Source organism: Leguminivora glycinivorella, chromosome 3 (genome assembly GCF_023078275.1).
Source record: "Leguminivora glycinivorella isolate SPB_JAAS2020 chromosome 3, LegGlyc_1.1, whole genome shotgun sequence".
Lineage (NCBI taxonomy): Eukaryota > Metazoa > Arthropoda > Insecta > Lepidoptera > Tortricidae > Leguminivora > Leguminivora glycinivorella.
Genome location: NC_062973.1, coordinates 25,901,956 through 25,966,654, shown reverse-complemented (window position 1 = coordinate 25,966,654; position 64,699 = coordinate 25,901,956). Strand labels below are relative to the sequence as shown.

The following is a 64,699-nucleotide window of genomic DNA, read 5'->3' as shown; positions in this document are numbered from 1 at the left end:
GAAACCAACAATGGAAGAGAGAGTGCCAAGACTTCAATTATAACACTGTCAAATACAAAAAAAATCAACCAGAAGTGTACCCCTGAAAAGAGAGACGCAGAACCGATAAAACTGTTGACACAATTTCAGCCCTTAAATCGTCTGTAGGAAGTTACTTCGCGGGACATTAATTTCGCTGCATAAAGACGAAGAAACGGGGTATGAAGGTACTGAATTAATTCTTGTGCCCGGGACAAGAGAAAAACAAATAAAATCAAGTGATACTCGGACAATTCATACTGAAGCATTGAATATTTCATACATTGTTTTGTTCTAAATTTAACCCACATGTTTGCACTGCAGTGATCCTAGTGTCATAAAAACACGTGGACGGAGGTAATTTTTCCTCCTTGCTTCAAATGTGCAAGTAAGTTTTTTTTTGTTACGATAAGAAAAATATAAATTATCATAGAACATAATTATATAATATACTTGATGGAAGGTACCGATTTACTCTAACGTATGCTTCAAATTTATAAATAATGAAGCTATCATCTACTGATTTCTTTCATTCATATACTTCCTCATATCTCCACACCCATTTCTTTTACCAAACTCCAGGCACCGCCATAAATCCTTCCTCCGCACTAATCAAAAAGACAAACTTGAACTTGACTCATCGCCTCCAGGCCATCCGTCTCCCCAAATAAAACATATCGCGCGAATAAAAAGGGAATTTCCTCGGAGTTCACATTCTCTGGCCCATAAATCTCTGCCCAGTTACCAAAAACGACCTAAGTCTTACCAAGACCCGTACGAGTTAAGCTTCATGCCGTTCGGTTTGAGGAAAACGCCGAGTGACGGGGCTGACAAATTCATTCGGGTGGCGTGTGGAGAGCGGAACGTGCAAAAGATGTAACACGTTGCTAAGTTGTGGTGACAAGTTTGAGTTGATCCGAGGATTAAGCCGTTTTTATATGGTAGATAATTCTTGTAACAAGGCCATAGTATGACTTATTTTTAAAGATTCTACTTAGGAACTAGGAACATTGAAGTCTTAGGTTTGTTTATATCACTTCAGTATTTGAATTTTGTGCCACTATCATCTTTAGAAAACCTGTGGCGTTGCCATATAATCTTTCTTATAATTTATTTTTCACATTTTGGTTTTCAAGGCCTGACCCTAATGTCAAGTTGTCTGAATTATCAAAATCACGTGAAAAGTATATACTTAAACTAACCAGGGATCGTTTTAGCAAGTTTAAATCGATTCAATTACATTGACACTTCGTCATGGTAGTAAAGTATGAAGTGTCTCAGAAGTTTCATATTTACTAGCCGAGGTGCATCGTATACACGATATTCTGTTCGACGGAGCTAGAAAGCGCAGCCATCCATTGAAACGTTTTCCACCCTGAAAGCAGAATATTTTATTTGAACGACAAATTTTCACTTGTCAAGCTGTAAAAAATGTCTATTTCCAACCTCTAAAACTGACATTAAGCCGCACATTTGACATTAATAACGTTCATTACATTTCCCCTGCAACAAAGCCCGTATATCAGCCGAACAACTGCATTAGCGAGATCCCGCTTAATCGTGCGCGCAATCGTATATTTCTTGATTAAGAGCTCGTAAAAACGTCGTCTCTCTCTGATTTACGGGGCAGAGCGGGAGAGATTACCCGCGGTTTGCTCTGATGGATCTGCGCTGAAAATGGAATTAGTTCGAATATGTTGGAGGTTTTATAGCGCGATTGGGAAAGTTTTTGGTCAAATGTCTTTTAGGACCATTGCCGAGATGTTTAGGTTTCGAGCAGGATTATATATGGGCACCGAAAATAGTTCTTAAACCAGTCAGCTCAATTTGTTTGTTAGTAGTAATACATTTCTCAGTCACTGAGAAACGGCCGGCCGGAAGGCCCAGGTACCGATGGATCGACGAGGTCTGCAAATACCTGTGTACAAATGACTGAATGACATCAGATCGTCCATGAAAGGAGTGAATGCCGAAATCTAGTGTCGAGGCCAAGCAGAGGATTTTCGAGCAAGGAGTGACTGCTCAGATTGCTATTGCTATGATGTTTTGATGGATATTTACCCCAAAATATTCACGGACAGATATTCATTATAAGATCCAAGTGGATCCAAGCTACAAGAAAAGAGCATAAAAATTGCACATGCACAATAAACTTGATTTACTCAGTGCTTTAAATCACCCAGAAGCAGTTTTTGCACATTATCTCCAAACTTTATCCTACAAAGTTGCGGGCGTTGAAGCTCGCGTCATCTTGTGGTGAAATATTGCTACGATCTTTTAATTCAAAGCAGTTTGACTCTTTTTTTTTAATCATTGTGTGCTCATCTCTTGAATAACATACTGCCATGAGTCTGATACTGAAATATTTGCTGGGAACTCTTTTTTGCTGTGTACTTTACACAGCAAAAAATTTCTGAATTTAAAATTATCACAGTGTCATCGCCAGACAATTCTTTGCAATTATTTAAATTTCTAAATCTTTATGGGTAAATAGAAATTGCACTTTTTGGTACAAAGTGCGCTCGTGGCGATTTATCGCGCCAACAACTTGCAAATTGGCCTGTAGGAGCGACGTTTTCGCTAAATACCTATAAAAATGTCCGACGCCTTGAAATATTGTTGTTGGCGGAGTGGTACAAGTTATAAAGGTTAGCGGAAGGACTTCACTCGTGGCAAGAGTGTCGGTCATTTGAACTACAGATTCCTTGCCCCACCAGGTGGTGACATTTTGTTTCACTGCATACAAACCATGCACTAATTAGAAAGCAGTAATCTACAAGCTGCGGTCATGTTAACATTTTATGAAATAATAATAGCTTGGCTCTCGTTCGATATCTACATACTGAATTTAATCTTCGGTTAGATAATTTTGGTTCACGATGTCATAACCGAACCTGGGCACCCCCAGAACCCACAGTAGACCAAAAAGCGATCGATATTTTAAGAACACATGAGAGAACACCTAACGCCCAGAACAGCGAAACGTTCATTGCAAAAGAAAGTAAGAAAGCGTAACGTACAATGATGCAAACAGTGTCTATTAGAATTCAGTTGAAATTCGAAGTTCATGTACATTTTAAAAAAGTGGCCTTGGTAAACGCTTGTCTCTTATACCACCGGTCATAAGTGCGCGCTCTTTATAAATGGCAGTACTTCCAGCTCCGAATGGCTCATTTCGGCCGATTTGTCGCCGGCGATGCTTTGCGCTAAAATGTGATCTACCGCTGTTATCTCTTTTATTAGCTCCAGCGCCGCTAATGTGAGTTTTAAAATGGGGGGTTAGTGTGTTTTCATACTTTGAACAAAGAACAAAATAACTCGATAAAGAAGAAGCTTTACTTAGTGCCAACCTAAGAGATTGAAAAATAATATTAAGGAGATGAGAGTTAAAAAAATAAAGCCAACTTAATTGAGTATGAAACTGAAAAAGGCGCTAGTGGCCTAGCGGTAAGAGCGTGCGACTTTTAATACGGAGGTCACGGGTTCTTACCCCGGCTAGTACCAATGAGTTTTTCGGAACTTATGTGCAAAATGTCATTTGATATTTGCCAGTCGCTTTTCGGTGAAGGAAAACATCGTGAGGAAACTAGGTTTGTGTCGTTCACGAATTATGAACTGTTAGGAATAAAATCCCATCAATGACCGAAATGAACTGAATCTTTTTGTGCTCTGAGAATCGGTCTTTGCTCATTTAGTTCAGTATAGGATCGGCGAGCGCGAGCGGTTTCGATCAAGAACGAGTGTGTGACTGCGCCGACCGAGAGCGAGAGCTACTTAGCAGAGCAACACAAAAACATCAAGGTTTCATATTAAACTTCGACTTACTTACAACCTTTCGACCCGGAATGTTACTATCTGTGGACTATTCGTATCATTTTGACACTATTCGGTTCTATTCGTTCTGATCTTTCCGACCGCAGTGGTCGCTGGTCTGGCTGAACTAAATGAGCAATTTGAGCAAAAGAGTAAAGACCTAAAAGAGCGAACTAGTTCGTGGGAGCGATTGAACGAGATCGGAGCGCTCCGATCAACGAACGAAACAGCACAAGCCTAGAGGAAACCGGACTAATCCCAATAAGACCTAATTACCCTTCGGGTTGGAAGGTCAGATGGCAATCGCTTTCGTAAAACTAGTGTCTACGCCAAATCTTGGAGTTAGTTGTCAATGCGGACCGCCGGCTCTCGTGAAGCGTGGCGAACGCCGGGAAAACGCAAGGAGGATGGATTGAGTATGAAACTGAAACTAAAACATACACATACATACATACACACTACACATACATACACATACACATTACATTGTACATTGACGTAAAATGTGATCTACCTCAGTTATCTCTTTTATTAGCTCCCAACGCCGCTAATGTGTTTTAAAATGGAGGGTTACTTGGTTTTCTTTGTTCGGTAACCATCAGTATCTGAACAAAGAAGCCGAAATAATTGGATGAAGACGATTTACCTAACAGGTCGTGATGATCAAGACAAGGACATGATTTATAGTCCATCACACGTCGACAACCAGAGTGCGTAGCCGAATGGCACAAACGCTCACGAAACGCTCACGAAACGAAACTCTAGTAGATATCTATCTCTATCGCTCTTGCGTATTGGCGCGACAGAGCCAGACTACCTTTCGCGGCGTTTCGTTTTCCTTTCGCGTCGGAGAAATGCCATTCGGCCCAAGCCCTTTTTCTGCTGAAAAGCGATTGCGGTAAACGCGGTTGCTAAAAGGCGGTCTTATAACAAGTACCTCTCTGTTATGGAGATGAAAATTATTTGAAAAACAAAAACAAAATTTCCATATATTTTTAAACGTACCTTGTGGCTCCTTGAGGAATACAGCAGCGAAATAATTAAGCTCATAACGCGGTAGGTGTACTCCCTACGGCGCCGTTCAGTTGGACATGCGAAGCGACGTCACAGTTATGAATATTTTCAGTACATTATTCGTTGAAACTGCCATCGTAGAGTAATGCTGCTTAAGTGACCGTGCGAATAAATTTAAATACAGGGTGGGTCACTAAACGGGCATTTTCGCGAAAAAGATTCAAAAACTTTTTTTCTAAAATAGGTAAATTTAATGTTTTTCCTACTCAGAATCACTGTCTGTCTGTCTGTTTGTCTGTCTGTCTGTCTGTATGTGTGTGTATGTGTGTGTGTCTGTGGCATCGTAGCTCCCGAACGGATGAACCGCTTAAGATTTATTTATTTATTTAATCTTTATTGAACAAAGAAACACAATGTACAATAGATATAGATCAATCAATAGATTTAGTTTTTTTTTGTCTGAAAGCTGAGTTAGTAGGGAGTGTTCTTAGCCATGTTTCATGAAAATCAGTCTACTATGTCACGGTCGGGTATTTTTTCAAATTTTTAATTTTGTGGTTAGGTTATTTCATTAAATTTAAATACCTGCACGAGTGAAAATACTGTACACGTAGCAATTACTTATACTGTGAAAACATTTCAGAACAGCATTATGAGACCCCCAGAGACATCTATCGGCAACTTGATACAACGCTACTCAACGTCTACACCGCTGAAACTAGACTGGGTTTTCACAGTTTTTATTTTTTTAGACAACAGTGAGGTTTATGTTATGAACTAATAATGGAATTTGTCTTGTAAATTTACCTGTTGTTTGTTGTTGTTTGTTTTTGTTTGTAAATTTACCTACCTATACCTACCTCTTGTGTTATGATGTACCAAGCTCGTTAAAGTATTTTAACTTTTTAGTGAAGTTTAGGAGCTCCATGTATGATTATATAATTATGCAATATATTTCTAAATATTTAGTCATAAACAAGACGAAACCCCCTTTTTCTTAGCATAATATTTCACAATTCTAAATTCAAATTCAGACTTAAAACCTCAAACATTAAAACAAGAACGAAAAAGCAAAATAAAAAGGCGCGGCGACACATTTCGCTGTCTACGGAAGGCTTTACTACTTCCGCTGACAAGGCGGCATTCAGACGGTCCGGAAACTGTGGAGCTACACGATAAAACACCTAGCTGAATCGCCCTTGCAACTGTAGAAGTTTACAGTATAAAGAACCTAAAATCTAAGCGGTTATACCTCAGTTTGTGGTGGTATGTTTGGGTAAAGAAGAGCGTTGAAAGCGTCAAAGGAGTTTAGAACGAGCATTTCTGTCACAGATCGGTTATTTCCCTCATTGGGTATGATGTAAAGTTTTCCGACTGATAACGGTCGTTTGCCCTTTCAATGCGGTTTCGGGTTCATTATGCTTTTAAATCGGGCTATCTTTACGATGTGAATGTGATTAAGTTTGGTGCTTAACATTGACGGTTATGTTTGCTTTTGTGAAATCTGAGGTTCATGTGACGTTTAGCTAGATTTAGATAACATTGTGTTTTGTTTTGTTACATAGTTGACATTTAATTTAGTTCACCCACTCTGATAGTTATGATGTGAATCTACATTAAACATATACATAATTATAGTTTTATGACATGTTTAAGAGATATATTATATTTAATCTCCAATTAACACAAATGACTACATCAAACAGATTTATTGCTCATTAAGATTGAAAAACATACATACATATAACGTATAATCACGCCTGTATCCCATAAAGTGGTAGGCAGAGCAAATGAACTACTAAGTTTCAGTGCAGATTGAAAAATTTAGTGATATATTGATCTTGAGGAGCGGCGAATAAAGTCTCTGAAAAAGTGTCCTGTTCATCAAAATAAAACCCATCTAATAAAATATGTCTTTGTCTGCCGTCACATCTTTTGAAACTACGCGACACATCCCATCATAAATGTTGACTTGAGCACTTTTCATTACACTCAAGTTACATGTCTCTGAAAATTTTAAAACCCCCCCAATCCCATGGGCGTAAAAGACACTAACTCTAATGGAACTGTCGAAGTCATAAGGCACCTTATAAAAATTCGATACATCTCGAGGGTGACACAAAAGAAAATAAGTAAAAAAATACTGTTTTACATCAGAGACGATGATACGTGACAGATGATATTAGCGTACGACGTACGATATTTCACTTGATAAAAAATATATCAAGGAAATCTTTACCTTAGAATCTACCCTATACGGTGTAAAACTGTACTAGGTCAAATATGGGCGTAAATGTATTTGAATATTTTGACGACGTGAGATCAATGCGATTTGATTTTAAATTATCTCGCTTCGATGCTGACGGGTTATTTGAAATTGATTAGGTATTTAAATTACATATTGTTTAGGGGCGATGTATTTTCAAATACGTTTAAGGTATTTTTTTCAGGCTACAGTGTTTTGATCGAAAAGTCGTTTAGTTTAATACGGCAGAGTATTAGTATTTTGAACTATAGGTTAAGAACATCCATATTAACCACGACTCTAAATTAAATCTATAGAATTTTAGGCTGAAGCTTCAACTACGACACAAAATGACATGTAGACAGGTTATTTGACCAGTGTCTTTATATGGTTTTACAACAAATCAAATCTATTAAATTTTAAACTTTGCTTAAGCAAGACCAACTAGAAACAATGTCAGAATGTTAGCCGGTTGCAAACCTAATATTATTTAAAATTGTTTTCTAAATCAATAATGTCTAGTAATTTCTACTTCGAGAAATGGAAGACGGTACTTAAACAGTTAACATCATTAATACAAATTGATCAAGAATATCAGGTAACATACATGTCAAGTGATTATATCTAATTGAGAGCTCTAGAGTTCCTAAATTCGTTTTTGCCCAGAACGTATCAGTTGTGGAATGAACTACCTTCTAAGGTACCCCTTGCGCTATGACATGGGCCCTTCAAGAAGCAGGTATTTAGGGTTCTCGGAGGTTGGCCCTGATGCGGCTTATGTCCATGGGCGGCGATGACTGATTCCCAACAGGCGGCTTGTCTGCTCATTTGGTGCCTGTATCATAAAAAAATCATTAATGTGAATAACTATTATATTTTTATTTTAATAGGTTCAGAAGTAGCGCGTGAATAACACTTATAATTTTATAAGGTAGGAATGATAACACTGATAATTAATTAATTTTGTGGACTTTTGAATATTACCTATTATTATCAAACGACCACGATACAGGCTTAGCCTAGCCTAGCCTGCATACTGTATTTTAAACAAATTATCTTGGTTACTAAAATATCTTTACTTTTTACTTAAGTACTTTAAAATTTTCTCAAAAACTCAACCTTCAATCATCAGATCTCCAAAGCGCACGACCAGCGTCGTTGCCAGGCCGCCGAGCGCCTAAACGGGATGCTAGCAGCTTACACCAGCATTTACAACGAAGTGCTGGAATGCTCGCAGCAGAACTTGCAGGTCCAGAAGACGAAAGATATATATGCTGTTTTATATGCAGTAGTAGACCGGTGAGAGTAATTCGTCTTTACAGAATTTTTTTTAGAAGTAAAAGAAAAGTATAACGATACTGATAAAGAAAAACTAAGATATGATTTCTACGTAATTTTTGGTCGAGTAGGCCGAAATCAACCGTAGAAACGGTATGAAACGGCCATAGAATAGACTGATACTTGATGTCTGGTAATGACCAACATACAGTGCAAGAGATTTCAAAAATGTCATAGGATTTTATAATGATACAACGAAAAAAAAACATGTCAGTGTCCATTAAATAATTACGTCCAATTTCGCCCAAAAAACAAAGGCCCTTTTGAAATCTCATGGACTGTATATTATTGATTATGATGAGGATTTAAGTGATTCAGAATAAACTTGATTTTTGGTTCAGGATTCTTGAACTAAAAAACCAGCTGCGGAAACTAGAAGGATGTCAGGCCCAATTCTTAAGTAAAGGTGCGATCCGACATCATTTGACTGTCAACGATGCAGAGTTCCATGATATCCCGATCAGAGTTGACAGGAATGAACATGCAAAAGAGATGATAACGGATGCCTTCAATGCAGTGAAAGAGAAGATACTTCAAAGGGAACTAGAGCTAGGTAAGGTACTTTGCACCTCATATTAAACAAAATCTGCTAAGTTAATGTTGGTTACAGAACAATTTAATCCTTGATGTTTCAGCAAAAGAAGAAGAAATTGCAGAGGAAGAATCAATCGATGCTTGGTGGGAAGATGATAATGATAAAAAAGATGACGATACAACTGGAGATAAATTCGTACGGTATGATAAAGTCGAAGAACTTTCCGATGAACAACTTAAGACACGAGAAATGGCGGCTTTAATACAGGCTCATGAAAAAACTAGGTACGTAGAACACACAATCGTTATTGGTAGTAGGAAATATAATAAAAACGATAAGGTGATTTAATTAATAAATTTTAGACGGGTAACTCAAATAAACTTGCAAAGGATGCAAAAAAGGCATTTATGGGAAAAGGAGTTACTAGGAACTTTAGCACCCCATGCAAGAGATGAACTTAAAATACGAGCTGCAAAGATAATACAAAAAGTTGGGAGAGTTTACATGGAATTAAAAAGAAAGAAATTAAGAGAATGTAAAACTAATGAACTGTTAGAAATCAAACCGTGTGGAGAATTCAGCTACAGGGAAATAAAAAAGGTCAAAGAGGTATTTAATCATTAACAGGTAACTTGTTGAACACAATATATTGATATAAAAGAATAATAATATTTTCCAATTCATCAAGATTAAGGATCGACGATTAGCAATGTATAAGCAATTGGACAAAGCTTGGAAACATCAATGCGTGCAAATAAAAGAAGAATATTATAAGAAAAATTATGAGGAAATGAAAGAACATTACCGAGATAGCATCAGAGATTGGTTTCGAGAATGGTAAAGTCCTAAACACACATATTATAAACGAACACTATATTCATCGAATGATGATTGTACAGTATTCAAACTACTTACCAAAAAGTAAATTATTTTCAAAGTAAGTAAAATGTGAACTGATTGCAGATAATTTATTCAAGGTACGAAAAAATCGGACTCTTCCATAATATACCAAAGATTAATCAAGGTGGTTCTGTTGCTATTTGGCGAGGAGACATACCATCACCAGAAGACTGGTATGAGCAATATAAAGAGTACATTGCTGCAAAACAGCGAAATAAAAACAAATCATCACAAGAGGTAAACACTGTAGTGGTGGATATGCAATAGTATATTTTTTATTATTATTATAAATGGGCTATAGGGTACTAAACTCATGACCACTTCACAAAATGAAACACAAATACAAAAATTTATTCTTCAAGCAGGTCATATTCACAAGTCTCTTTTAACAAATCAATATGCATAATACATAAAATATACTTTCGTTTACATAACATGAAAAATAATCATATTACACAAATACAAAAGACAATACTTACATTTAAAATAATTTTCAAAGCTAAAAATAACAAAGATGTTAATAATAAAATTAGGGATGAGGTGACGATGTGATTATAGGTACTAAAACAATAAGACTTGGAGGTGTAAAATCTCTCCAAGTGTCAAATCTGCCTTGAACCGGATTATGTTAATACTTAAAATAAAATGGCTTCATCCTGACTTTCTAATCTGCTATTTTTAGGCGAAGTTAGAAAAAAAGGCAGCTTTAATGGAGCAAAAAAGACTGAAGTCGGAAGAAAATAGGAAAAAGAAACTTGAAGAACAGTTGAAAAGGAAGATGATGAAAAATCCTAATATGCATCCAGGATATAACTACCCGGAGTCCAAAAAGTTTCATGAATTAATTGAGGTTGGTAATTTAGTGTTTTTTAAATGTTGGTATAAAAAACTTTCTCGAAGGTTAAGATGGTATTGCAGTAAATAATAATGAAGTATCAAACATTTTCTGCACTGATAGACTTTAGGCCATTACCACGAATTATGGGAACAACTTGATGAAAACGAGTCTATGGAAGTAAAACAAGGAAATGTTAAACAAGTTGATGAAGAAAATCTCATTGCAGAAGTAAAGCTAGAGATCGCCACTCAAGTCGATGACGATATGAAGTAATTTACTCTTTTATTATTAACTTCATGTAACGCCTCTCCCATAAACGTAGTACTCATAGTAATAAGTTACTTATTCTTTCCTCATTTTCCGTCCAAATAGAGTCCGATAAGTAGGTAAGGTAGGTCCTTTTGTTTTGTATTAAGCAAATGTAAGACAATCATACTTAAGTAACAATAACGTTATTTCAAATGTTACATAATATATGTGGAATTAATAAATTCATTTTGTATTTTTTAATGCAGGCAAGAACTAAAGAAACTTAACAAAGCTTTAAAGAAAGATTATGCAAATGCACTAGAAAAAATGCCAGAACCAATGCCGGACAAAAAGAAAAAAGGCGGTAAAAAGAAAAAAGTTGGCAAAGAAAAAATACCTGACGATGTCGATGTTGCTGAAAAGATGGAGGTAAAATTATAATCGAACTGAAACTGCCTGTTATTGTTTAGCTAAATAATAAAAGAAAAAACAATTTGTTTATTTTTTTACTTAGTATCTGGTGGAAAATGGTATTCTCAAAGAGTATTCTCCGACAAAGTTAGAAGACTTCCTTGGAGATCACAATATGGTTGGTGACGGTTGTCGCTGCTTAGACATGTAAGTGTTTATATTTTATAATAAATAAAGTTACCATTTTTAAACTACATCGCCACTCAATATACCCCGAGATCATCCCAGGCCCCGTAGCCGAATGGCATTTCTCCGACGCCAAACGAAAGCGATACGCCGCTGGCTCTGTCGCGCCAATACGCAAGCGCGATAGAGATAGATATCTACTAGCGCTTCGTTTCGTGAGCGTTTCGTGAGCGATTGTGCCATTCGGCTAGCCACCCTGATATATCATAAGAATCATGTTCATTTAATATTTTCTTAGAAGTCTTTATTTTTACTCTTTGTATTGGATTGTAATTTTCTAAATATATTATGCTAATGCTGATCCAGATTGAAAAAGTTTGGCTTACCGTTTATGTAAATGATCTCTTGTACATTTGTAATTTCGTCATTTATGTTTTAATTTGAATAAAATAACCCTGTTTTTTTACGTTGTAGTAATAAAATACACTGAAACTGTTTTGTAAGTTCTTATGACATTTTTTTTATTTTAAATGTCAAGTATTGCCAGCCAGTAGCGTTACATACTAAACACCCTTAATTGACACTAATTCTTCTTACCTTCCACTTCCAACATTACAGAGAGGCGCATCCATCAGCTGGTGAAATAAGAAGCCTCTGGTGGGAGCGTTGTCGGCAAGTCAGTCACGGGCTCCACAAAATCCTGGTTGTGGGTCCCGCTGGTAATGGTCGATCTACGCTGGTCTACGCTTTGGCTTCAGTCAACGGTATGTTTTTTATACCCCGTGTATGTGTCCCAATGCTGGGCAAAATCAACGGCATGTTACAAAAGTTTTTTTTTACTTGCGTCTGTAGGCCACTTCCCACCTATAGTGACCCTGCGGCCCACCCAAGGCGGAGGTAGAATTCCTTGGTGCTTTTAGAAGGTAGTCTATTGGTTTGTCCGTCATCGCTCTTGGTTTCTCTGGGAAGGATGGCATGTGTCTAAATGTATTTTTAATATGTTTAATAATTATACTCGTAATAATGAAAATACATGGCGCAGTCAGTAGGATCATTCTATGTTGATTTCCTCAACGTAAAAAAGGCCACTTCCTATTTGATGGACCTGAAATTGTATGTGTATTGGGTTACTATGGTCCCATCGAGCTAATAATCCACTAAGATTGACACAGGAGGTTTCTGAACTTTGTTGTAAAACAACGCGCCGTGCCTAATCGATTTTGGGTTTGATAACATTTAGAATCTTACCTACATATATAATTATTATTGTTTCCAGACGCAACACTCTTGGAAGTGGACCCTTCTACTTTCGACGTAGATTTGGTCACCCCAGAATACTTGCAAACCTTAGTGAATGCGCTCGCAGTCTGTGCTCGTGTTGTACAGCCCACAGTGATTTATATGAAAAATGTGCACCTATTGTTTTATAAGAAGGTAATTTTTTGATAACCTGCTTTATTAAAACATTCAATACCAGATAAAACTGGCGCCCTGCGTTAGAAATCAGTCGTAACCACCCGCATGTATGGCGAGAACCCACCCAGCGGCGGCGACAGTTTACGAGTGCCCACCAGGCGGGTTGGTTGCGAAAGTGTTAACTGTCCCGTAAAAAAATATCCGATGTTTTTTTGCCAAACAGTGATGATGCCATCATGTATTAATATTACAATTATTTAATGAGATTGTTGTGTCAATAAAATATTACTTATGACTCCAACAATTTTCAACGATTCTTAAAAAAATCTAATTTTGAAGAATTGTTGTAGTTAAAACCTATATTTTTTATTTCAGAAAAAGAAATCTATCGGAGGTTTTCCGAATGCAGAATTGATAAAGCGATACCTTATCAAGAAACTCTTTAAACGATTTAGCAAAACTGATAATATCACTATTATTGGTAAGTTTTTTTCAGCACGATTAAGACTTCTGGATTCCTATTAGAAAAATAAACTTAGACAAATGAAAGTTGATGCACATATTACTTTCAATAACTTTTATGGCGCTTCTTTTCATATTCATCAGAGTACAAAATTATAGATGATGAGGAAATTATAGACTTTATATCTGTTACAGCCAGCTGCTACGAGCCTTGGTTGACAACCGGAAAACTATTGAAGCAGTTTCCAGATGTACTCCTGCTTCCTGACACGACTTACCAAGTAGTCGTACAATTATTAAACGACTGGATACTCGGGTACGAAAAACATACACTTGAATTCTTAGGAGGACGGGTGCCCTCTATTTCGCCTATCATTAATTCGCATAATTTGAATTCGCATAACAGATTTGGCATAACATAATTGTTCATAATATTGAATAAGCATAATATTAAAAATGCATAATTCTTATTTCGCATAACAATGAATCTGCATAATTGAAATTTGCATACTATTATTTCGTATAACTTTAATTATCCTAAAATGAATTGCCATACTTACTAACTGTATGGAGCAAGCGATTGGATCAATCAGGGGCTGATTTTCCAATTTCGAGCGCTCGATTTTTAGTGTTTAATTTTATACTGTCTCACTTATTAAGCATGAAAAAAATAGGGGTAAGTAAGGTACAGCGGGGTAAATCTCTAGTGGGGGGCAAATATAACTGGTCAATTTCTTCAATGTTTTACAATGTTTGCATTATTAAAAAAAACTTTATTTTTAAGAAACATACATGCATTTATGAACTTATCTGCTAATCTTAAATTAAAAAGATTATTTGAGTTAAGGAGTCTTTATTTTATTTATACATTACTTATTAAGTTTTTTCGTTTTTCATAGGTGTTTTTCAGAAAATAGAGTATCTACCAGTTATGTAGTAAGCGTGTTCAGTGGGTACATGTAATAATGGAAATAGTGTAATAATGGAAAAAATGGATTAGTTACAATTGCCTTTTAGTCTAGATTTGCCCCGCTGTACCTTACTAAAAAATTGAAAATGGATAGTATTTAAATAATATTATTTCATCGTTCAAATTTTCACTGATCGCACGTGCCGATACTGATACCCGAGCAAGCGGAAGATTCCAATATTGAACCACGAGCGTAGAGAGTGGTTCAAAAAGTGGTATCTTGAGCGTTGCGAGGGTATTCAGTATTCAGTATTCAGTATTCATTTAATCATTGCTTTGTGTGTACATAAGATCTTATAAATGGTAATGACTCAACACAACCCTGTAAGGGCACTGCAATAAAGTAACAAACTAAAACTAAGTAACTAATAACACTATATACAAGATTACTATACAATACAATATATGTATTTACATTTATACGGCCGGCAACGAAGCTATATTATATTATATCATAGGGTGACAGCAGAGAGCGCGACGTTTAATTTAGTCATTTAATTATGTGAAGTTAGATATTGTTCTTATACTCTAAATATTCTTTTACAGAATAGAATGCGTTGTCTACAAGGAATGCTTTCAAAATTTTTAGGAACTTATTATAGTTTTGTTCATTTTTTATGTAGTTTGGTAGGTTATTATAAATTTTTATTGACATAGGATAGGGACCATTTTTGTGAATTATTAATTTTGACGGAGCTTGGAACAAATTATTTTTGAAGCGAGATTCGAATCGTCGGGGCATATCTCCAAGTTTAGTGTAGAACTCAGAGTGCGTTTTAACAAATTTACATAATTCGAAAATGTATAGGCAAGGTACTGTGAGAATTCTTAGATTTCTATAATGAGGCTTGCTACTATCAGGTAGCTTGATATTCGCCAAGATTCGAACGCATTTTTTTTGGAGAATTAGCAAGTCTTGTGCGTTTGTACTGTTTCCCCATAAAATTATAGCATAGCAAAGCCATGCTTGGGTGAATGCATAGTAAGCTGTGAGAGCAGTTTGTAAATTAGTGGTCTTTTTTAATTGTCTCAGGGCGTAAATAAATTGGCTAACTTTTGTTTTTATTTTTTCGACATGGTCTTTCCAATTCAAATGAGAGTCAATTGTTATGCCGAGAAGTGGGAAGGAGGGCACGCATTCTATTTTTTTATTTCGGAACTCAAAATCTATGTCTAATTCTTGTTTTTGGTGGGGCCTGAATTGCATTATTTTCAAGGCACATTAACCTTCGTACGGCACGTTAAACATTGCCACCGAGTTTGAAAACCAAATTTTTCACCACCCCAACACGAACAAAATACTGACTATAAAACATCAAACTAAATCAAATCCATCGATTTCTTCAATATTTATGATTCAAAATCATCATTTATAGGTAAAATTCTATCATCTAGCTTAAGACATCAAGTTAAAATTTGTATGAAACTACTTTGCACTCTTGTGGATAAAATGCAATTTTGCTATCTGTTTTCGAACAGAAAAGTAAGCCGTTACCCGTTAGTGTGGTGAAAATATAATTTTCTTGTATGCCATTTAAACATTCTACGAAACAAAGTTATGCTTATTATACTTATACCAATTCATCGTTATAACAATTTACATTATGCGCATTAGCATTATACGAAATCTGTTATGCGAAATAATGATATGCGTATTAAACGTTATGCATAATAAACGGTATGCCAATTCATATTAGGCGTATTCAGTTATGCGAATTAATATAGACCCTAGGAGGACAGATGTAAATTACGATCAAAGATAGCCCGGTTAAAAAATTATACGCTGTTACAGTTTTCTTCCAAAAGACTAGACCAGTGAGATAGTAAAAAAACCTGATACTTCTATCTATACTGCACAAAATAAAATAAAATAAAAATAAATATTTTATTATTTTTGTTTTAGTCTCTTTTATATTTTTATGGGCTTTCCTATAAACTGTTGTACTAAGTGCTATATTTGTCTACCATTCTTCATCACATTTCACCTACTCAAAGGTTAGCTGGAAGAAATCCCTTACAGGGATAAGTTCGCCTTTGTACTGTCTATCCTGTGTCATATTTGTGTTTTGTGTTTTGTACAATAAAGAGTTTATACATACATACATACAAATAATAAAGATTGAATATCATACCTACCTACAAGGTTAAATTTATTATTCTCCACTACCCAGGTTGTCTGGAAGAGATCGCTCTTTAGCGATAAGACCGCCTCTTGTTTTACCTCTTAAGTTGTTGTTTATACTTGCTATGTTGTTTCGTGTATTGAGGTGTGCAATAAAGAGTATTGTATTGTATTGTATCATTTCAGTTCCTCTGTTTCAGTAACCGATGTCTTCCCCGCAATTTAGACGTGCACACCCTAGCACGGATGCTTAGAGGATATGGCTTCAAATTCCTGAAGACCACGCTTGAAGACTTTCTGACACCTGACCGCATTGTGAAGTGAGGAAAAAACCATAATTAAAGATGCCTTACCAACATAAAAAAATCCTGCCGACTGCGGCATATATTTTATTAGCTTTTGTATATTGTTTTGAGAGACAGAAATTTGGCAGATGAATTAAAATTGTATGATCTTGTTTAATTTTTTTACAGGATGGCGGCTTATGGTCTGACTGTAAAAGAAATCTTAGACCACGTAATTCAGACAGGAGTTGAGAAACATGTGAGCTATAAGTGCATCTATACTATCTATCAACCTATCAACTTTGTTTTGGCACGTAGTTTTGTATAACATCATTATATTTTACTCAAAAAATTTATTAAATTGAAGTACATCTCTACTGCAGCTCCAAATTTTGGTGGTGTTTGGGATGCAGGCATGAAATCAGTCAAGTACGATATTATATGAAAAGTGTTATAGGAAACTCCACCCTCACCTTCGAAGAAATGGCGACGTTACTTGCTCAGATTCCCAATTTATATGTAGGCATTTATAGTAATACCCAAGAGGATCGAAGTAGAGAATTACTGTGAAAGAAAAAACTGTTGAAACAATGCATAGACTGCCATCTGTTGACTGTCTCGACACAGGATTAAAACTGAACATCAATTCCGACAATTTGGCCCATATTCTTAACTTGATATGTGTTAAAATAGTGGAATATTAATATTAGCCATCTAGCTGAGAATCCACCACAACTGTAGCGCCATCTAGGTGACCATACCTTTTTGTTGATGGTTCCGAGGTATGTTTTTTATAAAACTTTATCTGCCTTTTCGTACTTATGTATCTGCTAATACGTATGTTTTTTTTCCTGCAGGACTACGAGCAATACTTAAAATGGTACTCAAAGAAGACGATCTGGGGCAAGAAGGAAGCTAAGCAGCTTGAGGAGGCGCGTGAGTTCCGAGCAGCAGTCGAGAAGTACGCAGAAGCTGAAGAAAAGAAGAAACATAAGAAAATACTGACAGAAACGAATTAAAAAAGAAATCTTGAAAAACCTACGTATTTTTCTACATACTAGGTGTATAGTCGATATGCTTTTCACGGTTTACTGACGATTCGCCAAAAAACGTTTCCCAAAGTTTCACATCCCAAACTATTATTCCCAAATTATCATTTCCCAAATAAACGTTTGGCAAAACAACTTATCGCAAATTGACATTTAGCAAAACTTTTTTTGGCAAGTATTTGTTTCCCAAAATATTTACTTGGTCAAATCTCATTTTACCAAATATTATTTAGTCAAATGTATTGTTAGGCAAAATTTCCATTTCCCAATATATTGTAGTTAAATGGCGCACTAGAAATTTGTTTGTTGATTTTATACTTTGTGTCCAAGATTTGTGTGAAATAATGTGTATGTCGTACTTTGTTTCCTCCTGCTGCAAATGTCAAGGATGACATTTTCACTTACATGTCCAGATACATTTTATTAAAAAGAAACCTGATGTTTTCAAGACCATTTTGTTCTATTAATTTTTAATTACATTAAAAAGTCATTTCCGGTTTGCTCACTGTCAACCTAACACGCTCCTCCTCGCTTCGCTCGTCGTCGCGCCTAAACTGACTCTGTCACACACGAGTTTTCTGTTACAATACTAATAAAATGATTACATTACATTTATGCCTTATATTTATTGTCAAACGTGGTTTTGCATGGTATAATTTGAAGAAACATTTTTTGACAAAAAAAATAGTTGACAAAATAATTTTGTCCAGTAATTATTTTAACAAAAATAAAGTTGAGCAAACTTTTCTTGTCCAGCTGAAGCACTTGGGAATAAAACAGTAAAAAAGTTGGGAAATTATCATTTGACAGATTTTAAGTTTGTCAAATGTTAATATGGGTAGTTGGCAAAATTTGTTTGAGAAATGAAATTTGACAAAAAAATCTTCTGTAAATTAAATGGATCCCGTAGAAATGAAATTGCAAATGCCTAAATATTTTTGAAATTTGCGATGTGATATTTTGACCAAACATGTTTTTGGGATATGCGAAATAAAGTTTTGTCTAAATAAAATTTGACTAAGTAAAATTGTGCCAAATGATAATTTGACCAAACAAATTCATTGCGAAACATAGCTTTGCCAAACAATAATTTGGGAAATGAAACTTTTGCGATATGATTATTGGGAAATGAAATTTGACGAAACGTTTTTCGGCGAAACGGCAGGACACCGCTTTTCACATCACCGATTCAGAAAAGGTTCCTACTTTTCTTCCCTGTTAGAAAGGAGCAAGTGGCACTTTTCTGTTTAGGACCTTATATTGCGAGTATAATAGTATATCTTGCGGGTGTTTATTGTACCTGTATTTTTTAACAAAATAACAATGAAATTACCTGCTTTCAAATAGTATATTGTGCAACAAGGGAGGTAAGGGGGATTTTGACAACGAGTGTTAATAACTCGCAACAGCCGCAGGCTGGAGAGAGTTATAGACACGAGTTTACAAAATCCTTACCTCCTGAGTTACTCACAATATTTTTCATCATATTTGAGAGGAAAACACAGAAAAAAAATATCATAAGGCAAAACCTTCAATGAATGACGGTGTTGTCCTGCCCGTTGCTATGGCAATACGGTCAAGCGCAAATCGAGATGGCTGTCACAATTTCCTGCCAGATTGCAAATTATAACGATTTATCTCAGTGAAATTTACAAAATAAATGTAAAACACACTGAAATAATTGTAAAACATAAATGAAATGCATTTTTCATACCGTATAATATTTTTTTTGTAGCTTAATAGTCAAATTTTAAGTGCAAAAAAATCCTTGGCTGATTGGAACATCCTTTGCCTGAAGTATTGTACGGATTGTATTAATTTTTAAAACTAAATCCATTACTCCCTTGGGAATAAGATAGTACATTATTCTTCAGTACCTACACGTAGACGCAATGAGGCCGTTAAACAGCAAATGTGATGAAAAATTATTTCCTTCTTGGGCGTTAACGTTAATATGAATTTTTGCTTCCTTGTAACACAATCTACTATTGATAGAGGCTCTAGTACTATCATAAAAAAATACCTAGTATAAGTACGAGTAATTCCACCGTAGGCAGAATGGACGTCGCGTTCCCAACAAGCTTTACTTTATCTACAGTTATTTTTCATAAAAATCGCCATAATCATAAAGAACGCCGGCGATAATCCGCTCAAACTGTCCGAATGGCCCCAATGCAAATAATAAGTCCTTCCATTGGGGTGTTTGAGCGTTTTAGCGATTTTATCAGCGCTGACGCCGCGATTCCCGCTCTTTATTGGGCAAAAATGCTAACTTTCAGAGGTCCGTGCATCCAGTGACCACACGGGATGGAATTTTCTTCACTTGAATTAAATCATTTTTCTACTCCCGTGTTGTTATTCGTCATTTACCGTGTCGTGCATAGATCGTTAAAACCCTACATAAAAGATGCCCGCCCCCGGCCGGCGCCCCGCGTACCCACGCATACGACACACAGCATTACAGCATACAGCATTACAGCATTTATAGCTCTTACAGCATTGTTAGGTAGCCGTTAAGGGATATAGCGGGCCGCGGGGCGCCGGCCGGGGGCGGGCGGCGGCGCGGGGGAGTGCGAGCGACAGGGTGAGGCAGGAACATTGCAGAGGACAAGTCAAAATACTTGTAGGAAACAGTGCGAATTTCACGAAAGTTGTTCTAGAAAACTATTCAAAAGTATGTGCATGGTCGTAGAAAAAGTATTGTATGCAACGGTGTTTAACTCAGTCAAAAAATACTCGTGGCGTCTTAATAACAATTTTCGGCTTCGCCTCAAATTGTTACCCACGCCACTCGTCTTTTTTGACCTCCTTTATATTGGGGCTAGGCTTTAATCAAGTAAACTATGAGAATTCTTTTATAACGGAATTTTATTTAGCTTGTCAACACGTTACATTTGAATTACGTTAAACCGCATTGATAGAGGCGCCACCTGACAGAACCTACTATGAACTAACATGACGGCTATCAAATAGGTCATCTACATACAGGTAGTATCTTTTAATTTATACTCCAACACTCCCACTTAAATTAATAAGATTAACTTCTACTTTAACTAAAACATAAATCAATATAAATCAGACCTTAAAATAATATCTGATCTCGAATGCAATTAAATTTGCCAACAGGCAGAGCTTTTGTAAGATAATCTACCAGTTGCAATGAACTTTCCACATATTCTATATAATTGTTAATCGATTAAATTGCACTCTGGTTACTAAGTACGTGGAGTGTTACAGATTCTTGTGGTCTACTTATATCAAACAAAAATTGCTTTAATCACAAAATCTCCTTAGCCGCAATACTAGGTCTTACATGATAAAAACAATAACGCTCCCACTGTCTCTCTGTAAAGGAAATCACTGCACATTTCAATATTCAATTTCTCAACAACTGTACATTTACGTCTGCAGGAGTATTATAGCCTTTAGCATCAGTCATATTAAATATATATATATGTATCAAATTCTCTATTACATTTCTGACCTACAGAGTAACATCCTTTCTGTTAGTTAATCTCCATGGCAACAAAGCAATTGCAATCAAGTGTTTTAATTTCAAAATTATTCTTTTAATCATTAAAAATAATGAATAAAATATCCTTTGACGTTAAAAGCCCATCGTCAACATAAATAACGCAATTGTCAGATTGACATAGTTTAAACACATATGATGTCAAAAATTAACAAAACCTTTTTTTCGACATCTAGAACTCTGCTTAAAGCCATACAAAGATTTGTTCAACTTACATACTTTTGACGACTCAGCTTTCACACCCACTGGTACCTCGGAGAGCTCGCCATACAAGGGGGCGGTCTTCACGTCCAACTGCTGTATCTCGAGGTTTTCTTTAGCTGCCAAGCTCATTAGCAACCTAATGGAGTCATACCTGGTCGTAGGCGAAAACGTTTTCTTGTAATCCACATCTTTTACCTGTGAAAAACCTTTGGAACAAAGTCTAGCCTTAAATCTTTCTATTTCTTCTTCTCTGTTTCTGTTCTCACTACTCGTTGCCTCTTGATATGTGTTTGGTATCTTCACTTCAGTAAAATTTACTTCTAAATTATTCTCATTTGTCTTATAAGACCGTAGTGTCATCATGTTGCTTCGTACGTCTTGATTGATAACGATTCGCTTCGGAGGCTGATATGAATCATCAGAGTCAGGACTTGAACTCTGCACGCTCTCATAAGATGACAATTCGTCTTGACTTTCTTTTTGTGGTGAAGATGGGGCACTTTTTTCTTGATCGTTATCACTGTTATTTGTCATTATTTCGTTCTCATCCCCACTCAACTTAATCTGTGCAAAGTTTTGACGTTTTTCTGGAACACTTCCTTCATCAAATCTGACATCTCTAGATATTGTAATTTTCCTTGTATTCTGATCATACATCCTGTAGTTCTCTTGCTCATATCCAACCAGTAACATCTTCTCACACTTTCTGTCTAGTTTCGTCCTTTTCTCTTTTGGTGTATGGACATATCCCACAGAACCAAACACTCTGATATGCTTCAGACTTGGCTTATCACCAAACCACAGTTCATATGCTGAGATGTTCTGTGTCTGGCTGGATGAAGTTCTGTTTAAGATGTATACTGCAAAATTCGCAGCCTCTCCCCATAAGTTCATAGGTATGTCTTTAGCATAAAGCATTGATCTAGCTGACTTAATTATCGTTCTCAATTCTTTCTCGGCCTGATCTTTCTGCTGAGCTGTGTAGGGCGCCTTACACTCATGGCTTATACCTTTGCCTTCTAGAAAGTTCTTAAAGTCGTGGTTTACGAACTCACCTCCATTATCTGTGTGTAAGGTGCGCACGTCATGCAAAAACCTGTTCTTTACAATAGCATTGTATTTCATGAAACAGTCAAGCACCTCATTCTTATGTTTCAAGAAGTAGATATGACGATAGCTGGTCGCATCATCCTTGAACAATACAAAATATCTCTTTCCTGACACAGACAGTTCCTCTATAGGGCCACATACGTAACTGTATACAATATCTCCAGGTTGAGTTGGGCCTCTATGAGATTTATTGAATGGCAGCCTGGACTGCTCGCCGTACTGACACGCTTCGCATATAAAAGTGTCACTGCCAGTCAATGTCACAGGAATGTCACCATTTTTGCTCATATTTTGTAGTTCTTTAGTATTCACGTGCCCGAGTCTCTCGTGCCAAACTTTAATGTCAGTTTGCACTACGTTACAGGCCTCTTGTATAACAGTCTTAATGTTCAACTGATATAAATTGTTGTCTTTCATTTCGGCACACATCACAACAACATTATTTTTCATAAGGAGCGCTCTTTTATCATTCTTGGTTATTACGTAACCTTTTCTAGTTACTGCACCCTCTGAAAACAAATTTCTTCGCAAGTCAGGCACATACAGCACATCTCGTAATATTGGCAGGGTGCAAAGCGGGTGGAGGGGGTAGCTAAAACGATCACAGCGCTCACTACGGCCAAAATTGACATCTTAGTCGCTGACTTACGCTGTCAAATCCATATTGCTGTAAACATTTTCATATCGTTTTTGAGATAAATTTAATATGGGCCTAGTAAAATTTGTTATGGTGAATTGTAATAACTCCAAGAAAAATATCGACTAAATTTTAGCTATTTCCAAGACCGTGGTGGTAACGAAACCACCGTTTAAGGAATAGTTGCCGTAAGAAGAAAAGTGTCGTCCAACCTCTGAAGTTTTACTTAAAAGTGCGTAATCTTTTGATACAAGTATCGAATTGAATTTACGGTGAATTTATAGTGCAAATTTTATTGGAGGTAGAAAAGCCGATGTGGAAGCCAATCCCAGTTATGTTCCAAAATCATTTTATTTGTTTCCGTAAGTGTGCTCATGTGTACAAATCGAAACGGATTGACGAAAATGCGTAAATATCGACGTTTCAATCGGACGAAGGAGCACGAGAACAATAAAAGCAGAAGTAGTCCATCCGCTGAAGGCTTATCACATTTTAAATAAAATTCCTGAGAACTTATTTCATCGCATTGATGATTACATATTTGATGTGATATCTAGCTGCTAAACCTCCAATATTTTCAAGTAAATGAAACAACTTTTTGTAATGTATACTATAATTAAAAGTTATTATAGCTAGTTTGTTTTTATTTTACAATAAACCCTGTACCCTGTAAATGATATTTATAATACCTATAGTTAGTCTATGAAAATGACATAGCATAGCAGTGAACTGATCAACAATTTCAAAAACCAATGATTTATTTTATACTTTATTGCACATAGGTACAAATGGTGGAAAAAGTCTTCAATCTATAGAAAATGCCCAGCTAGCACCAATTTCGTGTCTTTATTCATCGTCTTAGGTTGGAAAATGATTTCGTGAGCGATGGCTAGAAACCCAGTTTTAGTCACCAGTTTGTTAATTTCTCACTGAAAACAACAATTTTAATGTTATTGGCGATAATGTTGTAACCACCATCGTCCAAAATTGTCTAATATAGTAAAATAACACAAGATTTCATTAATTTTTTCACAATTTTTACTTACTTCTCGCTTAACAGCGGCGACAATATTGTCCATAATGGTCACCTGTCACGTGGCGTGTCGTCGCGCACGGTCCCAATACATTGCTCCCATTGACTATTAACTACTTTATTTATCAGTATGGAGCCTTTTCCGCGAACTTGAATATCTTGTTTATTTCCCAACTTGACAGTTCTGTCATCTCCACTCTGATAATTCTCAAAATCATGGAAATATTCTCTTCTATAAGTCATGTGCATACTCGCTCCCGAGTCTAAAAACCATACGTTATCACCACACGTATGAGAGGAACTATTCTCAGCGCTAAACGCTAACATGTCTGATTGCTCTTGGTTCTTACGAACAGATTTCTTAGGGGCTCTACAATCCCTCGCAAAATGACCTCGTTTGTTGCAGTTGTAGCAAACAAACCTATGTGTGTGACTGGAGGTACTAGCTTTACTATTGTTACCTTGTTTACTTTGTGCGCTTGGCTTCTTTGACACTATTAATGCGGACTCACTTTCTTCATCTGTAGTCAAAGTCGCTTCTTCGTCTAACAATCTAGAAGTCAAATTCTGTAACGTTTGCTTAGACGACTCTAAAGATAGCCAAGCTTGCCGAAGGGAACGATAACTAGGAGGCAGGGTCGACAGTATTTTAGTAATTATGGCCATGTCACTAATAGTTTCACCACTTTCTTTCAACTGCTTGGCTAAATTTTCTACCTTCGAAATATGTTGAGCGATGCTGTCAGTTGCTGACATTTTATACTGGTAAAACTTTTCATGGACCATCATCTTATTATACTCCGACTTTTGTTCATATATCGACTCCAATTTATCAATAATCTCCTTGGCAGTTTCACAATTTTCTATGAGCGAGATTTGGTTCAAATCCATAGACGAGGTAATAATAAACATAGCCATACCATCTTGTTTCAACCATTGTGCAGATTGAGTCGCCGTCGCTTGTTCGGGTTTTACTTGCGTAATATCCAAACCCTTAGCTTTCAAGGCACAATTTATCTGAAACTTCCACTGGCGAAAATTCCTACCATCAAATTTTTCTACTCGCATTGCATTAGTGACCTCCATCTTTTCTACCTATCTTTCACGCGAAACACACTTAATCGCGAACTTATTTCTGCTCTTCACAGTTTATTTCTACGCGCACTAGCGTGCCTGGGCCCCATAACCTATTGGGGCTAGGCTTTAATCAAGTAAACTATGAGAATTCTTTTATAACGGAATTTTATTTAGCTTGTCAACACGTTACATTTGAATTACGTTAAACCGCATTGATAGAGGCGCCACCTGACAGAACCTACTATGAACTAACATGACGGCTATGAATAGGTCATCTACATACAGGTAGTATCTTTTAATTTATACTCCAACACTTTAAACGCCTGTTGCATAAAATACTATTATCTACATGAACTTTACATAATATAGAAACTAAGACTTGTAAAACTTAAAAGCTAGCTTATATCTAAAATAGGCCCTTGAGGCATTGTACCAAGGATGCTGATACGTTGTGCGAGGAAGTCATCTTCGATCGCAAGCTCTTCGGTCACCAGGCCCTGTAGACGTATGGCATTTCTGAATTGCGAAACGCCACCGAAACGCGGCAGAAAGGTAGTCAATACGCAAGAGCGATAGAGATAGGTAGCTACATACGAAAAATATGTTATCGTGAGCGTTTTTGCATTCGGCTACGCACACAGCTAAGTAGATAAATAGAAATAGAAATATTTTTATTCATGGCAAAATAATACAAAAAAAAAGACACACAAATACAGATCAACAACAGAGAATTATTAGGTAGTTGTTCACATTATTTTATCTAAGCAAGGGCGATTACAATTGTACATTCCTTGAAAAGTAAGGTAAAAGTACCTTTTCTGGACACCCTTTTGCGCAAAGAAAGGTACCATCGGCAACACTGTCGGCCTAGCCACGACAATGGTCTAAGGCGGCGAGCGGGGCGGCTGGGCTGCGCGGGAAACGCGCGCGGGCGCTAGCCATGACACGTACTTTTAGAAGCGGCGGCAGGGCCTAGGAGCGGCCAGAACGTTTTCATATTTAAAAACATGTTTTTTACTGTCGAATGTGACTCTAAAGTGCATAGAATGCTTTAATTAGTCAATTACGTCTTGTACAAGAGAATATCTGTGATGACTAAGTACATGGAATTTATTTTATGGCTAGTTAAATGATACTTAATATAAATAAACACTTAGAAAAAATTTTACAGTAAATACGAATAAATACTATACAAAAATATGTTTGAAAACATTATTACATACTACATACGCGAAAGTACAATTCAATTTTCATTAAATAAAGGTTTCGGGTTCAAGACGCTCATAATAAAAACAAAATATTTTGTTTCGCGCGGAATCGCTAGCCCCATCTAGCCGCCTAGGCCGGTCGCGCCGCTGTAATGTCGTGGTCGTGGCGGTGCGGGCGCGGCGCGCTACAGTTGTTCGAGTCGCGCGCCGCCCCGCGCGCCGCTGCCGCGGGTAGGCCCGTAAAAACCCGCGCGCGATTTCGAACAGCGGCAAGGTCGTGGCATGCCTCGCGCGCGCTGCGTTTTTGTTTTTGTGACTTACCGCTTGCCGCTGCCGCAAGACGCCTTAGACCATTGTCGTGGCTAGGCCGTGTTAGCTGTACATTTGTAATCCATATTACAAGGGCATAAAGCCAACCGATGGTCAGTTAAGTTATCATTTCACGGTAAACACCAGCTTTAGATAGGTGGGAATGCCCTGGGGCCTAGCCAAGTATCTTTGATAGGCAATACTATAAACACTCCTTATTTCCTTGACGTCCAGCGACTCACCATATAACAATAGTTATTTGTTTTACAAGGGGGCAAAGTTGTTGTTTAACCGCACGTGCCAATATTGATACCCGAGCAAGCGAAAGATTCCAATATTCAAAAAGTGGAATCTTGAGCGTTGTGAGGGTTTCAAGGCACGTAGGTTAAACTAATTTTGCCACCGAGTGAAACAGACTTTTTCCCACACCAACACGAACAAAATACTGACTATGAAACATCAAACTAAATCAAATACAGCAATCTATTCAATATTTAAGATTCAAAATACTTATTTGTAGGTAAATTCTACCAGCCAGGTTAAAATTTCATCAAGTTAAAATTTGTATGAAATTACTTTGCACTCTTGTGGATAAAGTGCAATTTTGCCATCCGTTTTCGAATAGCAAAATTGATCTTTAACAGTTGGTGTGTGTACAAATTTAACCCTTAAATGCATGACCTTGACGAAGATTTATTCAAATTTTAATTTTAACATGCTGTCAATAGTCGAAAATAAATAGAATAGAATAACATTTATTCGTGAATACATGATGCATATATACATCACTATGCATTTAACGGTTAAATCAATGAAAACAGGGCCGAATTTCGTATGTTTGAAAATCGAACGTATCAAAACAAAAGCAACTCAATTCAGTTTTGTCGTAGATTAATCGTAGGTATTTTGTCCTAGTATTAGGACGTAGAACCCAAAGAGGATAAGGCACTGGCGAGTAAGCGATGAGCTATCCGCGATAGATGGGAGGTAGTCGCTCGTCCCGTGTAAATAAAAGAGACGTGATGATAGCGCGAGCGAGTTCGCCGCCGAGCGATGAACTCACGAAAGCTCACGAAACGAAGCGCTAATCGCTCGCGCGTATTGGCGCGACAGAGCCAGCGGCGTATCTTTCGTTTGGCGTCGGAGAAATGCCACCAGGCAGGCAAGTATGGTCGCGCGATAAATGATAAAACATCTGGCCGTCCCTATCGCACTTACTAATAGTGCGATAGGGACGGCCTGATATTTTATCGTCTATCGCGCGACCATGCTTCCCGTGCTGTAAATAAAAGAGAAAGCGAGCGATTATCTTCTGTACGTTTCTAATACCGATAGCTCATCGCTTACATGCTTTAGAGCCATAAACCGCCCGCAGTTAATGTTAATATACTCTGTCAACCAGTAGTAAATAAAAAGCCAAAAAGCTCAGTGTAGGGCGAGTTTTCCATATCAAAAACTACTAAACCTATCAAGCTCAAAACAATTTTCCTAGAAAGTCTTTATAAAGTTTACATTTGTGATTTTTTTCATATTTTTTTAACATATGGTTCAAAAGTTAGGGGGGGGCGACTTTTTTTCCTTTAGGAGCGATTATTTCAAAAATATTAATAGTATTAAAAAATAATCGAAAACCCTTACTCATTTTTAAATACCTATCCAACGATATATCACACGTTGGGGTTAGAATGAAAAAAATATCAGCCCCCACTTTACATGAGGTGGGGCCTAATAAAACATTTTTTTCCATTTTTTATTTTTGCACTTTGTTGGCGTGATTGATATACATATTGGTACCAAATTTCAGCTTTCTAGTGCTAACGGTTACTGAGATTATCCGCGGACGGACGGACGGACGGACGGACGGACGGACGGACGGACAGACAGACATGGCGAAACTATAAGGGTTCCTAGTTGACTACGGAACCCTAAAAACAAAGAAAACTATATGCATCCTTTTCTTTAGGTTGCTAGAGAAAAGGATACCTATAGTTTTCTTAGTTCTTATTTACTGACAGACTTGTTTGACAGAATATATTAGTTACATTTTTTTCGAAGATTTTTTTTTGTAGCTAGGCAAAACATGCTGTAATGTTAGACTTAAGACCTGCAGAGGGTGCAGTAGCGACATCTATCGTAACTCCAGTACCTAATCAATAATTATGAACGATACGTAGGATATAAAATGAAACAATAGTTACACAACAATTCTCTATATTTTTATCACATAATTAAATGCAAGTGTTAACAACATCCATAAAAGAAATATTAAATAAAGGAATATTATACAATATGTTACAGAGTAAAAAAATTGTGATTATAAAAACATGTGCAGGTTATTCGTTGTGATTAGGGTTTAAACTTAAAAAAAAGGTACCGGCGCCTAAGATGGCCCATCGTATTTTTGTTATTATAAATTACCAGGCAGACAAGTACTTATATCCGCGCGACAAATGATAAAAAAATCAGGCCGTCCCTATCGCACTATTTGTAAGTGCGATAGGGACGGCCCGATGTTTTATCGTTTATCGCGCGACCATGATTGCCTGCCAGTTTTGTTTATGGTACTAACGACCATTGGGCAAATGGGCATATTAACACACGATCTCCCCAAACCTTTTTTAATTCATCTCTCATCCAACACAGGAATTCTAGGTATAATTGGCACAATTCTTGTCACACTTAACCTAACACTCCGTATGAAGGAAGCGGTTTATGCGATAGACGCAGCGTTAAACGCATGCGATATTTTTTGAACAAAGGAAACTTAAGTACAGATTACATTTAGGTACAAATAATGATACTACACATGAAGAAACAAATATTTGTTTTTTGAACTGACTATAGTGTCCAATATCATACGAGGAGAAGGGTTAAGGTGAAATACACGGACAGGAATTTATTTCTAATATCCAACTAAAGTATAAACGTCTTGGTCTAAGACAAAGAAAATGTAAATAGGAATGTTTTCAAGTCAATACAATAAAAATAAATGTAGAATTTATAACAATTCATTCTTAGGAAACTTGTGATAAATAAAAAATACTAAAAATGTCAGCCTTTCCCTTTTTATATGGCAACATAACGATAGAACTGGCCGATAAGAAGATTAATACAATATTTGGTGATACAAGCTTTGAAGCATTATTCCGAAAGACGATTTTTGCTTGTTTCACCGAATGAGGAGGCACACTGACATTTTATGCCGCCAGGCGGCGCCTGTGCAAGTGTCTAGGCGTCACTGTCATTCAAATGCGAGAGAGAGAAAAAACATCATCTTCTCGCAATCACGTATGGACTAATAGGGTGGCGCCATCTGTCATAACCTTTGAGTGTACCTCCTCATTAGGCGTGTCACCGAATGAGGCGAGTTTAGCCTATCTCTTTCCAATAGGAATGTTGATTGCTATGAAAGTTTCTGAATGATTACACACAATAGATTCCATGATTTCCATTCAGTGGTGACGGTTGGTGACGGTGACAACCTTCGCGCCGCGCAATAGACGAATAGCTCAACGAGGGTGCGGAACTAATTTGTTCCGTCTATTGTCCTTTTGAGTCGTCGGCAACCCAAACCCTCCTTTGAACTTGTACACTCCTTTTTGCTGTGTACTTATAGTTAACACAGCAAAGGGGAGTGTACAAGTTTCTAATGGGGTGGCAACGCGCATGTGACACTCTTTGAGTTGCAGGCGTCCATGGGTTACGGTGACTGCTTTCCATCAGGCGGGCCGTATGCTTGTTTGCCACCGACGTAGTATTAAAAAAAAATAGAATGTCGGCTGCCCTCGTGCGGGAATTATAAAAGGCGGCATTTTGAGAATATCAAAGCAGTGAGCCTTCTGTACTTGTATTTTTAATATTATGCGCTGAAACACATGATTTATTTTGGCCAAGAAAATGAATTTAGAATGGGTGTTTAGTGTTTAACCCCCGACGGAAAAACGACGGGGTGTTAAAGTTTGACGTGTCTGTCTGTATGTCTGTGGCATCCTAGCTCCCGAACGCATGAACCGATTTCGATTTAGTTTTTTTTTGTTTGAAAGCTGAATTAGTCGGGAGTGTTATTAGCCATGTTTCATGAATATCGGTCCACTATATCACGGTCGGGGGTTTTTTTCAAAATTTTAATTTTGTGGTTAGGTTATATCTTGTGAGGAAGGAAGAACTTCGTTTTAAAAAGTGAACGTGTTACAGTTTGGACTCGTGCTAAGAACAGTTTTTATGAGTTATAGTCAGAAAAGAACTAAAAGTTTAAAATGACGTAATGAGTTATCCCGAACTGTTATTCGTCATTTACAGGGTTGATATTCAGGCCAAGTGAAAACGCATAAAGTATAACGACACTGTTGCATAAAATACTATAGTAGAATTCAGAGCTGCTCTCAACTATTTTTTTACGTCTTGGAGTATACAGAGGAAGTAAACGTGTTAGAGTTGGTACCCGTCTTTAAAAGAGCAATTCCCGTTAAGTTTGTACATTTCGATCAGGTCTCCGATTTGGATAAAAATTGGTAGGCTGATAGAGTCCATGATGCTGAGCTAGATCCACTAGGTTTTTGTTACCGAAAATGTATAGAAATCTGGTAACAAAAAAGGAAGGTTTCATACAAACTACATAGGACATTTTGGGAAACCTAGTGGATCTTGCTCAGATCAGCCTACCAATTTTTATCAAAATCGGAGACGTGATCCAAATGTACAAACTTAACGGGAATTGCTCAAAAACGGTGTTTATAGAGTTATAGCTTGTCTTCAGGCGTGGGTAGATAGTACATGGAGTCGATGAAGTATTTTGTGATGTCCGAGACTAAACTGCGGTCGGAAATCTCTTGAGCCACACCGTAGATCGCCATCTGTGTACAAGAAATTGGTTAATTTTGTTTTAATAGTACATTGTACAACGCGGGGCGGAAGTTGAGCATTTCTAATGGAGTAAGTTATATCGCGACGCCACGCCGAAGCGATTTAGAGACTCGAATTTGCAATATTCTTACGCCCCGAGTTACAATGTCTTTCATCACACTTGAAGAACGACTTTTCTATAACTCCCGCTCCACCTACGTGTAATTATCACATTTCCTATCACGTCAATCGGAATGTATGGAACAGTAAATTTTTTTCCGCGATTCCAGCATTGGTCCCATAATAAAAATTGTTCATTATGATCTCAATAATTGCCTATTTTTAAATTGATGCCATACGACTATAGTACATTGTGCAACAAGGGGAGGAAGTTGAATATTACTAACGAGAGTAAGTTAAATCACGACGGCTTGCCGGAGCGATTTAAAGACTCGAGTTAGTAATATTCATACTCCCCGAGTTACACACAATGTTTTTCATCACACTCGCAATGTAAAAAATATGTAAATAGATGTAAAAAAGTTAAGTACGGTACAAGAAATTTCATTATTCCCTTGGGAGAACGATTTTTCTATAACTCACGCTCCGCCTGCCTGAAATAGCACATTTAAAGTGTAGGTGTGATGAAAAATAAATTATGACCTCAAAATTCACTATACAAAGTATGGGCTGGTCCTTTTTATATCTCCCATACACACAGTTCGACCAAAAAGGGTAGAAATTATAAAGTGGACGTGTCTGTCTGTCTATCTTATACTATTGCAATTCTTGTATATTTATTTATTTATTTATTTATTTATTTATTTATTTATTTATATATGTGATCTGTCTGATTTCGCTGAAATTTGTTTTGTGGGGGTTTTCGGGGGTGAAAAATCGATCTAGCTAGCCTTAGATCCCGGAAAAGCGAATTTTCGAGTTTTTAGTTTTTTTTGTTTGTAAACGCTGGAGTTAGCCGCGGGCATCGATTGTTAGCTCAGTCGCACGAGGTCGGTCTAATGTCGCAGATAGATCGTAGGTGTCAGGGTTTCGAATTTCAGAAATTTTAATTTTGTTTTTTGTTTTTTTTTTTTTTTTTGCATTTATAAGAGTTTTTTTTTTATCTAAAGACGTGATATATTAAATGGCAACCTCGAGTGTCGAAGCTCGTTTTCTCACAGATATTTGATTTGAAAGGGATCACACTACCATGCTGCCACTTTTTAATTTCTTTTTTTTTTAAACCCGACGCAAAAACGACGGGGTGTTATAAGTTTGACGTGTCTGTCTGTCTGTCTATGTGTGTGTCTGTCTGTGGCATCGTAGCTCCTGAACGGATGAACCAATTTAAATTTAGTTTTTTTTTTTTGAAAGCTAAGTTAGTCGGGAGTGTTCCTAGTCATGTTTCATGAAAATCGGTTCACTATGTCGCGGTCGGGGTTTTTTTTTTCAAAATTTTAATTTTGTGGTTAGGTTTGGTCAGATTGTATGTATGTATAACGATATTATTGATTACATGTATGTGTAATGTGTTACCTTTCCTTGCACGGGCCAGAAGATTCCTGCAGACAAGTCTTGGCGGTCTCTCGCACGTCGCTCACGAAGCTCTCCGCCACGCCAGATTGTGTGTGTGCGTGCGTCACACAGATGTGTATCCTGAACATAAACATATAAAAATAATAAAAAATAAATATTGGGGACACCTTACACGGATCAACTTAGCCCCAAACTAAGCAAAGCTTGTACTATGGGTGCTAAGCTACGATATAATATATACTTAAATAGATAAATACATACTTATACATAGAAAACATCCATGACTCAGGAACAAATATCTGTGCTCATCACACAAATAAATGCCCTTACCGGGAATCGAACCCAGGACCGCGGCTTAGCAGGCAGGGTCACTACCGACTGAGCCAGACCGGCCGTCTACGAAGGTACAGACGTTTCTACTTTTCATTAGAGAGCAATGACGGCACATTATTTCTTTGCACTAAAGTGATGTTACATGCTCATTGCCGACCATTTAAAAAGTGTACCTTTTTAACAACTTCATACAGAAAACTTCCACAAAGATCTTTTCCCCTCACTAGCTCGGAAACACGTGTTTTGTCCTTTAATACCAGCGGGTAAAAACACATTTTATCCACTAGTGGGTAAAGTAATTTGACCTTGAATAAAGTCAAATTAATTGCTAAATTGATAAAAGTAGGTGAATCTAGTAATAAAGATGATTTACCACCTGTGGAACTACTGGAAGAGTGATAAACGCATTTTTTGCGTTGTAGTTTCCTCGCTATAGTGAGGGGAAAAGTTTTGTGTTACACTCGGGTGCAAATGTATTTTACTTCTCGTGTGCCGCCAAAAAACTCGGTGGCAAGTTCAGGATTCTATCCGCGCCGTGTCCAAGATCACCGCCTTCTGCTCGCTTTCGCTCGTGGTTCAACTATGGATTCCTTTCACTTGCTCGACTTTTCAATTCCACACTCGGCGTTAAAATACAACTTTGTATTTATTATTGTATAACAAATAACTATTCCATAGCCGGAGCGTACACTGCAGGATATTCTATCAAAACCGCACCGCGACCATGTACAGTGTGAAATGATGTGTATCCTGCCGACAGCGAGCGGTGCGGTGATGCAAAACGGCCGTTGGCATTGTGTTACTTTATCCATACTAATATTATAAATGGGGAAGTTTGTGTGTCTGTTTGTTTGTTCGTCCTTCGCGGCAAAACGGAGCGACGAATTGTCGTGATTTTTAAGTGGAGATAGTTAAAGGGATGGAGAGTGACATAGGCTACTTTTGTCTCTTTCTAACGCGAGCGAAGCCGCGGGCAAAAGATGTAGTGTTAGGAAATTCTTACCCAGAAGGGAACTGCAGAGCGTTAAGACTCCACCCCTTCTTGTGCAGCAGCTCCGCCATCTTGAAAATGTCGAACTTCTCCGAACCGAACGCGATCACCGTCGTCGCTGGCTTGCCGAAGATGAATATGCCGTCTACTGTGCGTAATCTAAAAAAAAAAATATTTATTTACCAAAATGAATCAATTAACAGTAACTGTTGGCAGTGACTCCCACACTAGGCTGATCCTGTATCGTGGAAGTCGTTAACATTTGTATTATTTCCAAAGACATAGCGGCTTAAAAAAATAGAAATTACAAAAAGCATGCTGACTTAGGACTAATGTACACTTAAAGCTACAAAAACAATAAATTTAGTAGACTGAGTAATGCTAAAAAAGAATGGAATAACCAGGTGTTAGAATAGATTGTACCTATTTCTGTGTTCGATCTGTGTTGGATAAACAGTTTACTTAACATTATTAATACTTTACCGATGTAAAAGAACCTTAAATTGCTACGAATGTGCTAATTTAACTTTTTGCATAAGTAACACTTTAATTTCTCGCGTTTTGCACACTATATTTAACGTCACAAGTCGAACGCGATCTCACCATCATGTTTTTTTTTATTATAATGGGCTTACTCTTGGCCACAGACTAGCCAAAGGCAAAGACGTGGCCTACGGTGGAGTGAGCTCGCCCAGAAGATGCCTGTTCACTCTTGATTTGAAGGTTGCCGGGTTATATGAGCTCGGAAATATAGCCGCCGGCAAGGAATTCCACTCCTTGGCAGTGCGCATAAGAAAAGAAGAAGCAAAGCGCTTCGTGCGGATTCGTGGAATGTCTACCAAGTAAGGATGGAGACCGGCCGTGCGTCTAAGAGTCCGATGGTAGAATGGGGACGGTGGAATAAGGTGGTTTAAAAATCACGACGTAATTTTTTGACAAGTAAATATATACTATAGATTAGATATCTCCACGGCCGTCAAAACGTTCCACTTTGTGGCTTACTAAGGACGAAATTTGCTTTTACCTTCGTACGAATAACCAATGCATTTTATGGCATGACAAGGTAGGTTTTTTCAGTCAAATAACACATAACTACAGACCCGGAATTCGTAGCATGAAAATGCGTTTCGATGCGTGACGTGTAATATGTAACAATATTATAAATAAATGAGTATGAGTATGATTCTTAAATTATTTATTGCAAAAACCATAGGCACTAGTCCCGCGAGCTAGTAAACTATGAGCTATCGGCTATAAAAACGAACAAAAGATAATCACTCCCGTGCAAATAAAAGAGACACGGCGATGTTTATAGTTCCTCGTCTAGCGGTGAGCTATCAATATCGCCGTGTCTCTTTTATTTGCACGGGAGTGATTATCTTTTGTTCGTTTTTATAGCCGATAGCTCATAGCTTACTAGCTCGCGGTGGGACCAGTGCGTAAAGAAACCGCGCAAAAACCGTTAATGAGAAATCCAAAGCACTATAGAAAACTTACATTTAATAGTTATTTGTTATACAAGGGGGCAAAGTTGTATTTTAACGCCGAGTGTGGAATTGAAAAACGAGCAAGTGAAAGGATTCTACAGTTGAACCACGAGCGAAGCGAGTGGTTCGAGAATAGAATCCTGAATTTGCGAGTTTTTTAACACACGAGAAGTAAAATACATTTGCACCCGAGTGTAACACAAAGCTTTTCCCCTCACTATAGCGAGGAAACTACAACGCAAAAAATGCGTTTATCACTGCTTCCAGAAGTTCCACAGGGGTAAATCATCTTTATTACTAGATTCACCTTATTCACCTACTTTCATCAATTCTAAAGCAGTTAATTTGATTTTGTTCAAGGTCAAATTCCTTTACCCACTAGTGGATAAAATGCGTTTTTACCCGCTGGTAGTAAAGGACAAAACACGTGTTTCCGAGCTAGTGAGGGGAAAAATAGTATAATCGTATAAAAATACAAAGTTTATCTGGTCAGTTAGTGTAAAATTTCGTAATCAAATAAGAGATGTAACTCACTCAGCCTCGATATATTTAGTCACTCCCAGAATCTCGTCCGTCATCGTTATATATCTGGATTTCCCCACAAACATCATGGTGGCCCAGCAAGCTGCTATCAGTCCTCCTGCTCTACTGCCTACGAAAAGAAGAAGACAGATTTATGTTTAGTTTCAAAGGCAAAACATATTGCACAGTTCACCATCGCTATTAAGAGATTATTGCAATTTGCAACATCACTACTTGTTAACACGAAGAGTACCAACACAAGCCAGCCGGCATATTATTATACCATAAATTAAATATAACAAGATCATACCATCCCATACATTAAAACGCGACCGCATACGAACGCGCTTACACTCCACCACACATAGATGGCGCCACAAAAAAATGCCTTGTTGCCACCGATTATTTGTAGATTGGCATTGAGTGTCAATTCCGAGCCGTAAATCTATGTCAAGTCAAAAGTGACACTTAACGCCATCTACAAGTATAATCGAAAGCTACAAGACATTTTTTTTGTGGCGCCATCTATGTGTGGTGGAGTGTAAGCGCGGTCTTAGGCGGTCGCATTTTAATGTATGGGATGGTATGATCTTGTTATATTTAATCTATGATTATACTTAAAAATGTATCGCTTATCCACGTAATAAAGACATCTGTCACTCTCACACTGACATACTTGCCAAAGCGTGACGAATGCTTTATCCACGTGGAGAAGTGATAAATTTGGAAGCATAATACGTCGGCAGGACAACAGAACAATCCTACAGAAAAATAATGATCGGCGGGCAAATACATATATAAATCCATCTAGACAGATAGTCTAAGAAAAAAACGTACCTCAGTACCATAGAGAAAAAGAGATGGCGTTACACCTTTGGGGGACGCTCGGCTAGATGGCGCTAATATTAATATTTGGCATTCTAACACATATCAAGCTAAGAATATGGGCCAAACTGAAATTCAAAAGTTTAAAGCACAGATGTCATATATACCATAGATCAAGCGAACGTATCTACTTAGCGTGTCAAATGAACTCAGTGAAATCCACTTGAGTTGTCCGTCTTTAATCGCAGCTTGCAGCTTTCGGGCATCAATTTTTGTAAGTTGAAGTCAACCAAAACATAAAAAATGCCTCTTTACGTGATATTCAATTACAACAACATAAAAATTATAAACACTTAAAGGCCTGAGACATATTTAAAATTACAGGCAAGAAACAACTTCAGTACAAAATCTGACACGCTCGGCCCCTATACAAATAGATGAACTTGTTTCTTCTATGTAAATCTAGTTCTGTGGTTTAAAGCCTGTGTCGAGAGACGGCTGTCTATGCACTGTGATTACACATTTTACTTTGACAGTAACTCTCTATAATACTCGATCCTCTTTGGTCTCAGTATAAGATTGACTGAACTAGCATGACAAATACGAACGTTTCGGGAAAAATACGCAGAAAGCCCTTTTCGAACTACATCTGTATTTTTTATTATAATGTGAAATCACTGCCATATAAGTGCGTTTTCAAATTATCCGATCCGATATCGGATGTACAGTACCGGTCAAAAATTTAAGTTCACTCCTTGTTTTCAGTACAATTGACTGCTTTAGAGAGATAGTTTTTTGTAGTTCAGACGTCAAAATTTGTTTCGTAAACAATTTATATTTTTTTAACATCTGTTTCCCTCAAATCTTATAGGCTAAATAATTATTTGGCCTATATTATCTGGCTAAAACTGTGTTTCGTGTAAAGATGTGTCTCAATTAGTGGCAAAGGCAAGGCCATAAATATAACTAGCATTTTGCCGTCATGTTTATTAGATTTTAGTGAAAGAAAGGTACGTGAATTGTGTCTAACTAGTAAAACAAATCTCCACAAAACAATAAATATAAGTTGAAAACATATTTCGACTACCAAACCGAAGATAATTATCGTACAAAAGTACTCATTTGTACCGAAATCAAAGGGTGAACTCAAACTTTTGACCGGTACTGTAGGACCAATAACCCATACATTACAGGCGCCATCTTGGATTTTTTTCCATTGAAATCCTTCCGACATCCGATATCGGATCGGATAATGTGAAAACGGACTAAGACTTACCGTTGACAGTGGGTGAGCCATACACGCCTCCCGGCCATTCAGTGGTAACAGTGTACTGACAATGTCTGTACTCCGGCTTGCGGTATAACACCACTGATGTTCCTTTGGGCGCGAATCCGTACTGAAACAAATAAGATAAAGTTATGATTGATTCGATTTTTATAATATGAATGAGAATAGTTAGTGGAGGAAGCGCTGGTAGCCTAGCGGTAAGTGCGTGCGACTTTCGTTCCGGAGGTCGCGAGTTCGAACCCCGGCTTGCACCAATGAGTTTTTCGGAACTTATGTGCGAAATGTCATTTGATATATGCCAGTCGCTTTTCGGTGAAGGAAAACATCGTGAGGAAACCGGACTAATTCCAATAAGGTCTAGTTACCATTCGGGTTGGAAGGTCAGATGGCAGTCGCTTTCGTAAAACTAGTGCCTACGCCAAATCTTGGGATTAGTTGTCAAAGCGGACCCCAGGCTCCCATGAGCCGTGGCAAATACCGGGATAACGCAAGGAGGATGAGGATGATGAAGTTAGTGGATTCCACTTACTTTATGCGTGTCAGCGGACATGCTAGCGACCCCGGGCAACCGGAAGTCGAACACGGGCACCGGATGACTAGTCCGTGAATCTATGAATGACTCAATTACAGAATAGTTTGATCGAGTGAACGAATGATTAATGTGTGAATGAATGGATTGGCGTGTAAGTGTAAGTGTGTGTGTTTTTTGTATGTAGGTTTAGTTTATTGACGAAGCATGTTGCGGATTTTTCATTGTTTTATTTTTGACGAAGCTTGTAGCTAATAACGGAATTTGTATTCAGCTGACGAAGCTTGCGTTGCGGATTTGAGAATAATTATGGTCTCTGAACAAATGGAACTTCTTATATCAGTGTATGAATGGAATGATGAGAGAACGAATCTATGAGTTAGTGAATTAATTGGTGAATGATTAGTGAATTAATTGGTGAATGATTGTATGATTTAGAGCGAATTAATGATTTAAAGCGAATGAATGAATGAGAATAGTGGATTGCACTTACTTTATGCGTATCAGCGGACATGCTAGCGACCCCGGGCAGCCGGAAGTCGAACACCGGCACCGGATGACTAGTCCGTGAATTTATGAATGAGTGACTCAATTACAGAATGGCTTGACTGAGTGAACGAATGATTGATGTGTGAATGAATGGATTGACGTGTAAGTGTATGAATTAATTGATGACAGAACGATTCTATGAGTGAGTTAGTGAATTAATTGGTGAATGATTGTATGATTTAGAGCGAATTAATGATTTAAAGCGAATGAATGAATGAGAATAGTGGATTCCACTTACTTTATGCGTATCAGCGGACATGCTAGCGACCCCGGGCAGCCGGAAGTCGAACACCGGCACCGGATGACTAGTCCGTGAATTTATGAATGAGTGACTCAATCACAGAATGGCTTGACTGAGTGAACGAATGATTGATGTGTGAATGAATGGATTGACGTGTAAGTGTATGAATGAATTGATGGCAGAACGAATCTATGAGTGAGTTAGTGAATTAATTGGTGAATGATTGTATGATTTAGAGTGAATTGATGATTTAAAGTGAATGAATGAATTAGTGGATTCCACTTACTTTATGCGTATCAGCGGACATGATAGCGACCCCGGGCAACCGGAAGTCGAACACGGGCACCGGATGACTAGTCCGTGAATTTATGAATGAGTGACTCGATTACAGAATGGTTTGATTGAGTGAACGAATGATTGATGTGTGAATGAATGGATTGACGTGTAAGTGTATGAACTAATTGATGACAGAACGATTCTATGAGTGAGTTTTATTCAAATTAATTACCTAATTTAATTATTTATTTTGACCTCAGATAATTTTATAGCATTTTATTTCTAACTTTAATTTTGTCGTGTAAATATGATGTAAATAGTTTTGTAAATATGAATGTTTTAATTTAGGTAGGTATATTTATGATTTGCATGCCATATGGGTCAATGCACTGATACCATGTATATATTTCCACCATTATATTATGATGCACGTGCATTTTAGCAAATAAAAGTTTTGAAGTTTTGAGTTAGTGAATTAATTGGTGAATGATTGTATGAATTATTTAGGGTGAATTAATGATTTAAAGTGATCCGGCATGAAGGCCGCCACGAAGCCTCCCAGGCACGCATCAACATGGAGCGGAACGTCGTATTCGAGTGCTAAGTTGGACAGCGCGTTGATGTCCCGGGTTCGAATCCCGGTAAGTTTCATTCACAGATTGACTTTCATTTGTGTGATGAGCACAGATATTTGTTCCTGAGTCATGGATGTTTTGTATGTATATAAGTATTTATATATATATATATATCGTTGTCTGAGTACCCACAACACAAGCCTTCTTGAGCTTACCGTGGGCCTCAGTCAATCTGTGTAAGAATGTCCTATAATATTTATTTATTTATTTATATAAATACTTATATGTATACATAGAAAACATCCATGACTCAGGAACAAATATCTGTGCTCATCACACAAATAAATGCCCTTACCGGGATTCGAACCCGGGACCGTGGCGTAGCAGGCAGGGTCACTACCGACAGCGCCAGACCGGTCGTCACAACGGTTATGATTTTTAGTTTGGTAAGATTCCAAAAAGGTTTGGTCAGTTGTATGGTCTCCTGATAGGCTGATACCATTGACCCTTTGAAAGGTTTTCGTACGTAACGTGTCTGTAAAACCAAAAAAAATAATAAGAATTTTTTCATGGTATGGAGATTTGTACAGCGGTTACTTCAAACAAAGTAAAAGCACATCTGGGATACTGGCGATCAAATATATGAAAGAGGCGCGTTCCTAGCGCACATTCTAAGCTCGTATAGGTGAACGCGTACTATGCTTGTATGAGTGAAATATGACAGGTCGACTGTTCGCGTTTTTTACAGGCCGTAACTGTGAGGTAACCGAGAGCGGGTAGGCGGCACTTTCAGCGGGGAGAGGAAGTGGATATTACTCTTTATTATACTGGGTAAGAGGCTACCAAAACTATACTTTGGCTGATTAATCTGTTCAGTAGCGTAGCAGGTTAACATATACATTTTTTACAATGGCTGAAATCTAAGGTTACAAAAATAATTGTGTTTAAACGAAATGCTGAAACTGCATTGGTACATTTACTTACCAAGCAAGTTCTCCTGCCTATCGCCTTCCTCACATCGTCCACATTCACCGTCATAGTCTTCTGATCAACTTTGACCGTGACCACGCCCAAACCTAGAATAAAAATATAAAAAATATATTTATCAAAAACAGACAGAACGAAGAACTAATGAAGAGGTGCTGGAAATTGTAGGAGAAAAAAGAAGACTGATAAAAGAAATAGAAAACAGAAGAGGAAAAATTATTGGTCACTTGATACGACATGATACCTTCTTTAAAAATATCCTATAAGGAAAGGTAAAAGGAAGAAGAGGTCAAGGAAGACCCAGTGTTCAAAATTCTACCTATAATTCTACCTACCTAACCATATATATTTAAACGATATGTTTCCCCTCCCCTCGCGCCTCGCCCCGCCCGTGCGACCCTCTAATTAGTTGTTGACACCACACAGACAGACACCATAAGACATGTACGAGAGCGGTTGTGCTTCCTTGGTGAATTGTGGGCCCCAGCCAATCCTGCCTGCAGTTCCTGACTCCCGGAGAGAAGGTTAGTGCATGTCTTTGACCACCTTGACAGATTTTTGTATTTCTATTTTGCCTCCTCTTGTCCGTTCATAAATACCCAGGAAGAGTTGTTGACCAGCTCAAGGAGAATGCCGGTGTCGTGTCAAGAACTACAGAGAAAAGTGGAGAATAGGGAAATAAATAAATACTGGTGACACCTTACACAGATCAACTTAGCCCCAAACTAAGCAAAGCTTGTACTACGGGTGCTAAGCGACGATATACAAACTTAAATAGATAAATACATACTTATATACATAGAAAACATCCATGACTCAGGAACCAGTATCTGTGTTCATCACACAAATAAATGCCCTTACCGGGATTCGAACCCAGGACCGCGGCTTAGCAGGCAGGGTCACTATCACTACCGAGTCTACCGACTGAGCAGACCAGTCGTCGAATATGGGGCATACTCCACCGAAAAGAGCTATATAGCTTTTGAATAAGAAGAAGAAGATCAAAAACAATTCACTAATGGTCTTATGTATTTTTAAAGGAATGAGGGAATACACACAGGTGATCTAATCGCTAAGTAGCGGTCTCCCAGACCTTACCTCTATAAGATACTGACAAGCCGTTGTCATTCGCGAAATGTGCGGTAGATGGAACAACTATCTGAGGGTTGGTGATGCCCTTGCTGTAGGGAATCGTTTATCGCTAAAAGTGGTCTACCAGATCTTACCTAGATACTGAGCGGCCTTGTCAAACGCAGAGCGTATGGTAGACGGAACCACTATCTGAGGGTTGGTGATGCCCTTGCTGTAGGGGATCGCTTATAGCTAAGAGCGGTCTCCCAGACCTTACCTAGATACTGAGCGGCCTTGTCAAACGCGGAGTGTGCGGTAGACAGAACCACTATCTGAGGGTTGGTGATGCCCTTGCTGGAGGGGATCGCTTAGCGCTAAGAGCGGTCTCCCAGACCTTACCTAGATACTGAGCAGCCTTGTCGAACGCGGAGTGTGCGGTAGATGGAACAACTATCTGAGGGTTGGTGATGCCCTTACTGGAGGGGATGGCTTAGCGCTAAGAGCGGTCTCCCAGACCTTACCTAGATACTGAGCAGCCTTGTCGAACGCGGAGTGTGCGGTAGATGGAACAACTATCTGAGGGTTGGTGATGCCCTTGCTGGAGGGGATCGCTTAGCGCTAAGAGCGGTCTCCCAGACCTTACCTAGATACTGAGCAGCCTTGTCGAACGCGGAGTGTGCGGTAGATGGAACAACTATCTGAGGGTTGGTGATGCCCTTACTGGAGGGGATCGCTTAGCGCTAAGAGCGGTCTCCCAGACCTTACCTAGATACTGAGCAGCCTTGTCGAACGCGGAGTGTGCTGTAGATGGAACAACTATCTGAGGGTTGGTGATGCCCTTGCTGGAGGGGATCGCTTAGCGCTAAGAGCGGTCTCCCAGACCTTACCTAGATACTGAGCAGCCTTGTCGAACGCGGAGTGTGCGGTAGACGGAACAACTATTTGAGGGTTGGTGATGCCCTTGCTGTAGGCGAGGTCGCGGAAAGCCTTGCAGGCCATTATTATGGATTCTGTACCGCCAGTGGTTACCTGAAAATATAAAATGAATATTGTAAAACAAAGATTGTCTTTGCAATAGCAGTTGTGAAGCATAAATATCTGAACGGGCCTTATCGCCTGCGTGCTGCATGCTTAGGCGTGTTCAGATGTTTGTGACCACCTTGACCGCTCCGATATATCTGATGTAGGGAATGCAAGTGAAAAGTGTATAAGTAACTACGACGTTATGCTTGTGAATGAATGTAATACCAAATACTACGATTTGCATCTGAATTTAAGTTCGCAAAACCAGAAAGTGACAATGGTTAATATTAGCGAATTAAAATTTAAAATTACACTATCTCACTCTAACTAGCCCCTTTGGCCATAAAATAGGGTACTACCTGAGTCCAAGCAGTGTCTAAATTATGAATTTACATATTTCTTATACATTCTGTGGTAGTTTTGTAAAATAAACAGGCTGATAATTCCACGTTCTCATCTAAAAATATATATTTTTTCAATTCCGGAATTTTCGAGATTATGTGTTTCAATTCCGGAACTGTAATATCGGAAAAATTTAATGCAACACCTACCCAGCTCGTATCAATTAGTTTTTCTGAACTTATGTGCGAAATGTCATTTGATATTTGCTAGTCGCTTTTCGGTGAAGGAAAACATCGTGAGGAAACCGGACTAATTCCAATAAGGCCTAGTTACCCTTCGGGTTGGAAGGTCAGATGGCAGTCGCTTTTGTAAAAACTAGTGCCTACGCCAAATCTTGGGATTAATTGTCAAAGCGGACCCCAGGCTCCCATGAGCCGTGGCAAATGCCGGGATAACGCAAGGAGGATGATGAGTTACCTTTGATTGTAGTAATTAAATAAATAACTGTTACTCACAGTGCCGCAGCATTCATCGTCGCCATGGAACAGGTTGGCGGCCATGCGCACGACCTCCGCTTCCATTTTGTTGATGCCAGGGAACACGTCAGCGTGGAGGGGGTTAGTGTACGCCGTTAGGGCGTACGCGTCGGTTGCCACCTAGAGAGTTACAAATTATTTTTAAGAAGAAAGAAAGAAGGAAAATATTTTTTTAATACAGTTGTTCAAAAAGTGCCCGTTCTTTGGCTGTTTAGCGTGCGAGAAGTTGTATTTTACGAACTAGTGCGTAAAAAGTATATACGTTCCATTTTACGACTACTTACCGAGCTGTTTTCATATTAGTCTAGTTTACTAAGACAGAATAAAACTATAAACATACTATTAAGTGATTAATATTTAAAACGTTAATATTTCATATGTAATTGTTTACAATAGTCATACTAAACATAATTTATAAAATGGTTTATACTTTGAAAAATCGGTCATAATGAGTCGTGTAAACAGAACATGATTGGAACGAAACGCGTCTTCTACTGTCAAAGTAGAGGCGTCTACCATGTTTTAACTTAATGCACGTTCAAAAAACCTCAATAAGTTACGCGATTTGTCATAATTATTTTACGTTATTTGCAATACGTCGGGGCATAAATGGATCGATTAAATTAAAATGTACATTAAATAATCGTCCCAAATCGTAAATGTTTATGTTTTTATGGCACCCAATGAAATAAATTATGTTAGATGAATAGCAAACTCGAAAATATGCACGCAAGTTTAAAAGCTTCAAAAATACGCCTTTGAATTGTCAAATAATCCGTCAATGTCCATGGGAAAATTGATAGTTCGGATTGTTTTATTTCGTTGTAAGTAAGTAGTAGTGTTTTTTCGCAACTGTATTAAAAAACGACGTTCGTCACACGTGCGAGAATGTCATTCTTCACTCGCCCCGAGATTTGCCACTCGCGTGCCGCTCGTGGCAAAATGTCTCGGGACTCGTGAAGTAATGACATACTTCTCGCACTTATAACGAAATGTACTATTTCAGGACAGATGGTCGTTTTTTCACGCACTAGTTCGAGAAGTGGTTCATTATATGCCAGGTCGCAACTTCGGAGGCTCTTCTGTTCTGAAAAACGTCGTACGAGACACGTGAAAAGGAAATTCGTAACTCGTGTCGATTTAAAACACTCCCTTCGGCCGTGTTTTAATTTATCGCCACTCGTTTCGAACTTCCTTTTTTACGTACTTGTATCGTAATGTACTATTATTCAGGACATCAACAATGTTCCTTACGTCTATGATACACATTAATAGGCAAAATAGGCATTATATTAACGTCACTGAAAAGGTCTCCCCTCAGCATTTTGTCAAGTTACCTACTAGGTAACTTGACGCTGGTCTTCGTGGAGACCTATCCGAGCCATCGCGTCAGTACATATTTATAACAAAAATTTGTTGTTCAATTTAATCAATTTGTTGTTTAATAAAATAGCCAAATGCTGCAACTTTTCCCACCCTGCGCAACATTGCCTGGGTCTAAAATGGTAGTTCTAATCAAAATAGGTGTCTTAATCGAAGTCTTAGAAGATAGGACAGTGACCGCCATTATAAACGGCTTTTCGGCAATCACGGCCCAGCCACGACATTGGTCTAAGCGCGACAGCGGTGAGCGGCAGCCATACGTGCGAATGAAAAGTCCCATCGCTGTGTCTCGCTCACAGACCAACCCCTATAGACATCCATTACAAGACGACTCGCGGTCGCCAGCCTTCCTAGTATTTGCACTGATATAAGTGCGGGCGCTCGCCGTGCCCGATCAGTATCGACCAAGTAACAGACTCGAAAGCAGCGCGTGTTTTTCGCACTAAAAAATTGGAAAAAGGTATTTTGATGCCTTAAAGATGTCCACCTGTAGTGTGAAATGGTGTGAAAAGGTAACAAGAAGCTCAAATTTAAAAACAGACGGCATTACATTCCACAAATAAGTCATATTTATAATTTATTCAGAGCCGGCATAGGTCAACTTACATTGGCCACTTACGCGTCAGTAGAGGGACAGTCATACTTCTGTCCCTTTTCATCTGGCGCGACTGCCCGCCGTCCTTGAAACGGCCAATCACAGCGCGCTTAACACATTCCCCGCCCGCTCCTCGCACCCCAAACACTGGTGACTCGTATCGCGAACAAAATATACAAGATTGCCACTCTATATAGGAGGTTCTCTGTGGTCTCGCTCCAATGTATGGCCGCCGCTCACCGCTGTCGCGCTTAGACCAATGTCGTGGCTGAGCCATAACAATATACTCAAATTAAATTATTTCATAGAAAATATTTAATATAAATACCCTTCGACCCTTGCCTTCGTGCACTGATGGCCGAGTGGTTCAGGCATTCGCCCGGTAAGCGGAGTACGCTGGTTCGATTCCAGCTCGGAGCACTGGAGGCCTTGGTCATTTTTTCTTTGTATATGACATTTATTTAATGTTTAGTAACAATATATGTATTGATTCTTACCTTGGCAATCTCTTGGCTCAAATGGTACACGGCACCAGAGACTGTGCCATTCTTCCAGTCGTACGCACCTAAACAAAATAACAAAAGTCATTTATCAGTACAATAAACCATATAAAAATATTTTATATGACAACTAAGACTAAAGCCTCCGCCACACATAAAGCGTTTTGATAGCGTAGCGTTAGCGGAGCGCAATGATAGCGGTGCGCCGGACGAACGCTGGCGTTGGCTGGCTCGCAATCCGCGCTCGTTAGTTTCCGCCGGCGTCCGTTAGGCGCAACGCCAGCGTTCGTCCGGCGCACCGATATCATTGCGCTCCGCTAAACGCTCCGCCTACGCTCTCAAACCGCGCATGTGTGGCCGAGCTTTAAGTATTTGAATAAATAAATAAATATTTGGGGAACACCTTACTCAGATCAACCTAGCCCCAAACTAAGCAAAGCTTGTACTATGGGTACAGTCAACCAAAAATATGGTTTACCACGGTTGAGGTTCGTTTGAACGTCATGTGACAACAAGGTCGATTTCCCCTTGCAATAATATTATGTCACTGACAATTGCTCTCTCTATATATGATACGTCATGCCATGTGTCAAGTCAACCTTAGCGATCGTTAGAGCTCACAGAAACTTTTTTTCAAAAGTGGTAGACCACTTTCTTGGCCGACTGTACTAGGCGACGATATACTTACTTATATATTTACTGGCTTTTACCTGCGGCTTCGCTAGCGTTAGAAAGAGACAAAAAGTAGCCTATGTCACTCTCCATCCCTTCAACTATCTCCACTTCAAAAATCACGTCGATTCGTCGCTCCGTTTTGCCGCGAAAGACGGACAAACATACAGACACACACACTTTCCCATTTATAATTAGTATCGATCTAATACATATATACATATAGAAAACATCCATGACTCAGGAACAAATATCTGTAGTCATCACACAAATATATGCCCTTGCCGGGATTCGAAACCGGGACCGCGGCTTAGCAGGAATATAAGCGTCTCGTCTTTTAAACGTTGAGGTCATTGAGAGGGTACATATATGGGTCGTGAGATAAGTTAAGCAACTAAAAATCAGAAAACTCCAAAGTTTATTTAGCTATAAGGTATTTTGACGACCGGTCTGGCTCAGTCGGTAGTGACCCTGCACAGTGGCCGGGCCTGAGGTCATAATTCAAAAAAATGCATGTGTTATTTTTGAATATCCAATGGTTGTCTATTGTTCTCCTATAAATGTACTTTAATTAGGTATTAATAGTTCCTGGATAACTAATTAATTTCATTCTCTTACGAACCTCGAAAGTGACCATAACAGCCGTTTGTGCGCGCTCTCTTATCAGAGACTCATTAAGCGATCGGTCATTAGTGGTGAATAATTCCTGTTTAACTTGTGATATCAGTGATTATTTGTAATATGGATCTTCAAGAATCAGGTACGTTATTTTGTTTTACATTTCTATTTTGTAGTTCTAATGTAAAATATAATTATAATAATGGGCCTACGCCATGACTAAATTGCATGCAAAATTTTATAAGAATATTTTGTTTCCTTAAAAGTTTTAGTTATTTTATTACATTCACGTATAGATGAAATAACGTTGGTTTGAAAGTTTGATCTTTTTCGATTACAAAACATAAAGCTTTACTTGCAGGAATGTGCAGGACTAGTTTTTAGAAGCCTGCTACGCCTAAGTAAGCCGTCGCGTAGTAGTGCTACGAGAATATTACGAACCAAAAATAACCTTCTTTTTTCCTTTTTCCAGATGATATGTACGTCGGATCATTTACAAAGGGCTTAGTATTTGAACTTTGGCTATCTACAAGTGGTACAAATATAGAAAGGCGTCGTCAAGTGCTACAACATCTGATTGAAATGGTCCCAGATGCAGAGAAAGTTGATACTGGAAATTTAGAAAATGTTATTAAGTACATCTGTGAACGAATCGCAGTTTCTTGGAAATCTTGTTCGAGAAAGAAAGCTGATGTTCGTATAAAACATTCTGTGTGGTTCAAGGAGTTACAAAGTATTCAGTTGTTAAAAAAAACAACGCTAAACAGGAATTCGTTGGACATTGATTTAGGCCAACAATCGTCATCGGGATCCTTACCTGCAACCGGACGGCCAAAAAAAGAATTTGCAGTTTGCAGTAAGCAGTCACAACACAGGATATCGAAATTTTTCAAGCATCCCTCTGTATCTGCTGAAATCACAGGTATACAACAAGACCTAATCGAAAGATGCGGAACCATTTTAGAGTGTCTATCATCTGGCTATAAAATAAATGTTGATAAATTTGATGAGTATGCCATAGAAACGGCGAAGCAATTAATGAAGGTTTACAGTTGGTATCCTTTACCTTCCTCAGTACATAAAGTGCTTTTACATGATGCCATTGTCGGAACTGTCGGAAGAGGCTGCGGAAACAACCAATAAAAATATAAAGATGTTTAGACGCAATCACACGAGAAAAATGTCTCGGGATCTTACCAATAGAGATCTTATTCACAGGCTATTTACTTAACTCTGATCCTTTAGTAACTTTCAGTAGAAAGTTGCACCGTAATAAGAAAAATACTGTTTCCTTTGATGTTTTAAATTTATTAGACAGCACTGAATAGGGTTCCCTCTATTTGGCATAACTTTAATCGTCCGAAACGATTTTCGCATAACAGACTTCGCATAATCGATTTTCGCCGAATGTTAATTTGGCAGAAAACTTATTTGTCATAATCGAAAATAATACGAATAACACATTGTCCGAAAATAAGTTCGCATAATTCTGTTTACGCCGATTGTTTTTATGAATAAAATTAATTCGCATAATTGTATTTGGCATATTTCTTAAAATCAGAATATCCACCCATACTAAATGCTGTTAAGAGAGTCGGTTTGGTTAGGTTAGAACTGCGACCTCAACAAATAAAACATTTTGTCAAGAATTTCGGTTAGGTTAGGTTAGAACTGCAACATTAATATAGTAGTATTACCTATGATAAAAATTCTGCGTAGTAAATTTCCACTAAACCATGTTATGCAGAAATAATTTATGCATAAAAACCATTCGGCGAATAACCTTTATGCATGAAATATATTCGGACAAACAAAAATATGCCTAGACAAATTATGCGTAACTATACTATGCAATAACAGATTATGCGAAAGGTGAATTATGCCAATATAGATTATGCCAAAAAGAATTCTCGATTGTAAAATTATGCCAAAACAAGGGGAACCCACTGAATAACCTAGAATTTTAAGTCTTAATTTTGTTTGTTGTAAATTGTTTTATTTTTGTTTTTTTTTTTGCGTGTCATTTATCTAAATTGTATTTTTACCTTAAAGTTAAGAAATAGTATTAGTTGACATATACTTTAATCGATGGAATCAGGCGTTACTTTGCGGAAATCCATGTTAATCGTAAACTAGAACTTTCCTTTGCTAATCCGCGAATAGATAACGTGCAAGTCAATCAGTGCTAACCTGTTATAATTACTTGCGTATTTTTTACATGCAATTAATTTTCCCACCCTCCCACCGCAAAAATAAAAATAAATACGCAAATAAATATAACAACCCACCACCAAAAATACAAAACTCGACACGTGTTTCGCCTCTCTACGAGGCATCCTCAGGAGCTGATGTTGACGGTCCGAAGTCCCGCAACTGACTGATCGTCCCCAGAATGGTCGGCCATATTTATACTTTGTCCACCCCCCCTACCAAGCAAGTTAGATGGAAAAATTCGTAATAACGGCGATGACGCAACATTCAACTGCTCATTAAGGATTAGCCCCCTATTGTTGTACCTAATTATCTCCAACTGTTCCAGAACCCCCAAACGCAGCCCTTTCTCACATACATGTAAAACATCAAAAGAATGATTCTCTGATACAGTATGGTCACTCTCTATCAAATGCTTTGCAAAATTGGATCTCTCTGGATGGTTGTGCCTGTATGATGCCATATGCTCCTTATACCTAGTAGTGAAATTGCGGCCCGTTTGGCCCACGTACACTTTGTTACAAACATCACAGCTCAACTTATAAACCCCAGATTTTTTCCCTTTCTCGATCCTATCTTTGCCGTTACAAAGCTTGGAGTGCAAAGTGTTATTTGTCCTAAAGGCCACAGGAATGCCGTTTGACTTCAAAATCTTATAAATGTCCTCTGACACTTTGCCAACATAAGTAATGCTCGCTTGACACCTCTTAACCGGTTCAGAAGGACGTGCCGCATACAACATATTGTTAACCATAACCATTCGCTTCTTTCTGATGATGCCATCAACGATTGATTTATCATAACCGTCCGAAACTGCCAAGTGGTAAATATTGTCCAATTCGGCTCGATAGTGTTCTTCAGAAAGAGGCACAGACAACATCCTATGCACATAACAGTGAAAAGCGGCCAACCTATGCTGCCAAGGGTGTGTAGAAGAAGCTGGTATAACTGTATCAGTATGTGTAGGCTTGCGGTAAATTTGAAATTGATGGCTATTATTAACTCTAGTAATGGTCAAATCTAGAAAATTCAATGACTTGTCTTGCTCTAGTTCCTTCTTAAACTTGATCTTTGGATGTTTACTATTAAGCCCAGTAACAAATTCATCCAGCAGGTCCATACTCCCCGTCCAACAAATAATCAAATCATCTACGTATCTGAAGTAATACAATATATTATCATTCCCTGCAATATGCTGGTTCTCAAAGTGGTCCATAAAGATATCCGCCATTAAAGGACTCAGTGGAGAACCCATGGCTAAACCATCACTTTGCAAATAATACTGTCCCCCGAATCTAAAATAATTATGTTTCATACACATAGCAGTTAGATCTATCAACTCATCTACCTCCCCTGGATGTAAACGTTGTTTTTCAAAAAGGTCCCTTAGAATATCCAAAGTCTCCCCATACGGCACATTCGTAAACAAACTATCTACATCCAACGAAAGCAAGACAGCATTATCTGGAATAATAATATCTTTGATCTTTTCTATTAACTGCAAACTATTCCTCAAACAAAACTTCGGCCGGAACTGAGACTTTTCTCTAATAATGTGATTCAACCTCTTAGCTAGATTATAAGTTGGTGCACCCAAATATGAGACCACTGGACGAACTGGAATGTTATCCTTATGAATCTTAGGTAGCCCATAAAGAATAGGAGCTCTTTGTATTATACATGTAAATAGACATAATTGTTTTTTTTTTTCGAATTTGTTAATAAATTTTAATACGTATTTTTTTTAATCATACTAATACAATATATTATATTTAAAGCATTTCTTAAGAGAAAATAAGATAACTAACACTTTGATCAATTATGACCGCCTTACTTAGGCGCGCCGGCCACTGTGCCCTGCCTGCTGAGCCGCGGTCCTGGGTTCGAATCCCGGTAAGGGCATTTATTTGTGTGATGAGCACAGATATTTGTTCCTGTCATATGGATGTTTTCTATGTATATAAGTATGTATTTATCTATTTAAGCATGTATATCGTCGCTTAGCACCCATAGTACAAGCTTTGCTTAGTTTGGGGCTAAGTTCATCTGTGTAAGGTGTCCCCAATATTTATTTATTATTATTTATTAGTAACCTACCCAGCGTGAGGTGATCCCTAACCTCCTCAGCCACCTCCTCTGCAGTAAGACCCTTCTCTGGTAGCTGCCTTCTGATCGTCAACCCTGAAATCAAAGAACACAAAAAAGTGAATATTTAAAATAGAATAATATTCTTTACTTAACATCAGTTTGGAGAAATATAACAGTGATATAAATACAACACAATCTAGATGTTAAATTGGGAGTCCATCTCAGCATATTGCCACGGCAAGCCGAAGCGCTAATTTTCATTCCTATTTATTTCCATCGCTTATAAATAATTTCTTACAAAAGATCGCCATCCTTTCTTTTCGCTGGTTGGTAGGTAGGTTAGTCTAGATTAGCGCTGGTGGCCTAGCGGTAAGAGCGTGCGATTTTCAATCTGGAGGCCACGATAGCGGGTTCGAATTCGAACCTAGCTCGTACTATTTAATGAGCAGAGCCCGTAACTTTCATGCCGATGACATACATTTGACGTCACGCTGCATATAGGATGATTCAAGAGTTTTATTTAATAATTAATAATTATTCATCAATCATTTTAATCATGACTTCAAAACTAATCTATTCATAAGTGAAATAATTAATACTTAGTCGATACGTGAAAAGTAAATTAAATTATTTGTTTATTTTTCATACATACATTTTATTAAATAGTTTTGTTACCATATTTGAATAAATTATTACAAAACTAATTGTTTCCTTTTCTTTTCACGAATCAAGTAGGAATTAATTATTCCACGTATGAATAGCTTTCTTTTGAAGTCATTTGTACATGATTAAATTGATTAATGAATAATGATTAATTATTACAATAAAACTATTTGAATCATCCTATATGCAACGTGACATCAAATTGATGTCATCGGCATGAAAGTTACGGGCCCTGTTAATGAGTTTTGATCTTTGAGTCTAATGAAATGTCATTTGATATAAAAATTGTCAGTCGACGACAGTCATAAAACAACGTCGGTGAGAATGCCAAATCCGTTATGTGCTTGATTTTTGATTGACAAATAGTTACCTAGCAACAAAATACATAAAGTTTTATTTACTTTACTCAAAATCCTTAGTGCGTTTTCACATTATCCAATCCGATATCGGATGTAGGACCGATATTCCATACATTTAAGCCGCCATCTTTGTTTTTTGCCTTTGAAATCCTTTCGACATCAGATATCGGATCGGATAATGTAAAAACGCACTTAGGGTTAGGTCAAATGGCAGTCGCTTTTTTAAAACTAATGCTTGCGCCAAATCTTGGGATTAGTTGTCAAAACGTACCCCAGGCGACGACGACGGCGACGAGTCGTGACGAATACCGGAATAACGCAAGCAGGATCATGATGTAGGTTTAGGTTAATATTTACTTAGAACAAAGAGGATCGAGTATTATAGAGAGTTACTGTCAAAGTAAAATGTGTAATCACAGTGCATAGACTGCTATCTCTCAACTTTTGAACCTCAGTTTTGACAATTTGGCCCATATTGTTAGCTTGATATGTGTTTAAATGTCAAGTATTAATATTAGCGCCATCTAGCCGAGCGTTCCCCAAAGGTGTAACGCCATTTAAAGTAAAATTCATAATCCTACGGACTAAATTGACAAATGACTGACAGGTAAAATGCTACCAGGAACAGCAAAATTAAAATAGGGAAGGGTATATGTCGATAACAATATATCGACAAGTTGTAAAGTACATACAACAGACAAGTTTAAATCAAGAATAAGTATATTAGTTTCAAATAAGAGGTACACATTTTGGTTTGTTCTATGTATCTTCGAGGTAGGGGATGGATGCCACGCATTTTTACCCACTAGTTTTAAAACATAAAAAGGTTTCCGAGCCTGTAAGTAAAAAGTAAAATACCATGTCCGATTGCCAATTTCATTGTCCCGTCTGGGTACACCTTAAATCTACGATGTAATCATAATTTAAATACCGATAAGAACGACACTGGCCAAACTGTGGCAACATTCGTTCACACTTACTTGTCAATTTGGTCCGTAGGTTTATGGATTTTACTTTAGGCCACCGTATCTTTTTCTGTAGGGCTTTGAGGTACGTTTTTTCTTAGACTTTATCCGTCTATACGGAATTACATATCGTCACTACTTTTAAAAAATCTCGTATCTCACGCTGTTCCTCAAAGTTAAAACGCAGTAAGTCTATATGCATTCCATACATACTTACTACAATTTTCTTTTCATTGACAGACAAAGATAAAAGTTTTTTTTAAAGTGACGATATGTCTTTGATTTAGAATATTCTCTATTACCCGCAAGCCTCTTGGTAACATCAGCCCGGAAGTCCCTGTTGATTTCCGCCATTTTCTCGTCGATTTGCGTCTCACGAAGGGCACTGAACGCAACCACCTGAAGAATTCCTTGCGGAGTCTGCTTGTGACGGCTGAAATAAAAAGCTTTTTGCTTATAGAGGTACAGTTAACTATGTCATGATCTCATGACCATAGTAAGGGAAGGGTTGTAACTTCATACATAAGTAAATGCGGGTTATTTGTATAGGCATAGTTAAGTGACACCTGCGACATCACGCGTCAACTAGCGTAAATTATCAGTACTGCTACTTGTCAGTAGATGTCGCGACGAACGTAGAGTCTAATGCTCACCAATTTTTAGCTAATATTACAATAGTATTAATCAGTATTCTGTTTTCAATTCCTTCTGCTTGTAATATAAGTTGTAAACTGTTCTAATATAAAATTTTTGGCCGACGAGACACTGTTGCCATTGCCACCTAGTATCGAGTAGTGGTACTGATAATTCACGCTATTTGACGCTTGATTGTCGCTAGATGTCACTTAACTATGCCTATACAAATAACCGTCATGACTGTCATAAGGGCCAAAGGGAGTTGCTTAAAGATTCAAATTCTTGGTGCGATTTTGAAAAAAAGTAAGGTAATAGGGTACCTAGATGTTTTTAGGGTTCCGTAGTCAACTAGGAACCCTTATAGTTTCGCCATGTCTGTCTGTCCGTCCGTCCGTCCGTCCGTCCGTCCGTCCGCGGATAATCTCAGTAACCGTTAGCACTAGAAAGCTGAAATTTGGTACCAATATGTATATCAATTACGCCAACAAAGTGCAAAAACAAAAAATAAAAAAAAATGTTTTATTAGGGTACCCCCCCTACATGTAAAGTGGGGGCTGATTTTTTTTTCATTCCAACCCCAACGTGTGATATATTGTTGGATAGGTATTAAAAAATTAATAAGGGTTTACTAAGATCGTTTTTTGATAAAATTAATATTTTCGGAAATAATCGCTCCTAAAGGAAAAAAAAGTGCGTCCCCCCCCTCTAACTTTTGAACCATATGTTTAAAAAATATGAAAAAAATCACAAAGGTAGAACTTTATAAATACTTTCTAGGAAAATTGTTTTGAACTTGATAGGTACAGTAGTTTTTGAGAAAAATACGGAAAACTACGGAACCCTACACTGAGCGTGGCCCGACACGCTCTTGGCCGGTTTTTTTAAGATGGTTCAATGTATTTATCATTTGATGGTAAGTGGCTCAAATATGGCTAAGTCTACTTACATTTTTTTAACAGTAAATAATGACTTTTCACCACACCCGCAAACTAAATGTGCTATTGCATGCAGGCGGAGCGTGAGTTATAGAAAAATCGTTCTCCCAAGGGAATAATGAAATTTCTCGTACCTTAATTATTTTTCTACATCTATTTACATATTTTTTATATTGCGAGTGTGATGAAAAACATTGTGTGTAACTCGGGGAGTATGAATATTACAAACTCGAGTCTTTAACTAACTCTCGTTGGTAATATTCAACTTCCTCCCCTTGTTGCACAATGTACTATTACAGTGTTGGCAGTGGCACAAAGTAGACCCTATTATACAAAATTTCATTTTCCTTGATCTAAACCTACTTTGATGTTGTTGTAAATACGTTTCAAATAAAGTCTCATTCATTCATTCATTTAGAAACTAATCTAGGTTAAGTGCCTTAAGGTAATTAACACACTAGAATACTAAAAAGTGGTAATAACTAATAACTAAAACTATTCATTACAAAACATGGAAATTTTCAGCATCATTAAAACTTACAAATATTTCAAGGTCAATAAGATGATAATGAAAAAAATGTAGGAAATTGGACCTGTCAATTTTGAAGATCAAAATTAAATGTCCACAAACATTACGTAGATCAGAGGTCTCCAAACAATGACCCAATACACATAGTGGATAATGGCTCGAATGAAATTTTCTGGGACGCAATAAGGTCCTGAGGCAAAAAAGTTTGGAGATCCCTGACTTAGGTAGCTCAACAACAACATGCGCGGATCCCATGGGGGCAGTAGCCTAAGAGCTGGATCAACTTGAACAATCAAAAGTCAAAGAGAGACAAGACTTACAGTTTTGACAATATTCCCCGTTACTTACGTTTTTGATATAGAAGCACTGGTGGCCTAGCGGTAAGAGCGTGTGACTTTCGATCCGGAGGTCGCGGGTTCGAACCCGGCCCGTACCAATGGGTTTTTCTGAACTTATGTGCGAAATGTCATTTGATATTTGCCAGTCACTTTTCGGTGAAGGAAAACATCGAGAGGAAACTGGACTAATTCCAATAAGGCCTAGTTACCCTTTGGGTTTGGAAGGTCATGGCAGTCGCTTTCGTAAAAACTAGTGCCTACGCCAACTCTTGGGATTAGTTGTCAAAAGCGGACCCCAGGCTCCCACGAGCCGTGGCAAATGCCGGGATAACGAAAGGAGGATGATGATGACTTACGTTCTTGATGATTATAAAGACTGTGTGCCCACACCAGAGCGAGCACGGAGGAAGCAGTCATGGTGATGATCTGCCATGGCTCCCGACCCTCAAACAGCCTGTTTATGGCCTTCAGTGGCTGCGGACGCTCACTCATTTCTAAAAAAATATTTTAGTCAATCAAAATGTCACACAATAATATATTATTTAAAAAAAAACATACCTTTATAAAATAACATATATTATACAATCACGCCTGACTATCCCATAAAAGAAGGCTTGTGTTGTAGGTACTCAGAGCAATGAAACTAATATAAAATACTTATTACAGTAGAAAACTCTTGGCATATATTATTTTGACAATGGATATTATTCCCGACTAACTCAGCTTTCAGACAAAAAAAACTAAATCGAAATCGGTTCATCCGTTCGGGAGCTACGATGCCACAGACAGAAAAAAGACAGACACCTTTATAAAACCCCTTCGTTTTTGCGTACAAAATAAAGGAGCAACTTGAATACATAAAATTTGCATGCTTGTAAAAGAAAATATGGAGAACTTGTCAATTATATCATACCAACCCTATGTAACCTGTATTCCGCAAATAAATTGATCTCATTTCATTTCAACAAAGGCAAACAACACATGGTGAGTACAACCATAGATTCATAAAATACAATAATAGCTCTTCAAATCAAGAGTGAACAGGCATCTTCTGGGCGAGCTCACTCCATCGTAGGCCACGTCTTTGACTTTGGCTAGTCTGTGGCCAAGAGTAAGCCCATTTATAATTAAAAAAAAATTTCATAGACTAGGTAAAGGTAGCTGTAGTTGTAGGTGCAGAAATATAATATAGATATTTGTTCCTGAGTCATGGATGTTTTCTCGGCCTCAGTCAATCTGTGTAAGAATGTCCTATAATATTCATTTATTCATAAGAATGAATATTTATGTTAATGACCTATATGTAAATGGTTTTTTTTTAATACTCCAAATAAACATTTTCTTTTTTTTTTCTTACTAAATGTTAATGTAATATCTGCAATTTAAAACCAAATAACTTGCACGGGTAGCATGGTCGCGCGATAGACGATAAAATATCAGGCCGTCCCTATTGCACTATTAGTAAGTGTGATAGAAACTCAGATGTCATAACCATATTGCCTGCTTGGTTTCAAGAACTAGATTTAGATAAATACCTACATACTTGTCATAAATATGAGAACTGACAGTTACTACTAGCAGAAAACAATGAAGTGTTATTGGACTTTGGTTACAAAGGCAACTGGTTATGATCTCCAAAATGGCTTTCAATGATTTTGTCCTACATCTACAGTCAATAGCATGCTTTTAGACGTATTTACCTGACTAAAAACTTTGTAAAATGTACGGAAACAATCTTTAATATACTAATTTATGCAGTCAATTTATAAGTAGTGTGTACACTAAATGCGGTCAACTACAAAGCCGATTATGTATGCTTTTTATAAAATAATATATTTAAGACTACAACGCCAATTATTATCATATAACGTCATTGTACTCACCCGTATAAATTTAAATAAATTCTTATCACTTTAATTATCCCGGGCTGCTATCTCTCAATCAGTTCACTTGTCAAGTAAGTTTATCTACATCACATCTACATGATATTACGGATAATTCAGATTATCACTATTATGGTATTTGCTCAGTACGATACGATTGCAAAGTACACAGAGATACGTGAAGTATTTTTAATCGAAACAAAGGTCGCTTAATAAACAAATGAAAAATGAGTGATAATTTGAGAAGTACGCAAGATGCTACTTTATTCGCTTATCTTATAATTATTGTAAATACATTTTCTACCTAAACACAACAGTTACGGTTTCGTTTAGCTTCTCAATACTTGTCAAACAAGTGACACCGACATCTACGTCAAAGTTATCTTCGTCGAGAAACAGGGAAACAAGAGACGTGCAAGAGACTACTATTAGTTTGATAAGATTCCTGTAAAATCAGAAGAATCTAATTACATAACTCATTTTTAGTAACTATTTGTTCTATTCTTCTTCAAAATGGAATTCTTCGTCGTATACTCCCTGTACTTCTAAATCGTTCAGAAATAATGTCGGCAATTTGACATTGACAGTCACGCTGTAACATATACAATAATTCTAAATCTATGCATATACATAAATTATTTCTACGGCATGGGATTTTTGGTTTTAAAGCAATGGCTTAAAATATAAAATTGCGAAAATGGATGTTTCTGCCCACACAAATTTAACAGATGGCTATTAAAAGATGAAAATAGTACACGCTAAATTAAACTTTATAAATAAAGATCACAGTTCTTATTTAATTAGCAAACTTTAACCCTCCACAACCAATAAGTTATGAAATTAGTACAAACAGAACGTGTTCTAAGGTGTAGGAGGAAAATATTAAAATGAGTCACCATCCTCCAGTTTCCTGTATTCCAAACACTACCAAGATGTCGAAAGCCAAGAAAGTTATAGAAGAAGCTCGGGAAATAAACAATCCCGAGATAGATTTAGTGGATAAGGGGATCTCGAACTTGGAGGAGATACCTGGGTTGTGTGAGTACAGTTATATATCCTTTTATAGAACCAGTTTGGGCACTTTTGCTTTCGTTTTGGTTGTGCAGTATTTTTGACGTTTGGGTGTGTCTGTTTAGCACCTATAGCTCGCCCACTCTAACCTAAATACTGAAACATGAATGATTGATGAGCAAGGAACGATTACATCAAGCAGAAATCAAAACAAAATAATACATTGCATTCAATTTGTTTTCGTAATTATGTCATGATTAATATTCATTCATTACCTGGTTAGGTCATCATCTAATTTAAAAATACATATTCTCAAAATATGGTCATTCATAATATACAATCTTTGAGTATTTTGGACTTGTAGCTAATGCAATACTTAAAAAAAACACAATTTTAGGACTCATTTGTTTTTTTCCTGTTATTCCATGAAAAAACACTTCATAGGTATAGTTCATTACTTAATCATTAATTTTCCCTGTTGATATTGTATGTACCTATTTCCTACTGGATGGTACTGGTATTCCGTTAAGAATATACATACAGTAATAAAAATACTAAAATGAATGAACACTTCTTAGTTTTAATAATATACATATGCCTATAGAAATACCCATATACATATTTTATTTCAGTCACACTCGCCAACATCACCCGTTTATCCCTGAGCCACAACAAGATCTCCACCGTCCCAGCGGCCCTTGCCAACTTAATGAACTTGGAGATCCTGAATCTTGCCAACAACTACATCGAAGAACTACCTGTCAGTCTATCCTCACTACCGAAGCTCCGGATCCTCAATGTATCCCTCAACAGGCTGTATACATTGCCGAGAGGCTTCGGAGCATTTCCAGTGTTGGAGATATTGGATCTTACGTACAATAACCTAAATGAGAAGACATTACCAGGGAATTTCTTCATGATGGAGAGCCTTAGGGCTCTTTATTTGGGCGATAATGACTTTGAGCTGCTGCCAGCTGAAATTGGGAACCTGAAAAATCTGCAGATTGTGAGTTCTTTTATATTGTTTTAACCCGGACTTGCCCACATTATAAAATTCAAGCGGTTGAAACCATATTATTTAATAGGCAAGGTGTTTCTGTGTGTCATCTTTAAGCATAAATTAATAACTTTTAGGTATAACTTTAGCCTATCTAGGATTATTATTTTTTTTTTTTTTAAATTTTTATTTCAGCTATCAATGCGTGAAAACGATCTGATTGAGGTGCCTCGTGAGTTGGGACAGTTATCGCGGCTTCGCGAGCTACATCTGCAGGGCAACCGTTTAGTCGTACTGCCACCAGAAATAGGTAATTTCACAAATACTATAACTCCGTAAGTCCGTATAGACAAATAAAGTCTTAAGAAAAATAACTCGGGAACTTCGTATAGACAGATAAAATCGCTATGATATTCAGCCGTGCACTTAACATTGTAGGGTCGGGTGCAACCCGACATACAAGAGTGTCAAGCGCGCTGTTACATTTTTTCAGTGCATTTGAAGGGTCAAAAGGTGTCGGGTGCAGCCCGACATTCAAGCACGCGAAGTGCGCTTTTATATTTAGCAGTGCACTTAACTGTGTAGCGTTGGGCGTTCTTACATTAAAGCAGGGCAGTCTTTGTAGGTCGGGTGTAACCCGACGTTCAAGCACGCGAAGCGTTCTCTTGTAGTCAGTACGGAGCGTGACCTTCTGGACGTTTCAGGTTATAACTTATGCACTTTAGACACTTGCTATTATTCTGTTAGAGCTTTGACTTCCGCACCAGGTAGATGAGTCCCAGCCTTTGGCCTTCTCACGTTTTACGTCAAACATTACGGCTGTGGCTGACGCGCAGCCTGCCCAATTTCTTTTAACTAACTAACTAGTATGGCTCTGCGATCCAGAGGATCTTGGTCTCCAAAACGATAGCACGCCACATCTCGATCCTGCGCAGCTTCCTGTCAATTATCGGCTTGTAGCTGACACAGATCCCCCATTACACTGTCTCCCCAGCGATATCTGGGCCGACTCCAGTTGATTTTCCCAGATACGCCCTCTTGGCAGCCCAATTTCTTTTAATCGGAATATTAATTAAGTTCTGTTGACAGGAAGCATGGACCTAGCCAGCAACAAGTCGGTGCTCCGTCTAGAAGGCAACTTCTGGGTGCCGCCCATCGAAGACCAGCTGAAGTTAGGGCCGAGCCACGTGCTGGACTACTTGAAGTCGGAGACGTACCGCGTGCTGTACTCGCGCCACGTGTCCGCGCGCCCGCCGCCGCCGCCGCAGACTCTCGACAAGAGCAAGAAGGCTAGTCGGGCCAGGTCTTAAATGTCTACAGTTGGCTCCAAAATTAGGCGAACTATAAGACGGTAAACCACATCTTGGCACTAAAACATACATACAATCACGCCTGTATCCCATAAAGGGGTAGGCAGAGCACACGAAACTACCAAAGCTTCACACTCCTGGCAAACAAGGGGTTGAAAGAAAACAAAACTGTGACATTGCAGTGAGTGGCACTAATAATGGTGCGAAATTCAATTTTTTATGGAAATTTATTTTTTTCAGTCAATTTGAAATGTTATGGCTCGTCAATAATTCCGCTGCCGTCAAGGTTTAGGAAGGCACGATTTTTATGAATGAATATTGTTGACCGGTGAACCCTACAATTATTAAATTTTCCGCCTTTGTTTAGTGCCAAGATTTAAGAGCGCTATGACAAAAAAAGGCGATATATTGTAAAATGCACAATATTTATCGACAAAATTGTACACTTTACTCATACTAAAAGACAGTGAAAGTACTTGTTTCAGTTAGAACATCTTATTAACTGTCGGTTAATTAAAAAACATATGGAAAAAAAGCTTTTTCAATTAGTAATGATTGTTTTCCTGATGCTCGTTTAGGAAAAACCGCGTGAAGCACAGAATTCGGAGCTCTTATTATCTACAATTTGATAAGCTCACTCTCATAAATGAGGTAAATTTAAGTTCCAAATATCTTGTACTTAAGGCCCATTAAACAATATTTATCATTTAATCCTTTGAAATTGAGAAATTGAAAGTAAAACGAACTCAATTTTGTCTTGAAAATACATTGAAACAAGTGATCATTTCTCCGAAAATCTACATGTTATCGAAGTTATTTTAGTATATAAATAATCTGTACAATCTGCTTAAATTGCTGTTATCCATTTGTCGTTATAATATTATATAATGATTTTTTGCCAATTTTTTGAAAACTAGCCTTCCTGTCGCTATTTGACCGGCGACGGACGCCTGCGATTTCAGTGCCGCGCCGGAGCTCGTAAAGGTGAGACGTATGTCACTTCGCTCTCCGAGTTTTGATCGCAAACGTCGAGAATATTTATCGTTGTGTGGGTCGGACGCCTTGTTTATACACGGGCTATCCTCGCATTGTGTGTGTGTAAACAGCGACCAACGAATTTGATCCTAGATCCGTAAATATTTGCTTTTGTAATATTTTGTTATGTTTGAATGTTAAAGTATTACAACGTTATGATGATAAATATGTAAAAATACAATACGGTCAAGATGATAAGACACATCAAGATGGTACTCGGGATCTGATGATGGAGCCAGAAGGTGGTCACCAGTACCAGTGAACCATGTAAGTAAACGACTTCGTGTTTAGGCTCGTTGGGTTCGTCTCAACAAGACCTTTGACAAGAGGTGGTACTCAGGGTCTGATGATGGAGCCAGATGGTGGTCACCAGTACCAATGAACCATATAACTAAACTCAGAGATGGGGAAATCGTAATCGATTCCGGATTACACGATTACTTGATTTTACTTTGTAATCCACTACTGGGTGTCAGATTACTTGTAATGTAATCAAGTGAAACGGTAAATTACCATTACATGTAAAGGAATCACTAATCATCTATACAATAATTACTATTACCAATAATTCGGAATCATAGTCGATTCAAAATAACTGAAATTATTGACTTGATTACTTTCAGATTACAAATATGTAGTACCTCAGATTGCTGACTGTCACTTTGACACAAAAGTCATCATGGGTGTCGTAAAATAGGTTTTAGGGGGTGCTGATTCCAAAATTAATGACCAATGTGGAATCTGACATTGCTGACTGTCACTTTGACACAAAAGTCGTCATGGGTGTCGTAAAATAGGTTTTAGGGGGTGCTGATTCCAAAATTAATAACCAATGTTCAATCTGACGTTGCTGACTGTCACTCTGACACAAAAGTCGTCATGGGTGTCGTAAAATAGGTTTTAGGGGGTGCTGATTCCAAAATTAATGACCAATTTGGAATCTGACATTGCTGACTGTCACTTTGACACAAAAGTCGTCATGGGTGTCGTAAAATAGGTTTTAGGGGGTGCTGATTCCAAAATTAATGACCAATGTTCAATCTGACATTGCTGACTGT

At 37.9% G+C, this 64,699-nt stretch overlaps 3 protein-coding genes across 3 annotated transcripts; 2 read left to right on the top strand and 1 right to left on the bottom strand.

The window, feature by feature from the left end:
- The first annotated feature begins 7,558 nt into the window (after positions 1-7,558).
- LOC125224961 (dynein regulatory complex protein 11-like) lies at positions 7,559-17,829 on the top strand. The gene is made up of 18 exons (XM_048128479.1): positions 7,559-7,688; positions 8,223-8,389; positions 8,770-8,981; positions 9,064-9,247; positions 9,326-9,572; positions 9,652-9,800; positions 9,941-10,100; positions 10,546-10,713; positions 10,822-10,970; positions 11,217-11,379; positions 11,465-11,568; positions 12,166-12,311; positions 12,824-12,981; positions 13,339-13,444; positions 13,621-13,741; positions 16,718-16,837; positions 16,991-17,060; positions 17,659-17,829. The coding sequence occupies exons 1-18, from the start codon at positions 7,605-7,607 to the stop codon at positions 17,818-17,820; spliced, it is 2,670 nt and encodes an 889-aa protein (XP_047984436.1). The 5' UTR covers positions 7,559-7,604; the 3' UTR covers positions 17,821-17,829.
- A 13,789-nt stretch (positions 17,830-31,618) lies between these two features.
- Positions 31,619-59,615, bottom strand: LOC125224959 (sphingosine-1-phosphate lyase). Its single transcript, XM_048128478.1, is given in 17 exon segments — positions 31,619-31,813; positions 33,339-33,355; positions 33,358-33,458; positions 34,675-34,821; positions 36,684-36,801; positions 38,773-38,893; positions 40,101-40,174; positions 40,911-41,009; positions 41,863-42,030; positions 43,900-44,041; positions 44,893-45,033; positions 47,389-47,456; positions 52,990-53,073; positions 55,270-55,332; positions 55,335-55,400; positions 57,762-57,899; positions 59,289-59,615. Coding segments are annotated over 16 exon segments (1,659 nt in total). The 5' UTR covers positions 57,898-57,899; positions 59,289-59,615; the 3' UTR covers positions 31,619-31,699.
- A 539-nt stretch (positions 59,616-60,154) lies between these two features.
- LOC125224845 (ras suppressor protein 1) lies at positions 60,155-62,979 on the top strand. The gene is made up of 4 exons (XM_048128342.1): positions 60,155-60,326; positions 60,932-61,305; positions 61,492-61,606; positions 62,386-62,979. Exons 1-4 carry the CDS (start codon positions 60,176-60,178, stop codon positions 62,604-62,606), a joined length of 861 nt encoding a protein of 286 aa, XP_047984299.1. The 5' UTR covers positions 60,155-60,175; the 3' UTR covers positions 62,607-62,979.
- Positions 62,980-64,699: the final 1,720 nt, after the last annotated feature.

Bases quoted from the DNA above. Each gene is read 5' to 3' on its own strand.
- LOC125224961 (XM_048128479.1), top strand. From the start codon at position 7,605: ATGTCTAGTAATTTCTACTTCGAGAAATGGAAGACGGTACTTAAACAG. The intron at 13,445-13,620 runs GTAAGTTTTTTT...TATCTGTTACAG, and splicing joins TGATAATATCACTATTATTG to CCAGCTGCTACGAGCCTTGG. The intron at 17,061-17,658 runs GTGAGCTATAAG...TTTTTCCTGCAG, and splicing joins AGACAGGAGTTGAGAAACAT to GACTACGAGCAATACTTAAA.
- LOC125224845 (XM_048128342.1), top strand. From the start codon at position 60,176: ATGAGTCACCATCCTCCAGTTTCCTGTATTCCAAACACTACCAAGATG. The intron at 61,306-61,491 runs GTGAGTTCTTTT...TTTTTATTTCAG, and splicing joins ACCTGAAAAATCTGCAGATT to CTATCAATGCGTGAAAACGA. The intron at 61,607-62,385 runs GTAATTTCACAA...TTCTGTTGACAG, and splicing joins CGTACTGCCACCAGAAATAG to GAAGCATGGACCTAGCCAGC.